The 61,768-nt window shown below is 36.5% G+C and overlaps 5 protein-coding genes across 5 annotated transcripts in view; 4 read left to right on the forward strand and 1 right to left on the reverse strand.

Annotated features, from left to right (window-relative positions):
* LOC112038274 (homeobox-leucine zipper protein REVOLUTA) overlaps window positions 1-979 on the forward strand; it is an 8,049-nt gene extending 7,070 nt beyond the window's left edge. The window contains exon 18 of the mRNA XM_024071075.2: window positions 82-979. Within this exon, the coding sequence (XP_023926843.2) occupies window positions 82-231 (150 nt within the window). The 3' untranslated portion in view covers window positions 232-979. The remainder of the gene's footprint in view (window positions 1-81) is intronic.
* A 15,556-nt stretch (window positions 980-16,535) lies between these two features.
* On the reverse strand, window positions 16,536-21,237 carry LOC112038290 (CASP-like protein 5A2). Its single transcript, XM_024071090.2, has 3 exons — window positions 20,684-21,237; window positions 17,794-17,926; window positions 16,536-16,963 (listed from the first exon to the last, which is right to left on the reverse strand). The coding sequence occupies exons 1-3, from the start codon at window positions 20,923-20,925 to the stop codon at window positions 16,772-16,774; spliced, it is 567 nt and encodes a 188-aa protein (XP_023926858.1). The 5' UTR covers window positions 20,926-21,237; the 3' UTR covers window positions 16,536-16,771.
* An 8,168-nt stretch (window positions 21,238-29,405) lies between these two features.
* On the forward strand, window positions 29,406-29,882 carry LOC112038283 (uncharacterized). Its single transcript, XM_024071082.1, has one exon. The coding sequence runs from the start codon at window positions 29,406-29,408 to the stop codon at window positions 29,880-29,882; it is 477 nt and encodes a 158-aa protein (XP_023926850.1).
* Window positions 29,883-33,082: 3,200 nt separating this feature from the next.
* On the forward strand, window positions 33,083-33,769 carry LOC112038284 (uncharacterized). Its single transcript, XM_024071083.1, has 2 exons — window positions 33,083-33,317; window positions 33,438-33,769. The coding sequence occupies exons 1-2, from the start codon at window positions 33,083-33,085 to the stop codon at window positions 33,767-33,769; spliced, it is 567 nt and encodes a 188-aa protein (XP_023926851.1).
* Window positions 33,770-34,075: 306 nt separating this feature from the next.
* Window positions 34,076-34,543, forward strand: LOC112038285 (uncharacterized). The gene has a single exon (XM_024071084.1). It carries the CDS (start codon window positions 34,076-34,078, stop codon window positions 34,541-34,543), a length of 468 nt encoding a protein of 155 aa, XP_023926852.1.
* Window positions 34,544-61,768: the final 27,225 nt, after the last annotated feature.

A 61,768-nucleotide genomic window follows, 5' to 3' on the forward strand; every position in this document is an offset into this window, starting at 1 on the left:
TTGCTGAATATATACTCCTTGCCTTTAACATTTCTATTATAAACCCATAATGTCTGAATGTTTTACATATTTTGATATCAGGGATTCACTTACTTGCCGGGTGGAATCTGCATGTCGACAATGGGGCGCCATGTTTCATATGAACAAGCGATTGCATGGAAAGTCCTTGCTGCAGATGAGACCACTGTCCATTGCCTAGCCTTTTCTTTCGTAAATTGGTCTTTTGTGTGAACATTTTAGTTGATATTTCCAATCACCCTCCTCATTTCCCATCTTGAATTTGGAATTCGGGAAAAAAGATGCAAAAAAAAAAAGAAAAAAGAAAAGAAAAAAAGAAATGGGCAAAGAAAATGGAAGTTTTGTACTTATTTAAATCCTAGTCCCAGGTTTGCATTATATTAATTCGATTAAATTTTTATAAATGCACCCGAGTTTTTGAGTTATCCATGTGAATTTTTTTCTGGTAGTGAAAGTGTTTACCATTAAAGATTGGTGTTGGAACTTGAAGCAAAAACCGAAATGGGGTAAACGAAGACGTGTCTACTTTTCTATTCAGTCCTCCTTAGCATGCGGTGACTGACAAATTAGCGGTTACAAAAAGCTTTGTTTCCAACTCATGCTGCTGTACATGGCTCGTGATTATGTGTTTTTTTTATTGACTGACTAAACTGGTACGTACGTATATGTATACGTGTCTAGCTACAAGTTACCATCTATATGTGCTACAGTACTGTTTATCTGGCCCCCATCCCCTACCCTTTGTGTGGGTCCTTATGTTGAATCACTGTGGCCTGTAAAAGTTAGCACAGTTTACTCCGTAAAGTGCATTAATTTTGTACTTACTAGGCTTGTCTCTTTAAACTTTAATGTCCTACTTTTTTGAGAATTTTCTTTTCCGCCAAAGCCATTGGATATAGGTGTTTGACAGACTCTGTCTTATTTATAATTCCATCATTTCTCTTTTGTTTGTTTGTTTGAATTTAAAGGTTTTAGTGTTTGTAGTCATGGACTTCTGAGGATTCTGAGAGTACGGTTGTGCGCAATAAGCATGCACGCCTGCTCTATGGGATCAGGGTCGTTGAAATCTCAATGGGATTACTGAGTATTCTCTGCCAAGAAACTGATGTCTCTCGGAAGTGTTTCCATTCCCTTTACAGTTTTTAACCTCCCCATCATCAATTTACTCTGTAGAGGTTATGATGAGAAACTTCGATATCTTGGAATCTCTCACATGTTACATTGTTACCTTTACGCTATGCCTTATACTTGTCTGCCAAACAAATTAAATTTCGGCAATTCTGTTATGTACATACTTTGTGACCACTAGATAATCACTTTCAAATGGACTTGTAACTAGCACATTTTTATTTTCATAACTTCAATTAGTTGTGAAACGAGTCCCCCCTTATAGAGTATTTTAGTATCAGGTTTCTAAAAAAATATTTTATTATACCATTTCAAAAGTTGCTTTATTTATTATATCATATCATTTTATAATATACTTAACATCTTAACTTTTATTTTACCATACAACACATTAAAATAATATAAACAATAATAAAAAAAAAATATCTCACTTCTCTCTCTAATCTTTGTTTCTCTTACTTTCTTTCAACCACTCACCACCACCACTGCTGAGCTTCCCAGTCTCACCACCTACCACCGCTAAGCAACCTAGTCGCACCACCCACTGCAAGAAACAAGAGTTGCACCCATTTTTTAACCACCAACTACTCAACCAAGATTTTTCTATAAAAAAAAAAAAAATTTAGTTAAGAACAAAGCACCAAATCACCCAAAAATAACCCATTGCTGTTGCCACCAATCCAAACATAAGCGACCACACCATAGCAAAAAAGAAACCACACCACCATTGTAAAAAAAAAAATCCACCCCTACCACCAAGAATAAAACCCATAAAACCCACCACCATCTCCACAAACAAAACCCACTACAACCACCACTAAACATCCATGGCCGAACCCACAAAAACCCACTCAAACCCATTGGAAAAACACTCACAAAACACCACAGACAACAGTGAGATCAACCCACTTCCCACGGCTTGATCAACCCACATTCCAGGTTGAAATCAACCCACACCACAAATGGAGCAAAATGAGAGAGATAGAGAGAGAGAGAGCAAACCCACGACTTGCGTGTAGCGGCTTACGGCGGCCTGTGATGGTGGTGGCTTTCAATGGCCTCTCTTAGTGGGTTCGGCCATGGGTGACTTTGGTGATGGTGTTCATGACCATGGGTTTCGGGTTTGAAGAGAAGACAAAGCAACATGAGAGAGAGAAGGAAGAGAGAGAATAAGGACTAAACTAATGAGAGAGAGAGAGAGAGAGAGAGAGAGAGAGAGAGAGAGAAAAAAGAATCACAAATAGAATTGCACTGTAGCTTAATTCTATTAAAAAAAAAAAAACCTAATATTTTATTTACTTACTTTATTAATCTCTCTCTCTCTCTCTCTCTCTCTCTCTCACCGAGTTTTTGGGTTTTTGTTTTTATTTGGGTTTTGGGATATATTATTTTATTGTGTAGAAATATTATTTTAATGTGTTGTATTGTAAAATAAAAATTGGGATGCTGACAATATTGTAAAATGGTATAGTATAATTGATGTCGGAAGCGGTTTTTTGCGCGTAGCCACGTGTCTTTGGAGGTGTGACTTTGCTAGGCCCTGATTTGTTTTGGGGAGTTCAATCCAGAACTTGACATTGGGCCACATAGACCAATGACTTCCGATGTATCTTTAAGCCTACAAAATAGATAAAACCCAAAGTCTTAGAATCATGATAATAGTGGAAATAAATAAATAATACGCTTAGCATGATAGCTTTTATTAAATGGTGAGTTGATGCGTTATTATTATGTATATTAAGTGATATCCAATATTAGAAAATAATTAATTAGGTATCAAATGTCCAACAATAGGATGAGTCCAATAATCCATGTCTAGTTGCCGTTCATGGTTTATGTTCAACATGATAAGGTATGTCCGGCAATGGTCCATGTGCAAATAATATATGTCCAATGGTAGTTCATATCCAAATAATATGTGTGTAACGGTAGTAGATTCATTTATTAATATGTATGTTTATTAATGAAGTATTAATGAGATCATGTTCATTAAATAGTGAGATGATATTAAAATAGTTTGCATCCAGCGGTAAAATGATAATGAATAAAATATATTTAATAATATAAACTTGAAGATAAAATATAATGACTTATTTTCATATTTTACAGCTTTAGCCATAACATCAGTGAACTTAGCATTTCAGCAACTTTAGACTTTACAGCTCCAGCCGTACAACACCAGTGGATTTAACACTTTAGCAGCATGGTGAAGTGAATCCTTTCATTGTGACTTCATATTTGAAAGGGAAAAATGGGTGCAACTGGAGGAGAGTGAGCATGTCTAGCCGTGTGCATCGGTTGGTTAAGTTTGTTCCCTTAATCATGCATTTAAATGATTTTTCTCATGTAATGCCCTTTTAGTTTTTTGTCAAACATGAGTGAGTTCGTGCTTTTCATAAGAATAACTTTAAGTGTTAGAAATGTATGTCTTTAATGAGAATGATTTTAATATGAAGTCTTTGTGCCTTTTAAGAGAAAGACCTTATTATTGATGTTCATATGCCTTCCATGAGAAAGGGCTTTTGTAATGTGTTCTTGGAAGAGTATTTTGATATGTTTTAAGATGTGTAGAGATGGTAAGAAATATATATATTGTAAGATATGGTGTTTGTAATATGTATAGGAATTACATGTAGATACTTTGTTGGACATGGATCTTGTATATGTATACTTTGTGATACATGGAGTTTAAAGATATATGAGAAGTATGTATGGGTCTTTTGTGAGGAATGTATTTGTAAAATATACGGAAGTGTGAGATAGATAATATGAAGGTTAAATATAGTGAATACATGAGATTATTTGTGTTATGGGTTATGTTGCTTTCTAAAAAGTGAGATTTTGTATGAGAAATAAAGAATGAGATGGAGATGTGTTTTGGGCAACAAAAATGATGAAGTTTCAGAATAATGGAGTGTGGGAAGATGGGTAATGGATAATGGTATGTTATAATATGTGTGTTGTGTTGTTATCTATGAAGATGGACTTTGTAAGAGAGATGGGGAAGTGTGAAGAAGTGTATTTTGCAGCAAAATGAGTGAAGTTTCTACATAAGAGGGTGAGAGAGGGATGGATCGGTCTCCCCTTAGTGTGTAGCTTGGTCCTCTTTATATAGAGCCAAGCTATGTAACTAGATCAGAACTTAGTTGAAGGAAAAATAGAAAATAAGGAAATGTCCTTGACAAGGTAAGTGGTTCCATTAGTGGGACTTTGTTTTTTAGCCAAAAGAAGAAAGTTAGAGATTTTAAGGCTGTTGTTATAGCTTTAACAACTGACAATCACAGCTGTCACAGCTGAATGATATCATTCAAATGACATCTTGCTTGAATGAAATAATATTTGGCATTAAAGTCATGGTTTGGCTAAAAATGGCAAGATAATCTTCATGGGATCCTCTTATTTCTTTGGATATGATAGTCAGCTGCTAGAATTAGGTATTAATAGGCAAATAACATCATTTGAGGACATGTGTCAACTTGCTGGAGCTGTTTTTGCATAAGCTGTTTCTACTTCTGCAGAAGCCATATTTTGCTTCTGTTGGAGCTGTTTGTTGCTTCTGCTGGAGCTATTTCAGCAAAACAGCTTATGCCGAAGCTGTTTGTAGCTTTCACTGGAGCTGTTGTTGGTATTTTCGGCTAAGTTTCCTCTCTTGAAAAAAATTATATGTTTAGTCCATATATAATTTTGGTAAATAATAGACTAGTTGGTTGATATTTGATGAAGTCTTAGAGATGTAAATATGGTCTTTTTGTATTTTAACCAAATCTTGGAGAGTAAANTATTAATAAAAAAAGGAAGACACAATAAAAGAACATTATTTAAAGATACAATCTTGCTACAGTAAGCTCTTAGAGCATTCGCATCAAAGGTGTTAAAAATGTAAATGTTATTTTTTAGCATTTTTAATACCTCAAATCATAAAAACATAACTACAATAAGAGCATTCACATTGGGAATGACATATGCCATATGTAGGGAAAATTTAGTATAAAAGCCCAAAACCCCCACACATCCAGATTTGTAAAAACCAGCTATTGTAAAAAAAATTTGCAATAGTGCTACAATGCAATTTTAAAGGTAGAATTGCACTGTAGCTTAATTCTATTAAAAAAAAAAAAACCTAATATTTTATTTACTTACTTTATTAACTCTCTCTCTCTCTCTCTCTCTCTCTCTCTCACCGAGTTTTTGGGTTTTTGTTTTTATTTGGGTTTTGGGATATATTATTTTATTGTGTAGAAATATTATTTTAATGTGTTGTATTGTAAAATAAAAATTGGGATGCTGACAATATTGTAAAATGGTATAGTATAATTGATGTCGGAAGCGGTTTTTTGCGCGTAGCCACGTGTCTTTGGAGGTGTGACTTTGCTAGGCCCTGATTTGTTTTGGGGAGTTCAATCCAGAACTTGAATTGGGCCACATAGACCAATGACTTCCGATGTATCTTTAAGCCTACAAAATAGATAAAACCCAAAGTCTTAGAATCATGATAATAGTGGAAATAAATAAATAATACGCTTAGCATGATAGCTTTTATTAAATGGTGAGTTGATGCGTTATTATTATGTATATTAAGTGATATCCAATATTAGAAAATAATTAATTAGGTATCAAATGTCCAACAATAGGATGAGTCCAATAATCCATGTCTAGTTGCCGTTCATGGTTTATGTTCAACATGATAAGGTATGTCCGGCAATGGTCCATGTGCAAATAATATATGTCCAATGGTAGTTCATATCCAAATAATATGTGTGTAACGGTAGTAGATTCATTTATTAATATGTATGTTTATTAATGAAGTATTAATGAGATCATGTTCATTAAATAGTGAGATGATATTAAAATAGTTTGCATCCAGCGGTAAAATGATAATGAATAAAATATATTTAATAATATAAACTTGAAGATAAAATATAATGACTTATTTTCATATTTTACAGCTTTAGCCATAACATCAGTGAACTTAGCATTTCAGCAACTTTTAGACTTTACAGCTCCAGCCGTACAACACCAGTGGATTTAACACTTTAGCAGCATGGTGAGTGAATCCTTTCATTGTGACTTCATATTTGAAAGGGAAAAATGGGTGCAACTGGAGGAGAGTGAGCATGTCTAGCCGTGTGCATCGGTTGGTTAAGTTTGTTCCCTTAATCATGCATTTAAATGATTTTTCTCATGTAATGCCCTTTTAGTTTTTTGTCAAACATGAGTGAGTTCGTGCTTTTCATAAGAATAACTTTAAGTGTTAGAAATGTATGTCTTTAATGAGAATGATTTTAATATGAAGTCTTTGTGCCTTTTAAGAGAAAGACCTTATTATTGATGTTCATATGCCTTCCATGAGAAAGGGCTTTTGTAATGTGTTCTTGGAAGAGTATTTTGATATGTTTTAAGATGTGTAGAGATGGTAAGAAATATATATATTGTAAGATATGGTGTTTGTAATATGTATAGGAATTACATGTAGATACTTTGTTGGACATGGATCTTGTATATGTATACTTTGTGATACATGGAGTTTAAAGATATATGAGAAGTATGTATGGGTCTTTTGTGAGGAATGTATTTGTAAAATATACGGAAGTGTGAGATAGATAATATGAAGGTTAAATATAGTGAATACATGAGATTATTTGTGTTATGGGTTATGTTGCTTTCTAAAAAGTGAGATTTTGTATGAGAAATAAAGAATGAGATGGAGATGTGTTTTGGGCAACAAAAATGATGAAGTTTCAGAATAATGGAGTGTGGAAAGATGGGTAATGGATAATGGTATGTTATAATATGTGTGTTGTGTTGTTATCTATGAAGATGGACTTTGTAAGAGAGATGGGGAAGTGTGAAGAAGTGTATTTTGCAGCAAAATGAGTGAAGTTTCTACATAAGAGGGTGAGAGAGGGATGGATCGGTCTCCCCTTAGTGTGTAGCTTGGTCCTCTTTATATAGAGCCAAGCTATGTAACTAGATCAGAACTTAGTTGAAGGAAAAATAGAAAATAAGGAAATGTCCTTGACAAGGTAAGTGGTTCCATTAGTGGGACTTTGTTTTTTAGCCAAAAGAAGAAAGTTAGAGATTTTAAGGCTGTTGTTATAGCTTTAACAACTGACAATCACAGCTGTCACAGCTGAATGATATCATTCAAATGACATCTTGCTTGAATGAAATAATATTTGGCATTAAAGTCATGGTTTGGCTAAAAATGGCAAGATAATCTTCATGGGATCCTCTTATTTCTTTGGATATGATAGTCAGCTGCTAGAATTAGGTATTAATAGGCAAATAACATCATTTGAGGACATGTGTCAACTTGCTGGAGCTGTTTTTGCATAAGCTGTTTCTACTTCTGCAGAAGCCATATTTTGCTTCTGTTGGAGCTGTTTGTTGCTTCTGCTGGAGCTATTTCAGCAAAACAGCTTATGCCGAAGCTGTTTGTAGCTTTCACTGGAGCTGTTGTTGGTATTTTCGGCTAAGTTTCCTCTCTTGAAAAAAATTATATGTTTAGTCCATATATAATTTTGGTAAATAATAGACTAGTTGGTTGATATTTGATGAAGTCTTAGAGTATTTTAACCAAATCTTGGAGAGTAAAGAGAGCATTTAATGCTAGATATGAGATACTAATATATATTTAGCCATGTGCTTGGAATTTATATGATATAAGAGGCTTATCAAATGTACTTATTGCATACTGACACGTCAGAGTTCAGGGAATTGGGGAAGATATGTCAAACAACATGCTTTTCTTTATCAACTTTGGACGACTGGAGTTTTACTGAACATACTTCTTGGCTCTCCAAACCACGACTCCCAAAATTCCCTCGATGAGACTCATGAGCTTGGATTATGAGCAAAAAATGAGATGATGTGCTATGAGCTTGAACCATGGGCTTTGACGCATTTTTTGTGTAAATATAGGCTCTTTTGGGCTTTAGAAGAGATTTTCCCAAAATCCATGATAGTGTTGACATGGTGTGGGTCGTCAATGAAATGAAGCCATGTGGTGTGAAAAATTTGTCCTCAACAATTGATAAAGTAGTTGTGGGTACCATAGGAGTGCTTCACACGTCCTAGGCTTGCTAGGCGTGCTTGGCATTCACCTAGGCATGCTTGGCAACCACCTAGGCCGTTCTCAGATGGCCTTGCATTCACCTCGGCATGCTTTGCATTCACCTCGGATGGTGTTCTAAGAGTCCCACATCGAAGGAAAACCCCCCCACTTGCTGCCTTATAAGCTTTGAAGCGAAAGAAGTAGTGTACCATTAGTTTATAGTTATTCGAATAACTAAACTAATGGTACACTACTTCCTTCGCTTCAAAGTTTATAAGGCAGCAAGTGGGGGGATTTTCTTTCGATGTGGGACTCCTAGGACACCATCCGAGGTGAATGCAAAGCATGCCGAGGTGAATGCAAGGCCATCCGAGGACGGCCTAGGTGGTTGCTAAGCATGCCTAGGTGAATTCCAAGCACGCCTAGCAGGCCTAGGACGTGTGAAGCACTCCTATGGTACCCACAGTAGTTTTTTGGGATGGTAAAATAGGATGAGATAAAATTTTAGGATGTGAATGCTCTAAAGATGTTAAATGCTAATATTTTAGCATTCAGCTACAATGAGCTGTCATTGATAACGGCTCACTGTAGCTGGATTGTAAACATTTTTTTTTTAATTCCTCACAGGTCTGATCTCTCTCACTATTCTCTTCTTTCTTTTTCTCTCACTGGTCTTACTTCTTCTCTCTTTTCTTCTTTCATAGGCATCAACAACTGAAAAATCACAGTGGTAGTGGTGGTGTTGAAGTTTTATGGTTTTTTTTTTTTTGGAGGTAACGTATGATTCTAATGGTGGTTGCCACGGTGGTGATGTGGGTTTGATTTGGTGGGTCTCGAAGCTAATGGGTCTTGGTTGTTTTGTATCGATGGTGCCTCAACGACGGTTTTGATGGGTCTCGGTGGTGTTGTTGATGGGTTTGGTGGCACAGTGGGTTGTTGATGGGTTTTGATGGGTCTTGGTTGCTCGGTTGTTGGGTTGCTTGATTGGTCTCGATGGTGTTTCTTAGCGGAAGTGGGTGGCTCAGCTCGTGGGTCTCGTAGTGGGTTTGGGTTTGTGATTTTGGTAGTTTGTTTTTCTTTTACTTTTTCTTTTTCCGGTTGTTGGTGGTGATGAGGTTGTGGGTTTAGGTTTTGTGACTTTGGTGGTTGGGGATTGTGGTGGCTGTCGGTTAGTGGTTTTTTTTTTTTTTTTGGTGGTGGTGGCTACTAGTGACTAGTCGTGGGTGTGGCCGTGATTATGGTTTGCTTGGATTGAGAAAAAAGTGGTAGAAAGAGAGAGACACTGATAAGAATAGAGAGAGAAAGAAATATAGTGAGAGAATAAAAAAATATATTTAAATGAAGTTGTAAAAAAAATAAACCTTTGATGTTTGGTATATTGTAAAATGAGGTGTTAAAATTGTTAAAGTAATGTTTTGAAATGTTAAATGATAAAAATTTTGACTCTCTTGATAGGAATGCTCTTACTTGTAACTTGTAAGAGCATCAGCATCCCGAAATTCCAATTCTACTCTATTTTACCATCTTAAAAAGCTACTTTATCATTATATCATACCATTTTACAATACATCCAGTATCCCAACTTTTATTTTCATATTCTACTCATTAAAATAATATATCTACACAATAAAATATATTTTTCTCTTTTTATTTTTTTCCAATTTTTCCTCCACCTTCCCTTAACCTCTATCACAGCGCCTCCACTGCTCAGTCACTACCACCGCGCCTCCACCACACCACCATTGCCCACTGCCCACTGCCCACCAAAATCCCATAGGAACAAAAACCCATATTAAAAGAAAAAAAAAACCACACTTTGACCCACGCTGACCAAAATGCAGAACCCAAACCTCACCGACCAAAACGCAGAACCCAGACCTCGCCGACCAAGCACAACCCAAACCTCACCGACGAAGCACGACACAGCAACCCACGGTCAAGCACAGCAACCCACCCTCTCCGATTCAAACCTTGGTCAAACCCATTGAAGCCATCTCCAGCAAACTCAGCCCACCGATCCACGCCAATCCAAACACACCATCAATCGATCCCAACCCACCACCATGCCCAGATCAAACCGCGAACCCAACCCAACTCCGGTGCAAGCCTTGAACGAGAAAGAGAGATGTGAGATGAGAGAAAGAGTGAGGACTGAGAGAAAGAGGGACTTTGCAGGGAGTGGGAGACGGAGAGACAGAGTGGGAGTGAGGGAGAGAGGACTGAAGGAGAGAGAGAACTGATGGAATAAAAAACTAATATTTAGCTTTAGAATTGTGCTACAATGCAATTCTAAAGATAGAATTGCACTGTAGCAGTATTGTAAAAATTTGCAATACTTGGGTTTTGCATTCCTAGATGCTGAGCACTTTGAGGCTTGAAATACCAAACCCAAATAAGTAATAGAGAAGTGAGACAAGAGAGAGATAGGAAGTGAGCACAGACTGGAGCACAATCAAACCAAAAAATGTTTTTATGTTTGCTTCTAGACTTAAAAAAAATATTTTAATAAAATGGTAAAATAATAGAGTTATGGGATACTTGAGGTATTGTAAAATGATATGGTATAATGATAAAGTGGCTTTTTGGGATGGTAAAATAGAGTAGAATTGGAATTTTAAGATGCTAAATACTCTAAGAGGTTACTGTAGCAAGATTGTAAAAAATTTTACAATTGGAAGTCCGGATAATGCATACTTTCTGTGCTTTGATGCTAAATATAGTAATTTATGAGTTTTAGAAGGCCGGGTACTGATGCTCTTAGACTTGTTCAAATTTCGTGTATGTGCCCTATTAAAAAGGTGGTGGAATTGTGTTTCTAGCATTGCTAAAATATATGGATACACCTTGTTGAATGATTGAATCAACATCAATGTCAGAAGCAGAAACAGATCCTACAATTTCCCTCTATAAATATCTATTAGGCATCTTTGACCATGGTTTTAAAAATCCGACCGAATCAATTGGTTGGATCGGGTTAATTGTCTACTGTCCGAGTTGGTTTGGTTTTTATAACCGGAAAAAGCAATTTAAGGGATGGAAATGTTCGATGGTAGTCAAACTTGTTGATCCCAGAAATTTTTCACAGGTCAAACGATTCCTACAGATTTTGGCTGTCGATAGTCACTCATCTTGATTTGTGTCGTTGCTGCTTGTTTCGTTGATCCATGTTGGAGCTCCTCACCAAGTCCATGGTATTTCTGGCTACCGGCATTGCTACCACATGCAATGCCACATGGAGACAGACCAGGGGTAAGTGGTCTATCGGACAATGGTGAAGCACCGAAGTGAGCTTGTTTGACAATTTTGGTTCAGTATTGGTGGAGCACCAAAATGAGTCGTCCCAAAAGTTTTGGTTCAATAAGCTTATCTTTATGTTCTTAATTTTTTTTTCAAAAGACCCTTTTAATCTTGTACTGGTCTGAAATATATGTACCTGTTAGGCTTGTGGAAATGGTTAGCATAAACTGAATAGTCTGATATTTACATCAATATTTTTCTAGGGGTTTAAAGTACATACCATTTGGACTTGTGCAAATTTGATCACTTTGTTATGGACATCTTGAGTAAATTAACTTTGAGCTCCTGAAGATTTGAACCCAGAACATTGACCTTAACAAACCTTTGCCACTGAGTCACTCACCTAAATGGTCTGTCCTTAGTTTAAAAAAAATACCTATACCTGATAGTAAAATGTCTATGCTTTATAGTTGGGATGTTTCACAAGGGAGAGAGTGTGTGACATGAGAAGAGATTAATGAACTTTACAACAAAGTGAAGATCCATTTTTAACCACTTTCGTAAAAGGATTAACAAAAGTTGTACATTAAAATCTACTTTCTATTATGATGTCCACTCAAATTTTGAATAACATGTTACTTATGCATGACATACTCTTTAGACTGTTGGATTACATGTGTGAGTGAAGTCTCATATTAAATAAAAATGAGAAGAATGAATAGTTAATATAACATAATTGAGCACATATCCATTGACATTAAGCCTTTTGGGTTAAAGTTTGTCTCTATATATTATATTAATTACTTAAGGAAGCTCCCCAATGTGTTTATCTCCCCAACAAGTGGTATCAAAGCCCATGGTGGTGAGGTGCTCATGATCACTACCCAGCGGGGACAAAAAAAGCCTAAATGGCCCACACACACACACACACACAAAAAGCCCTACAAATGAATATTGCTAATGGTGCTAAATAATGGTGTGATGCGAGGTTCCCATAGATGTGCGTGCGAGGTTGACATGTGATTCCCATGGATGGCATACGAGAGACCCATGGATGATGTGTTGATGAAGTGAAAAACCCATTAGGCAAGGGGGAGTGAGTAGGACTTGTTCATGGCCCACAAAGAGACAGACTCACACTTGAGAAAGAACGTGAGAGAGAGATTATTGAGTTACACGTGTGAGTGAAGTCCCGCATTGAATAAAAATGAGAAGAATGAATGGTTAATATAACGTAATTGAGCACATATCCATTGAGCTTAAGCTTTTTGAGTTAAAGTATGTCTCTATATGTTATATTAATTACTCAAGGAAGCTCTCCAAGGTATTTATCCTCCCGACATAGACAACATCCATAAAATGTCACAATTAGGCCACTAACTTCTTGTACTTGACGGTGCACACAAAAGCTATGCTCTCCTTTATTTGTTGGTGATTTGTGAGATAAGGAATAATTAATTAAGCCTATGTCTGAATCCTCTATGCAAAATGCATTTCACAAATTTTCTACAAGGTGAAATGTGTGAAATTTTCTACAAGGTGAAATGCATGTTGCCACTGGTTATCCTGAAATGCATTTTCAAAAGTATGTATTTTGTATAGCTCATTTTCTAAAGTAAAAATGAGAATCCACAAATTTGAGTCTCATTTTGCATGCTCGTTTTGATTTTCACTATAGGCGAAAATGCACTTTTCGTCCCTACATTTTGGGTCAATTTTTATTTTGGTCCCTAAATTGATTTCTTTGCAAATTTCATCCCTAAAATTTGAAAATCGTTTTTAAAATGGTCCCTGCCGTGAACCAACAAACGGAACCCTCCTACGTGGCAGACAGAGTGCCCTTATTGCTGACGTGTCGCTGACGTGGCCATTAAAATATTGTTAAAAATCATTATTTGGCATTTTTAAATACACATCAACATTTTAATTAATAAAAAAAAGCCCAGAAAATAAAAAGCTAGGTCAGAATATAAATAAAAAATTTAAAATAAACATTAATCTAATTAAATTATTTTTCTTTTTACTTTTCAATTTTTTTTTTTTGCTTTTCATTCTAATTAAATTAGTTTTCATATATTAATTGTTTAAAACATTTTTTTCATGAGAGAATTTTCGGAATATTTTCTTCCCCAAATCTGTTCTTCTTCTTCCTCTCTCTTCACACAGACTCTCTCTCTTCCTTCCACCCAGAGCCCCTCCAGGAACAACCACTTTAGGAATTTGTTGATTCTCACTCTCCCTCTCTTTGATCTTTCTCTCTTCTAACCAATTGATTGCTCTGGAATGGGATTGGTCTAAATCGGGTTCTCAAGCTCAACCATGGAGCTTTTATGGATGAGTGAAGGCGGTGGGATCAGTTTGGATGGTGGGTTGGTTGGATTTGTTGGTTATGTATTGGTTGGTGGTGGCTATTGTGTGTTGTTATGAAGCCCCAGATCTGTGGTGGTTGTGGATTGGTTTGAATTCTTGGGTTGCAATCGGTTGGTGGAGGGTGTTGTGAAACACAGATCAGTTGTTGGTGGGTGTTGTGAAACACAGGTAGGTGGTTGGTAGTTGGGTGAATCACGGAAGCGAGAGAATTAGAGAGAAAGGTGTTGATGAACGACGGCTTGTATTGCTTTGGTTGTTGTCACGGCATGGCTGGTGGCGGTCGGGTTCTGGGTTTGTGTTCATTATCTGGGTTTTTGATGTGTGTTCACTTTTTGGGTTTATGTTCATAGAGGGATGGAGAGTTTAATAACATTGGGATTTTGGTTGCAACGTTTGTTGTCAATTTTTTTTTTTCTGGTCAATCTGGGTTTTTGCTATCATCTCAGGCTAAGATTTTGATACCGCTGGGTTTGTGTTTGTGTTTGATCTTTGTTTCTTTCTTTTTCTTTTTTTTTTCGTTTTTGTTGTTGAGATCTGAGTTTGAGTTATTGGTTGTTGGGTTTGTGTTCTTGTAATCTGGGTTGAGTTCTTCCTTGCTGGGTTTGATTGGGAAGAACACGAAGAACAAGTGTAATGTTCTTATGAAATGAAAATTAATAATAATAAGTAATATTTTTTTAATTAAATTAGATTTAAGGTTTTTTTTTTTAAATTTTAATTTCTTTTTTATATAAATTTTCTAACGTGGATTGAGTAAAAAAATTAAAATGCTGATCTGTATTTAAAAATGCAAAATAATGATTTTTAACAATATTTTAATGGCCACATCAGCGACACGTCAGCAATAAGGGCACTCCGTCTGCCACGTAGGAGGGTTCCGTCTGTTGGTTCACGGTAGGGACCATTTTAAAAACGATTTTCAAATTTTAGGGATGAAATTTGCAAAGAAATCAATTTAGGGACCAAAATAAAAATTGACTCAAAATATAGGGACGGAAAGTGTATTTTCGCCTTCACTATATTGTGCAAGCCTAGCAAATTCTTCGATAAACTCACCCAACACCTCTCTCTCCTCCAGGGAGTGCTTTAAGGCGCGATCCATTAATGTAATTACATTTGCTTTGTGAATGGATCTCATGGAAGTTGCCTAATGTGTGCCCATTCTAAACATGGGCTTTAGAATACACCACTAACTCAAAGGTTAGGATAGAAAAAGGAGTCGTCACTTGTTTGTAAGTCTAAGAACCAAATTTGACACCTATCCAAAAGTCCAACTAAATCAAAGCTTAGGTCTGAAATTGGACTATGAGCTTAGAAATGTGTTATACACCCAAAGTTGGCATGATCGAATAGATCAACTTCAACTAAAGATACTAGTCCATGTTTAATTAAGGAAAACATTAAGGTGGAACACTACCAAATCATACAATTAATGCACAGGCTAACATAGATGCACATCACATCATAAAAGGAAAAATTTTGAAATTTTATGATAAGAAAAATAGTAATCAAGTCAAAGCAATAATATGTACACGTACTTATCAAACTTGTTATAGAAGAATAATTTGTTTACATATGATTTCGCCTTTGGTGTCCAAAGCTTCTCCCCTTGCTATGCTTCCTCTATAGCAACATCGCTACTCCATGGCGACACTCGTACTTCCCTAAACTAATACTCTCTATGTGTGCATGTTAAATCGTTTCTTCCACTTTGGCAAATATATTGCTTTATAAATAATTGATTAAAAATTGATGAGAGCTGTAAATGAGCTAGTCAATGTCGCTCATCTATAAGGCTTTTAGTGTGAGCGGTTTTTTTTTTTTTTTTTTTTTTTTTTTTTTTTTTCTTATATGGGTTTCACTGTGGAATGTTCGATGCAATTTACAATTTGAGAACTACTTGCGTTGTAAATGGTGAGTTATTTTAGGAATTAAAAATAATGGGAGCGGTTTAGCAATTAGCACCTTCTTTTTCTTAGCAAGTGCCTTAGTTGTTTTAATCTTTCTTAAATAGTAAAATACTATTTGATGGATTCAAATAAGCTTTGTAATAATTAATTATAGTTTTTGTTTTAGATGTAACTGGTAATTGCTTTTCCATTTAGAGCAATTAGGCTATTTTTGTGGTTTTTAATTTAAGTATTTCCAGGTCTCCAGCGCATGTCCATGAAGATAGTGGAGTAAATTGTTGATAAGCAGTATATTGAAATTGAAGCTAAATTTGTTAATAAGCGATGCTTAATGTTATCTGTTAGTGTGTCTTTCCTAGGTTCCTTTCTTTAACAGTCAAGTTCTATAGGAGAAGCAATTTTGCAACTACTGAAATCCCATCATGAAGGGTTTGTTTCAAGTTTTAGGATACATATATCACGATGTTACGATTTAAGTGTCCCACATAGCTTAGGTGCATGCTTAACCATGTGTATATAAGTTCTTCGGCACCCTCCCCTTGCAAGCCGATTTTCAATGGTGATTTCTATCGAGTAATTGGATTAAATGAGTTGCAATGTGTTGCATCATGATGAATGGGGGATATAACTAGATTAGTGAACACAGCAATTATAGGGTTGAAATTTATTTGGATCTCCAGCAATTGCAGACATGGAGTGGAGGGTGAGACAATGTATCAGTTAAATTATGAATTACTTGATGCCATTTACCATATGCACAACCAATCATTTTTTTAATCTTTAATATTACTCATTCTCGTCTATTACTTTTTAAGTAATAAATCCCAAATGAATGTTTACCACTTCACCATTGTGATCACTATAACCTTGAGTATATAAAGAACATCCCAGCCTGATATACATCGTATATACTAATATACACATGATGAAACACAACCAACTTTGAGTACTTTGGATATCACAAAACACAACAGGAAAGAAAGATCAAACCAACAAAGTCTATGGCTCACATGATATCCCAAATGGCCTCTATCTTCTTTCGCTTTCTTTTAGTTCATCGGGATGCCAATGACCAGAAGTTCAGTAGGAAAGATGGCAATGCAATGAACCAACTAATGAAAGCCATTCCCGTGGCCGTTTCAAATTCTATACAGTGGTTTTGTCCACAGACACCAAGGTCATTGTCAATAAGGACAGTGATGCCAGCAGATGCACAGGCTGCAGCAAAAGTGAGAGTGGATGTAATCTGCAACCAAAAAAGACATGGCTGTGATTTAAGATACATAGTGGCAAAATCATACTTACATAAGCTTCTAACTTAGCATGCATAATTAGGACAACTGCACGAAGAAAACCTAAGGTTTATCACTATCTGCAGCAGAAAAAGACACGATGAAGACATAAGATACATAGTTTCAAAATCAAATTTACATAAGTTTCTAACTTAGTATGCATAATTAGGATAATTGCCAAAAGAAAACCTAAGGTTTACTGCTAGTATTTTAAACATAAGTCACAACAATCATTTTCATTTCAAGTCAATTTGAACTCAACTCCAGTTTGCTTGTAGTAATCAGTGAATATTGGGAGTTCCCTACTAGTTCTGAGCCAACTTGGACTCCCTACAGTATTCACTGGGGAATAAATAAAATCATCTATAAATAGGTTCTTCATTGCATAGGATAGCTATGCAATGCATAGTTACTCTTGAAAACTAACTATGGAGAATGAAAAATATTCTTGTTCATTAATGAATGAATGATTAGATCATTTCAGGCTAGCCAAGTAGTTCGCAAATGACAGAAGAGTTCAATGCTGCTTATGAATGTTAATGATGGCATAACAGTAAATATGAAATTTGTGCGGTGAATTAAATGGAAAATGTGATAATAAGACAACCAGGGGGGCAGGAAATCATAAATCCAGTGATTACCTGGAACCAACACAAAACAAGTGACATTATCACTTATCCTGAAAAAACAAAAAACACACACACACATGCGGAAAGTGCAAGTGGTGCCAACATGTGCTAGAAGTTATCCAGTCTTTTGCTAGAATCACATGTGATTTTCTTACCCCATCACCAATAGTAAACAAACTGACAATTCGATAATTCTGCAACGAACGCCTCACTAAAAGGGCATAGATGTCAATGATAGCTAATGAAAGGCTCCAGAAACTCTGCAAGCCAGCAGCCGCAACAAGGTAGCTGGAAATCAAAATTAGAAAAACTTGAGGATATGGAATAGTAAATAGCTGGACTACCATTAGATAGGAAACAACAAATTAAAAATAGTCAAGCTTATAAGAGCATTCCCATTGGCTTCTTTAAAAATATATGCATTTTGCATCACCAAAAAACATTTTATTTATTTTACATTACCGTTTTAATAACACACCCCACATCCCATTCTTTATTTTCCAATTCATCCCATTAAAAAAAAAAAGAAAAAAAAGAAAAAAAGCACCAATGCAGCCAAGAGAGAGAATATGATTTTGTCGAATGAAATATTGGATGCACCAAGCTACAGTATTCTTTATTTTTACTGTAGCAACATGTATTGTTTGCTACAGTAATAGATGAGCTGCTGGAGTGTGTTTTAAGGGTTTTGTTTGCTTGCATTACCCAATGGAATGCTCTAAGAATTCAAAAACAGCGACACGAAATAAATTTAAAAAATCTTACGGATATATATTCAACATAAAAGTACAAGAAAAAGCATATACATAAATAGTCAGTTGCAGAAGTGTATCTAGGTGCTAGGTGCCAGATCTGTCTACTCACCAAATCTTAGATTATATCATGTTGAATAACTGAATATTGGATTTTTTTTCCCATCCTCCCAACCCTTGCATGGCTTCCCCAACATTGTGATGTAGAACCAAACCAAAATGGATGCAATAACAAAATTGAAGAACAGAAAAATAAAAAATAGATAACTTAGGAGTCAGCACCTAAGCTTTCTTGGAATCAGACTAACCAAGAGAGAACAAGCCTAAGAGTCAGCACCAGACATTCTAAAAAATTCCAAAAGAAACTTTATTAACCAAGCAAACTTATCTCCATAGGAGAACAATAGCACCCTTATATAGGCTACTAAAACTAAACCCTAATTCTTGTTGACTTAGGAAAGCCAATTATTCACATTCCACAAAAATTTGGGAATGAGGCTTGGTTGTTGTTGTTGTTATTGTTCCCACATCACATTGATACTTAATAATTTCACAGACCTCATATTAGTGAAAGCCCTTTTAGCCTGCCAATATCACATTTCCGCAATCATTATATCCAAGTTTGTAAAGGGAAAAAGATCATCAAGCTAACACTTCTGTTGTCAATGCATTTAATTAATACACTTCAAGCTAAAAAGCAAGCATGATACAGGGAGGAGATTTCTATTAAGAAGTTTTGCAAACTAACAAGAACCCACAGGTACAACAGACATTAGCATCAGTTTTAACATCAGTCAACCAAACCACATCACATTCTAGAATATGATAAATTCATAATCTAAAACTTATGAAAGAGAAGAGTACGAGGGAGGAGAATGCTAAGACTATGGGTACATCAAACTTCAAGTCTTTACAATGATCAAGCAAATCTACAAGGGTGGAAGCAGAAAAAGTAGCCTAAAGCTAGCATCCACTTATGCAAAGATTTGAAAAGCAGCAGTTTCAGATCTGAAATAGTCTGTTAACATCCCTCAAAGTTGTGGCTTGTGACTATTCCTATCCCACAAAAAAAGCAAAGCGTTTTACAAAACTGATGAAAAGCTAAAGCACACTTGGGTTAACAAATGAGATTGAGGTAGCTTCTATCTTTTAAAAGCTTAAGCGCCCCTCTAAAAGCCCCACCAAGCATAGCCTAAAACCAGTGGAAATGCTTAATAAATTATAAACATCTCCCCCATCATCCACAAGCCAGCTCCTAGGGAATAACAGAAACAACATCTGCTTGGCGGTGAAAGATGAGAAAACTTGGGCAATGGTATCACCCCACAATAACCTTTAAAATGCAAATGTCCCTTTCCTATAAGGGATCCCACTTGCGGGAATCCCATCATTCAGAAAAAAAAAAAAAAAAAAAAAAAAAAAAATCACCAAAAACCCTTTAGGAGCTCTTTAATTCTCCAAACTGTATCTCCAAACATGTAGATCATCTCAGCCAAGGCATCCTATTTTAAAAGTGTAACCTACAGCCCTGTCTATATTGTAGATTTTCACAACCATGTTTTGAGCTTGACAAACACTTAACTTTCTATGTACCTATGTTTGAGGGATGGATGGATGCTAATTCACATTGACTTACAAAGTTAATGTCCAGAATGAGCCCCAAATGATCTGAGTGAGCTTAACTCTTGCATTTTCCTACCCATAGAGATTGACAGGAAACCAATTTATGAACTCCCTGACAATACTAATAACAGTTACAACAACAGCAACAAAGGCCAAGTCCTAAATTTGTTAGGGTTGACTATGGATCCTCAACAAATTAGTCAAAGTCACTTGTATTCTTTTCCTCCATTTTATTCTATCTGAAGTCATAGTCTAGACAGTACTTAGGCGAACCTAAATTGAAATTAAATTCAAATTTGATGTACCAATGACATAACTGTAATCGGATATTACTCAGGGTCACCTGTATTCCTTTCCTCAATTCTATTCTATCCAAAGTCATAATCCTGACAATATACTTTGTTGAGCCTAAATTGAAATCAGATTAAAAATCAATGTACCAATAACAAATCTGTAATCAGATATCTCCAAAAACCCAAAGTGGGCTACATGTTGTATACGGTATGATCAAAATTATTCATCCAAACATGCTTTCCAGATCCAAAATTCATAAACTGTTTTGTAACAAAAACAAGTGATATGAACAATAATAAAGAAAAAAAAAAAAAGAAGCGAAAATCAAATGTATAAATTAAAGGTTTAGCTAAAGGAAGTGTAGTTGTTGTTATACCTGAAGGCAGTGACAGAAGGGAAGTCACTGGTGGTAGCCATGACACAAACAGCCGCAGCCGCGAAGAGAAACTGGCACGCGCGCAAGGCTAGACCACCAGGCGTGCCTGGCATACCCTGTACATCCTTCATCCTCAGCCTCGGAGGGTTGCCACCACCGCCACCATCACCGCCGCCACCACCACCAGCGTCCGTTATAGGAAACTCCTCCACCGGGTGAACCGTCGCGTGGCTCACATTCATTTCCCCACCACCACAACAACAACAACAGCAACCTCAACAGCCTCTCTCAATTTCATCAACACCACCACCCGACGATCTAAGTTTTTTTTTTTTTTGGAATTGAAAGAGTTAAAGACTGTAAGCCCTAAATCGAATGTTTGAGAAAAATAGGGTTCTGAGTGAGATTATCAGATTAATGTTGTTGTTGGTGGTGGTGTTGGTGTTATTATTGTTGTGTTAAGGATGATAGAGGTTGCGAATGACATTGGTTTTTGTCGAAACGACTGACGAGAGCTTTAGCGGTAGGGTCAACTGATTTTCGTGTAATGTTGTTCTGTGTTGTAAAAGTTAGTTAATTGTCGCCGTAAATAAAAAAAAAAGGATAATTACAATTTGCCCACCTGTGGTTTGACTCGATTTCTATGTGCCTACCTGTGGTTCAAAGTTTGACACTTTGTCCACTTGAGGTTAGGTCCGTTACTCCTCCGTAACCCACCTTCAGTGCAGACGTTACTCTAACACATTTTTTATCAAAAACAAAACTCAAAACAGATCAAACACTCCTTTTTCTCCTAGAATTAAATAGTTTTAGGCTTATGTGACTGAAACTATTCCGAATCCAAATCCAACGAATTCCTTAAATTTCAAGGCATAAATAATTAAATACATAACCTTTATTCTATAATCCTTATTAGAGTTTTTGAAATTATATAAAATAAAAGTTGCTAAAAGGTTAGCAAAATATATAATATATATATATATAAAATCCTTCTGTACTCTCTCTCTCCAATCCTTCAATCTCTCTTTCTCTCTACGCTTTTCTGATCTCCTCCATCTTTGACGATCCAGACCCATAGCTGAGCTCCACCCCACACCGATGATCAAAATAAAATCACCAACCTAGGGCCGCTGTCACACCACCAAACCCACGGGCCATAGCTGATCTACCATGGCAGGGGCGGTGAACTGACAGAGGAGGACAAGGGGTGTCTGGAGGCAGCTGATCCATCATGGGTATGGATTTGGTTTAGAAACGTGATCTTGAGGGAGGCGAAGTCCACCGATCCAGCGTCGTTGCCGAGCCCTAGCTCCGCCAAGTCACACCCCTCTTGGAAGTCGACCTCCATCCCCTCCGAATCCAAGCCATCGCCAGCTATGGTGGCCAAATTGAAGAGTACATTGCCGCCGAGGCCACCTCCTTCAAATTCTCACAAAACGAAGCTCAGCATTGAAAGTCATGGGCTCGATGTAGGAAATTGTTGATCNCACCACCACCCGACGTTCTAAGTTTTTTTTTTTTTTGGAATTGAAAGAGTTAAAGACTGTAAGCCCTAAATCGAATGTTTGAGAAAAATAGGGTTCTGAGTGAGATTATCAGATTAATGTTGTTGTTGGTGGTGTGTTGGTGTTATTATTGTTGTGTTAAGGATGATAGAGGTTGCGAATGACATTGGTTTTTGTCGAAATGACGAGAGTTTTAGCGGTAGGGTCAACTGATTTTCGTGTAATGTTGTTCTGTGTTGTAAAAGTTAGTTAATTGTCGCCGTAAATAAAAAAAATTGTCTTCTCGCTGCTGCCGTAATCAGTAAGCCGAAAATAGCTAACTTTTTTTTTTTTTTTTTTCTAACTATCTAGTTAGTAATTTCAGTTTCTAAACTATATTATTTAGTAGCATCTCGAATTTAAGAGAATCGATTTTGAGTATATAGATTGAGTCTCAAAGACTCATTTTCATGGTCTGATGTGGCATCCTTTTCCACATGGAGACCACTTGGAAATCGAGTCTTAAAGCTCGATTTACATACCAAAAAAATTTGAAAAAATTTCAAGTCTCCAAGTCTCTCATGTACAAACCAAAATCAAAAAAAAAAAAAAAAAACAATCAGATCATAGAGAGAGAAATAATTCAGGAAAAGATCAAGCTCAAATATCACATATATATATATATATATATATCAAAAAAAAAAAAAAAAACCAAAACAAAGGCGCTGCGGCCTGCGGACCTGGGTTGCGCTGTGACCGGGGCGGCAAGCCCCAGGGCCGCTCATGCGACCGGGGCGCGCGCGACCCGGGCCACAGCCCTGGGGCTGTTTCTGGGGTTTTTTTTTTTTTTTCTCCTTGCTCTGATTTCATTTTTGCTGTCTTGATGTTTGCCTATATATGGGCTTATAAATAGTCTCAGAGACTCGATTTCCAGATGGTCTCCATGTAGAAAAAAATGCCACATCAGACTATGGAAATCGAGTTTTTGAGGTCAAAATCGAGTCTCCTAGACTCGAGATGCTAGTAAATAGTATAGTTTAGAAATTGAAACTACTAACTAGATAGTTAGGAAAAAAAATTAGTTAGCTATTTTCGCCAATCAGTAATCACTCAGTATATTTCGGCCAGTGGTAAAAAGTAAAAACTATAGTCTTTCACCTCATTGCTCATTCCCCAATTTTTGGTGTAATTCAAATTTAGGGTCTCAATAACTCTTTCAACAATAGAAAATGTCTTGAGAGAAAAAAAAAAAAAAAATTTGTTAGCATGTCTCTAACATTACTCAAACTTTCAATTTATTGGTGAACCTATTTATTTTTTTTCTTCGGGTTTCATTGAAATTCCAATTTTCAAGCAAGGTTGGCTTTGAAGAAAATCCACAACTAATCGAATGGTTGAACCAATTTTCTTTATTTAATTTCTATATGTTTGAATGTCAAAGCCCAACACTATTAAGCTTAGATATACTATAAAGAAAAAAAAAGATATACTATATTTTCATACCTTATTAATAGATAAATGAAACTTACATTTAGTATATTAGTAACTTAGATGCAGTACATTAACACCACCCAATTTAACTTTTGGATTGAATTCCTTCTTTTTATCTTTTCCTAATTTTCAAATAGTAAAAGCAAAAGATCATGAAGAAAAGAACTTATAGAATCTATGAAAAATAAGTGCAAGCCCTAAATCTAGAATGAGGCCAATAAGATTAGGATACGAATGAGAGAGCTTACACTTTGTTTATTTCGACAATAATATTTTCTAGAAAATGAGTCATTTTCTAAAAAAATGTTTTCTATAAAACTATCTCATTTTTCTATGTTTGGTAGTAATATTAAATGAGTTGAAAAACAATCTTTTAACTTCCCTTATTTAGCTTACTGTGAGATAGAGTTGTTTTCAAAAAAAAATTAGTGGAAAATAATCTCTAAAAATAAGTCATACTTTTTATGTTAACCAAAGATAATTTTCCTTTGACCCATTTTTTCTAATGTTGACCGAGTTATTAGAATGGTCAACTAGTTTTCCTATTATATCTTGTATGTTAGAACTCGTTGTATGCTCTTCTGGGAAATAATTTGCTCGCTAATGCTGCAATCACTCAATACATTTTCAGGGGCAATTAGTTTAGAGTTGGAACAAATTTGCCAAGAAAACAGTGTCGCAATTTTTTAATGATAAATAACAAAGCAGTATCAGTGGTACACATTTTTCAACTTAGTAGTCATAAAATTTACTCTTCCACAAGTGGTAAAGCATTAGCATTGGGGGGCGTAAACCCCTCAAGTTGCTAAAATAGCCATTGATCATCTAAAAAAGAGCTTCATCCTAGAATGTATACTTAAAAATTTTTACAATCTGTGAACAGTAAAAGCACTAGTATCCGAAGATGCAAAAGAGTCTCTATTTTTATACTCCAAAAATCTATTTTATTTATTTTACCATCCCATTTTACAACTCATACAACATCTCAATTTCTATTTTTCCATACAACTTATTAAAATAATATAAACTACAATATTAAATAATATAAACAATGAGAGTTGTGCTTGAAGGGAGAGAAAGAGGAGATAAAATATATATATATATATCTATTTTATATATCTATCTCATTTGGCTTTTTTTTATTAATTAATTAATCATATATCTAAGAGTCCACACCACTAAAATAATTAACCACATTTTCAAATTATTTTATAACCTCAAAAATAATTGCTAATTATGATGGTTTATTTATTTATTTTTCATGTGTATGAAATGATAAAATAATTTGAGAGTGTAAATTTTTATTGTATTTTTAACTTTATTATTTATATAATAAAATTAAGAGAAATGTTACGTCTACAATATTTTTACAACATATTCACAACAAATCAAAGGTGGTAAGTTACTATTGTTATAATTTGAGTCTACCACTAAAATTACTTTGTTGTCTATTAATAACAACCCGTAACAACTTGTCACTTAAAGTTTGTTGTATAAATGTTGTAAAAATGTTGTAGATATAGTATTTTTCTAAAGTAAAATAATATTGAGAAAGGACATTGAGAGCTAGGAATGACAATTTTTACCTGACCTGACCTTAATGGGTCGGGTTTTAACTAACCCGCGAAACAGTAGGATTAGGTTTGGGTTTTTAAAATAAAACCCAAAGCAGGTTTGGGTCGAGTGTAGGTTTTAGTGATACTTGCCCCGAACTCGAACTTGATCCCGACTCGAATGTAGTCAAATGACCTGACTATATATATATATATATATATCCCTAACCCATTACCCAAACCCTAAACCTAATCCTACTCTCAGCTGCCTCTCTCTCTCTCTCTCTCTCTCTCTCTCTCTCTCTCTCTCTCTCTCTCTCTCTCTCTCTCTCTCTCTCTCTCCATGCAACACACCCAAACCACCATAGCCACAACCAAGTCCAAAAAAACAAGATCCAAGAAAAAAAAATTTTCACTAACAGATCATCCCAAATCCCCACCGTCAACAAGTCGAAACTCTCATCAATCACAAAAATCTCCACAACCACCATGAACCACCCCTCACCCATTACTGACCACAACTTGTTAGCTAAAAATATTGACCGCTACCTATTAACCAATCACCGATCCCACATTGCTCTACCAATAGCCACAAACAGAAGCTCGGGACCTCCATTGCTGGCCGTGGACTCACATCACATGAAGCTGTTGTTACGCTGAGAGCTTCATTTTCTTTTTCTCTTCGTAAAGTGAGGGGAATTTGTCATGTGGTTGGCAGGTTTGCCATTATTGTGAGCCAAATTTGTTGGTTTTTTTTTTTTTTGTGTTTTGTTGGTGGGATTTTCATATTTGCTAATTTTCCTTCTGGGTTTGCAAAATTTTTGGGAGTTGTTGGATTTTTGGTATGGCTTGGCTTGTTAGATCTTGGCATCCGTTTGGATGGCAAGAAAATGTTGTAATTATTTTTATTCATTTTCGGCATATATGCACTTTTAGTCCCTACATTTTGACGTTTTTCCATTTTAGTCCCTACATTTTTTTTTTCCACTTTTAGTTCTTAAACCAATTAACGCGTTCCATTTTAGTTCTTTCTGTCAGTCAACTGACGAAAATAGCTGAGGTGGCAATTGGAGCAATTAAAATATTATAAAAATGACACATCACCCATGACACATCAGCATATAAATTTAAAAAATTAATTTATTAATTTTAACAAAATTAAAAAACATAAAAAAAAAAAATTAAAACATAAAAATACATAAAAATATAGAGACTAAAAGTGCATTTATGCCTTCATTTTTTGGTTCAAGTTATTCATTTTTGGGTTTGGTTTAGGTTCCTTTAGATTGGCCCCGAAGTGGCATGACAGGATGGGTTTGGGGGTTAAAAAAAAAAACCATTTATTGAACGGGGTGGGTTCGGGTAACGGGGGCAGGCCCACAAGGTGAGTTTGGGCATAAAGAAACCCATTCCAAACCCAACCCATTGCTATTCCTATTAAGGACACCAACAAACAAAAAATACTAATACTAATTTGGCTTAATTATGTCTTACCTATCTCATTTGCCAATTGTCAAGGATAGTTTTAAAAGTTAAAACTATCCAACTCACCGTCGGGTTATAGTTATATAGTTGTAAGACGTTTTTCACATTCCCCTGCTTCGATGTAAATTAACTCAATAACTCTAATGACAATTTTTTTTTTCTTTTACGTAATAACACAATAGTTTTTATAATCACAATAGATAATTGTGGGGGTAAGGGCCCAAAATTGTATATTAGGCCTTGGGCCTTGGTTGAGGATAGTTGGTCCGAGGGCGAATAAATAGTAGTGAGGGTATTAGGCTCAAAATCCCATGAGTAAGATGCAGACAGAAAGGTTGGGGAAGGTGGTCCGAGGAGGAGTAGTTCCCCAGATAAGCAAAACACTGATCAAATGTATAAACTATCATTCAAAGTGACCTTCCAGGATGTTCTACTAATAAGGACGTGTATTATAAAGGTACAAGATGGATGGAAGCTCAGAAATATCTAAGAAAAAGCTGCTGCCACCGCATTGAATACTTTGCAGCTAACTTTCTGCCTGCATTTATGTGGAGAAGACCCCTAAACAATACTGCCTTGACTATCCCAACTCACAGAGGGCCAGAGAGGGTGTCTGATAGGACAAGCACTCAAGTAGTGGCCTAAATGATCAACAAATGAAGGCCTAAGATCGTGGGAAGGTAGATATATAATATAAGAAACCCCTGAGGAAAAGGGAACCAAGAAATTAAGAGAAAAACACTGTAGCATCAAGAACTAACTTTGTAATCATACCTGAAAAAATATATAAGAACTAATCTCCTCGGACTCTGCTGAGGACGATTTTCTTAAGTATAAACTCGTTTATTTTCATTCTCTTATTATCTGGATCTACTTTAGTATTCGTCTAATTCATTAAAACCCAGTTTTCCAATCCACCTTCTACAAATTTATTGTTTGAGCTTTTTGGGCTTAAGTCCATCAACCTTTTGGGCTAAGAACTCAAAACTAGTCCTTATAATTGGCGCCGTTTGTGGGAAGATTACTTGGGTAATAGTGAGTGAAACAGTTAACGATGGTAGGATCAAGTCCCAATTAGAAAGAGTCCACAGGGTCCCGACGACAAGATGATTTCCTTAATCTTGAATGCAGGACAGATCGAGAGGGTAGCGTGCACACCACGCATACTAATAGAAGCCACCCTCGAGTTGGAAGTCACGTCTTTCAAGAGCAGAATAACAGAGCCATGCAATTGGAGATTGACTACTTAAAGAGGAAGTTGCGCCATGCACAGCAAGAGCAAACCCCTTTCTACTCTAATGATGAAGAGGATGCTAGTTATAGACGAAGGTCAAGAACCCCACCCAGCGAGTCTTTCTCGTACAATAAGGAGCACCATCATAAACGCAGGTATAAGAGTTCGCCTCGCGGAGACCTGGGAAATGACGCTATGAGCAAGGCGTTGAACCAGATTTCTAGATCGCCTTTCATGCGCAAGGTTGAAGGGGCAAGACTTCCTCGGCAATTCAATCAGCCAACGTTCACCATCTACAATGGTCGAACAGATCCTATGGAGCATGTAAGCCACTTCAACCAGAGAATGATTGTCCAGTCTAGGGCCTTGATGTGCAAGAACAAGGCCTTGATGTGCAAAGTGTTCCCATCCAGTCTGGGGCCCATGGCAATGAGATGGTTCAATGGCTTAGGGGCGGGTTCCAAAGATTCCTTCAAGGAGCTTACCTGTGCATTTGGCTTTCATTTTATTACTTGTAGCAAGGTTCCTTGGCCCTTTGATTCCCTTCTGTCCTTATCCATGCAAGAGAGGGAAACCCTGAAAATATACTCAGACAGATACTGAGAGATGTTCAATGAGATAGATGGTGACTTTGATGACATGGCCATCAATACTTTCAAGGTCAGCCTCTCGACCGAGCACGATTTAAGGAAGTCTTTGACTGAAAAACTTGTCACCAATGTGCGCCAACTTATGGACCAGATTGATAAGTATAAAAGGATTGAGGAATACCAACAGTAAGGGAAAGGAAAGGCTAAGGTTATCCTTCAGGAGATGAGGGATTTCAAGTCGGACTAGTACAACAACGACCGACCTCAGCGAGACTTTGCTGGGCAGTCAGGGTCTGCCAGTACTCAGGTGATTAATGCAGTGTTTCAAGAACCGGTGCACCAAGTTCTGGAGAAGATGAAGAATGAGCCATTCTTCAAATGGCCAAATAAGATGGCAGGAAACCCCATAAGGCGCAATCAGAGCCTTTATTGCCAATACCACTAAAACCAAGGACACACTATAGAGAATTGTAGAAACTTGTGAGATCATCTGGACCAGCTGGTCCGAGAGGGAAGGTTGAAGCAGCTTTTGCATCATTCCAGTGGTCAGGGGGACTAGTTAGGTTCAGAACCCTGGAAAGATGCTTCTTCAAGACCTCCTTTGGGCATGATAAATTTCATCTTCGCTACTCTAAGAATGACTAGATCCTGTCCCTCCAGAGTAATTTCTGTCGCTCGGCTATCCCCTAGAAAGATGCTTCTTCAAAACCTCTTTTGGGCATGATAAATGTCATCTTTGCTACTCCAAGAATGATCAAATCCTATCCTTCTAGAGTAATTTCTGTCGCTCGGATGTTTGCTAAGGACTCCAATTCTGAACCGAATAGGGCTAGAGTGAATATCCCACTGGCGTTAAGCTTTTTAGATGAGGATAAGATTTGAACCATGCAGCCTTACAATGATGCTTTGATGGTCACGCTCAGGATTGGAGGATATGACGTGAGGAGGGTAATAGTGGATCAGGGCAGTGGTGCTGAGATTATGTACCTTGATTTGTACAAGGGGCTGAACTTAGGACCCGAGGACTTAACAGCCTACGATTCTCCTTTAGTAAGTTTTGATAGGAATGTTGTCATTCTGAGGGGTCTAATTAGACCGCTTGTGCAGGCTGGCACAGAAGTAGTGGAGGTGGACTTCATTGTAGTGGACGCTTATTCCCTTTATACGGCCATTGTGGCCAGACTCTGGCTTCATGCCCTGGGAGTCGTCTCTTCTACTCTACAACAGAAGGTGAAATATCCGTCACAAGGTCAAATTGAAGAGATTGTTAGGAGCCAATCCATGGCTAGGCAATGCTTGGTAGCTGCCATCTTACATCAGCTCGAAGCTAAGTCTTCGGTCTTTGCTGAGAAAGGCTTATAGCAATCAAAACTTCGGTGTTGCCTGTTAGTAGACCAACCGAGGAGGCGAAATATGAAGATTTAGAGAAAATTGCTATGGGTGACGACCCGAAGAAGTTTTTTCAGGTTGGGGTTCAACTACCTCTTTAAGAGAAGGAGGAGCTGATAGAGTTTCTCAGAAGAAACATTAATGTGTTCATATGGAATGCTTATGTCCTAAAAAGTGTCCAAGAGCGGCATGAAATCAAGGATGAGATGGACTGCTCTCAACTGCCCGTTCTCGCTCACAAACACCTTGGACCTTAAGATTTTGTTGAGTGTTGGGACGTTGACTAGGCTGAGTCGAGGCGCTACATGCTGTTTATCTGCAAAATAGCTGAGGAGCAAAGACAAGGTCAGACCAATACAATTTTATCATCAAAGGAAAATGAAATGTTAGAAAAAAGAATAGCAGAGTGGGAAAAACTAAATCCCATACTTCTGGAAGGTCCAAGATAGTGCTATATAATCAAAGTAGAACATCATGGGGGAGTTCGCAGTTTCTTCATTGAGTCCAAATTCTTTCAATTAGTTTTAGAGGAAGGGGGACGTTATTTCTTGCTATTGATTTTTAAGAGGGGCAAATTCTTTATGAGATCAGTTTTCATGGGGAAGAATGCAGCACAATGGCTGATGAATAATATTGAAGACTTTGTTGTCAGGGAGAGCTCCAAACAGTTTTTTATTTTCAGAGAAGGTGACACTGCTTTTACTCTCCAAAGGAGCATCAACTCTTCTGGTCAGTTCTTGCTATTGACTGAACTCAAAGTTGGTGGGTCTAAGATGTCGATTATTATCCCTAAAGGCAAAGAGAAATTTGGTTGGAGGGCTTTTGGCCTTGAACTAAGAAAGTTGTTGAACCCTTCCCAATATGCGGTGGGTGGATATGGTTTTCCAAAATTTATTCCTCAGGTGCGGATGTATAACTTGGAGGCTCAAAACTCTAGAACTTTTGCTAAAGTTGTGCAAGGCTTTCACGGAAGAATGGAGGATAGAAAGCATCTAAAGCAGCTAGGTTTCACAGCCAAGGGGAAGATGACATAGTTAGGAAAGGAGAAGAAGGGGGTGAATCTTAGACTTAAAGGTTCCAAAATGAGGGATTTTCGGTGGGCAAGTCTGATAAGATGGAGGTGGTGAGAGGGGATAGAAGGGAGTAGAGCATTAATGAGGAGGCAGAGGTAGGTGAGAAAAATCTAGTAGACACTAGGATACGTTTCCCAAGCTTCAATTTGAATTCAAAAAATTATGAAAAAGGGAAGAAGAGTGATGCTAGGAGATCTTGTTGGATAGGAAGAGGTCTTATCGTGGAGATTGATGTGATAGGGAGGAGATGGGTTTCCTGGGATAGAAAGAAAGGGGGAGATACAAAGATCAAAGGGGTATCATGGGCAGTGGAATGGGATTGCAATAAAGGAGCACCAAAGGCTCTTAAATGGGTTGCACGGGGAACCAAACAAGCTGAAGATAAGCCCGTTTTGGGCCTAGGCACAAGCCCATTGCTAATCGACACACGTGTGGGTCCTTTTAATTCAGTTTTCTTGGGCCCAAGTCTATTTGAAGTGGGCGAGAGTTCTCTGACTGGCGAAGGAAACTCAGCCCAGGCTCCAATGACAGTGGCGTGCCCCAAGGCCCTTCCCCAGATCTTTGACCTTGAGCTAGAGGAGCCAGACCAATGCGCTAAGCCTCTGATGGGGGCCAACGGCCCTTTCTTCACCGAAACTAGCTCTAATAAGCCCACAATGTCACCGGGTAAGTCAGATAAGGTGATTTCGCGGTCATCGGTTGAACTTTTCTTATCTGGTTTCTTTTTGAGCTTATCAAAGGCTGGGCTTGTGGTTTTGGGTGTCAACGATGGGGTTGAAGGTGGCTGGGATAGTTGTGCCAACTTCAAGCCGAAAGGTGTCCAGGAACATGATCAGTCCAGTTTAGCGGTGATACCCACAAAGGCAGTGTGCGATGTCCTTAGGGCGAGTGTTTTGGTGGTGGAAGAATTGAATAATTCAAATATGGGTTTGGGTGGAGAGGATAGCTTATTAATCCTTCTGATGTCTATCACTCCCTTTGGGTTGCCTTTGTGATCTAAGTTGAACTGTGGTAATGAGGCATTGGAGTGTGTGAATATGTTGGATATTTCTAGACAGGTTCACTAATAGAGTTCATTCTTGGTGGAATCATCATTCTTTCTCTAGTACTCCTAGTTTTGTGTTTGCTAAAAAATTGGAGGCCTTGAAAGAAGATATCATTCAGTGGAATTGCTCGGAGTTTGGTCATGTCGGACGCAAAAAGTCATAATTATTAGAGGCTTTGAAATTGTTAGATGCCAAGGAAGGGAAGTTTGGCCTCTCTGATGCAGAGACATGTGAGACAGTTGTGGTGAGATCTGAAGTAGAGAATCTTCTCTCTTTGGAAGAAATCTCATGGAGACAGAAATCAAGAATGTTATGGATTAAAGAAGGAGATAATAATTCTAAATTCTTCCATAAGGTGGAAAATTCCCTTAAAAGGTTTAACCAACTACGTATTTTGGAGGTGGATGGGGTGATTTATGAGAAGGAGTCCAAAGTGGCTGCTCAAGTGGTACAAATTTATAAAAATTTGTATCAGGAGACAGAAGAGTGGAGGCCTTTTGCGAAAGGTTTGGAGTTTGATCAGATAGACGAGTCGAAGAGGGGTTGGCTTGAAAGGAGGTTTGAGAAGGAGGAGATTCTTCTAGCTGTTAATGAGTTGGCTGGACATAAAGCTCCAGGTCCAAATGGTTTCTTTATGGCCTTTTTTCACCATTGTTGGAGAGTGGTGGAAAGAGATGTTCTAGCAGTTTTTGAGGAGTTCTATCTTCACAGTAAGTTTGAGAAATCTTTGACTGCTACTTTCATAGCATTAATTCCTAAGAAGAATGATGCTTCCAATATTCGAGATTTCAGGCCTATTAGCTTGGTGGGGAGCTTGTACAAGATCTTGTCTAAGGTTTTGGCAAATCGTTTGAAGTTGGTTTTAGATCAACTGATCTCTAAGTCTCAGAATAGTTTTGTGGGAGGTAGATAGATTCTTAACTCAGTTCTTATTACTAGTGAGTGTGTTAATAGTCGAGTGAAGAGTAAGACTTCGGGGGTTATTTGTAAGCTAGACATTGAGAAAACTTATGATCACGTGAATTAGGAGGCTCTTCTAGATCTATTACAGAGAATGGGCTTTGGGGAGAAGTGGTGTAGATGGATTCGCACTTATATTTCAATTGTCCAGTTCTCTATTTTGGTTAATGGGGCTCCAGCTGACTTTTTTAGGAGCACGAGAGGTCTAAGACAAAGGGACCCGCTATCGTCTACGTTGTTTTTGGTTATAATGGAGGTTTTAAGCAGGATGTTGAAAAGAGTTGAAGGTGCTGGCTTGATCAGGGGTTTTAAGGCTGATGGTAGACGAGGTGAAGGGGAATGTGTCTCGCATCTTTTGTTTGCTGATGATACTATTCTATTTAATGATGTCGAAGTGGAGTAGATCCTTCATGTTCGAATGCTTCTCCTTTGTTTTCAGGTTGTGACAGGTTTGATGGTTAATGTCCTGAAGAGCGAGATGGTTCTAATAGGGGAGGTTAATAATGTGCATGCCTTGGTAGAGATTCTGGGTTGTAGGATTGAGACTTTGCCTATGACCTATCTTGGTATGTCATTGGGGGCTTCTCATCAGTCGCCTTCTATTTGGAATCCTATCTTGGAGAAAATTAAGCGGAAGTTTGCTGGGTTGAAGAAGCTGTATTTGTCAAAAGGTGGAAGACTGACGATGCTTAAGAGTACATTAGCTAGCCTCCCTACTTATTATTTATCACTTTTTACCATCCCATCGCATGTGGCTAATAAGATTGAGAAGATGCAATAGGACTTCTTGTGGGGGGATTCGAAGGCTCATTTGGTGAGGTGGGATAAGGTGTGTGCTCCTAAGGTGAATGGTGGTTTGGGAGTAAGGAAACTAACTACTTTTAATAAAGCCTTACTAGGAAAATGGTTATGGCGGTTTGGGGTTGAGGAGACTCGTCTTTGGAGGAGGGTTATAGCTTTGAAGTTTGGCAAAGAGTGGGGGTGATGGTCTTCCAAGCTGGGTAGGGGTGTTCATAGGTGTGGTTTATGGAGAAGTATCCAAAAAGGTTGGGAGGTGTTTAGTAAATGCATTCAGTTTGAGGTAGGGATGGGGGATAAAGTGAAGTTTTGGACAGATCGGTGGCGTGGGGACTTACCAGTCCATCTATCCTTCCCGATAGTGTATGGGATTGCCTCTAATAGAGAGGCATCTGTGGTTTCGTCTCTCGAACGATTGGGGATTGAGGCTCAGAGAAGCTGGAATGTTCGTTTACTTAGGGAACCAAATGATTGGGAGTGGGGTGAGGTGGATGAATTCCTTCGTACCTTGGGTTCTAATTTACCTCAATTTGAGCACGGAGATCGTATGAGGTGGAAGTTGTTGAAGAAGGGGGATTTTGACATCCGCTCATTCTACAATAAGCTTCGTAGTCCCTTGCCTAGTATCTTTCCTTGGAAAGGTATTTGGAAGGTTAAGGCTCCTTCGTGCGTCTCTTTCTTTGTTTGGACTGCAACTTGGGAGAAGATTCTTGCAGGGGACATTTTGCGGGGTAGAGGCTTTGATTTTGTTGACTGATGCATTATGTGTCGCTGTAACAGGGGAGACGGTGAATCATTTGCTACTCCATTGTGAAAAAGCTTATCAGCTGTGAAGCTTGGTTTTTAGATCTTTTAGGATTTCTTGGGTTTTGCCAAGATCAGTTGCAGATACGCTGTTTGGTTGGTGGAATTGGTTTGGAAAACACTCTTCTAGCATTTGGAATTTAGCTCCATTGTGCCTAATGGGATGTATTTGGAGGGAGCGAAATTGGAGAACTTTTGAGGACATAGACAAATCCGATGACCAGTTGCTCGCTTTTTTTAGTAGCTTTCTTTTTTATTGGTTTAGGGTTTGGGGACTCACCTCTAGTGATTCTCTCCCTTCGTTCCTTTATTCTCTCCTTTGTATTTAGTTCTTTGTTGGTTTTTGTTTGCTTTGTTGTTTTTTCTTTATGTTTTGTTTCCTTCTCTATACTCCTTGTTCTGCCTTATGTTTTTTCATGAGGTAGTTTTTTGAATATACATCTTTCTTACTTATCAAAAAAAAAAAAAAAAAAAAAAAATAAATCCCATTTCATAGGACCTAACTCTAGGGTACCCCACTTTGCTCTCCCTCCCGAGTTGGGTAGTGAAAACCATCGTGCCACTCCTCAGAGGCAATGAGGTAGTCATCCTTCTGGCCCTTGTTGGACTTGGGAAGACAGGAGATAAGCCTAACGACATGGGACCTAGACTTAAGGTAAAACCCCGAGTCGGCTAATGAGTGGCACTCGTACATATGGACGACATCGTGCCAGGTAAGTCCTAAACCGATCTGCTCATTGAGAGCATCAATGATACCCGAGACTCTAAATAAGTTGGCGCACACTGATGAGGACATAACTTATGGTTAAGAAGGTAGTCTTGGGTCACCCTACCCACATGGAGCGTCATTCCTCCTTCTATGAAGGCGATCATAGAAATGACGACTTCCCCCTCTCTCCTATCCGTTAGTATTTGATCGAAAGCACAGTACCACAGGGCAACCCCCTGGGAAATGTGGTATTTGGCCCTAAAGCCCTCCATATCGGTGGGAGAGTTTACGAGGTGCTTAAACCTACCCATTTGGTTAAGTTAAAAAGAAGTGGATGAAGTTTTTAAGGAAAGTAAACGAAGAATAGAGGGCTGAGAAGACTGGCCGAGGAGAGTAGAACCTAAAAAAAAATGAAAACTTACGAGAAAGGAAATGAGTAACACTGTGGGAACTTCTTGAAAGTTGGGAGGTTTAGAAGTTCTTGAAAGCTTGAGAGTTTGAGAGTTCTTGAGAGTGTGAGAGTCCTTGTGCGTTTAAGAGTTTTGTAAAGTAAGAAAAATAAGCCCTCCAGATGCCTTATATAGGGAGTGAAACTGAGTGAGAGTTATCCCGCTCAAAATTCAAGGAGAAATGCCTACAGTTAGATCTACATCTCACTGTAGGATGCGGGGAACAAAGCGCCGCCTGGAGTAATTAATGATGTATCGCGATCTCTGAAGCGTCAGGAACAATTATGAGGCACACGAAACAATGTTCTCATGTGTACGAATCAAATAAACAGAGGGACTTAACTCTTAAAAATCAAAATTCTAGTTTTTTCTCCTTGGATAAGAGGAAAAACCAGAATTTTGAGGGGCTATTGTGGGGGTAAAGGCCCAAAGTTGTATATTAGGCCTTAAGCCTTGGCCGAGGATGTTGGTTGGTCCGAATCCCATGAGTAAGATGCAAACAGAAAGGCTGGGGAAGGTGGTCCGAGGAGGAGTAGCTCCTCGAATAAGCAAAGCACTGATCAAATGTATATCCTATCATTCAAAGTGACTTCCCAAGAAGTTCTACTAATAGGGACGTGTATTATAAACGTACAAGAGGGGTGGAAGCTCAGAAATATCTAAGGAAAGATTGCTGCCACCGCATTGAATGCTCTACAACTAACTTTTTGGCCGCATTTATGTGGAGAAGACCCCTGAACAGTGCTGTCTTGGCTATCCTAACTTATAGAGGGCCAAAGAGGGTGTTCGATGGGACAAACACTCAAGTAGTAGCCTAGATGATCAACAAATGGAGGGCTAAGATCGTGAGAAGGTAGATATACAATGTAAGAAACTCTTGAGGAAAAGGGGACTGAGAAATTAAGAGAAAAACACTGTAGCATCAAGAACTAACTTTGTAATCATACCTGAAAGAAATATATAAGAACTAATCTGCTCGAACTGTGTCGAGGACGATTTTCTTGAGTATAAACTCGTTTATTTTCATTCTCTTGTCATCTGAATCTACTTTAGTATTCGTCTAATTCATTAAAGCCCAGTTTTCCAACCCACTCTCTACAAATTCATTTTTTTAGGCTTTTTGGGCTTGAGTCCATCAACCTTTGGGCCAGGAACTCAAAACTGATCCTTACAATAATGTCTTGAGAAAAAAATATATATAGTCAATTTTTGTAAATAAAATTGAAAAATTTTTACATGTCTCTAATATTACTCAAACTTTCAAATTATTGAAATTATTGTTATTATTATTATTTTCGGTTTCATTGATATTTTAATTTCCAAGCAAGATTGGCCTTGAAGAAAATCCACAATGAATAGAATGGTTGAACCAATTTTCCTTTAAAGAATTTCGATACGTTTGCATGACAAACCCAAGTATTAAGCATTTAAGCTTAGATATACTATATTTTCATTTACAAAAAGAAAAATAAGTATAAAAAAGATATACTATATTTTCTTACTTAATTAATATATAATATACACACATTTATGAATATGTAAAACTTAGATAGAGTATTTATGTTTTATTGGTCAATGCAATCAAGTGTTTGAATTTGTTTCTCAAAAAAAAAAGTGTTTGAATTTAATTTACTCAAAAAAAAAGTGTTTGAATTTAATTAAAAAACCTAATTTATTTATTTTTGGGTAAATAAAGAACCTGTGTATTGTTTCTAAATTCTAATTGTTATGAGCTTTTCCTATTAGTTAAGATAATCCATTGCATAGGATTGGATTTTTTTTTTTTTTTTTGAAAATCGATTGGACTTTAAATTCAGGTAAAATTATATATCGGTTCATATAACTTTGATTTTGGTCCTTCAATTAAAAAACTTGGATTTGATCCCTTAAATTCCAACAAGTAAATAATTTCATTTTTCAAAATTTAGGTCAATTTTGGTCCCTTAAGTAGGGGTGGTTCAATTTTGTTTTTTATAAGAGAAGAAATTTTGGTTTTTAAATATGGAGCTTGTTGGATTTTGATCCCTTTATTACTTGATTGGTTCAATTTAATCCTCAAAAAGGGGTGCCTCAGCATCCCGTTTAGTCAAATTTTTTTTTTTTTAACGGAGGGACCAAATTGTTCGTTCCCTTTTTAAATTTTCAAGTACCAAATCTAAACATTTTAAAATTTAGGTACCAAAAGAATAATTTATCCTATTAACTATTGTTACTCTAAGTTTAAAGGTTTCCTAGGTAGACTTGGATATAATGAGAAGTTTCGCGATTGCTCTTGTGCAAGTTTCCTTCTCATCTCACACGATTTTCTTTGGAAGCTGGGTTGGTTGTTTGTTCTTGCTTTAGGTGTTTGGCGATGGATTACAGCAAATGGGACGATTGATTTCAAAGTGACAGAAATGAAAACAACACTCCAAACATTATGACAAAGGGATGTTACCTCATGATACTGGGGACAACCAATTTGTCTTTGTTTTCTAAGATTAGGATGAATGGCTGGCAAAGGAGACATATTGAACACAATCCATGATCATCTATATGATCTGTTTGTGTCCATCAAGTCACCAAGAGAATTTGCCAATAGGGTAGGATCGAATCATGGGCACCCCAACTTTGCCTCACAAGAGAGTTATTTTGCCCCTGACTCAACCTAGCCTTGTCGATCAAGGAAACCTTCCTTGCCTCGTTGCCGCCCACATCCCACCCATGTTTGAAGAGAAACAATTTCTTATTGCATAATTTAAAATCTATAAACAATTAATGAGATGAAAAATATCTCAAAAAACTTTATTCTTATCTCTGTGGCTACAATGACTCATACAAGTACAACAATTAATTGTCAAAAACCTTGTAGTTAAATTAACACATCCCCATGCGCAAAGTGCTAGAAAGTTTAGGGGAAGGAAATAGTTCGAGTTAAGGGGTTAGTAGCATATTGTTACTATCTCAAAAAAAAAAAAAAAGTACAACAATTAATTATTATTTTAAAAAAAGAAAAAAAATTAATTATTGGACTCTGTTGTGATTTGCTCATGAGTTGGATATTCGAACTTTATTAGAAGGATAACAATGGTATTTCCTTCAATTTTGTGGAGTGATGTTTTGATGCAATCTAGACAAACCTATAGAGAGTAATGGCTAACCTAGTATACGATTCTCTTTAGGAACATTCAACATGGTCACGTTACCCTATAAATGAAATAAAATGTGGTTATCTTGATGTATGTTGTACTAAATTAAAGAGATTCCTTAAATGCTTTTCATCATGTGAATTGCTGATTGAAACCCAGGATCACTTCATAAAGTTTGTTGACCGATCAAAGCCACATTTAAAATTGCTGACTAATTGCAGGTGTTTTTTTTTTTTTTTTTTTTTTTTTTTTTTTTTTTATTAAAATTGCTGACTAATTGCAGGTGTTTTTTTTTTTTTTTTTTTTTTTTTTGAGAAAAATTGTAGGTGTATTTCACGGATTTGTCATGGTAGGTGCATAATTATTGAAGGTCACTACAATGCAGTTGCGCATAGAGAGTTGTGGTCCTAAATGAAACTGTCTTAGCGTTTATAGTTGACCCTGTGATGTGTACGTGTGCTATATTTTTTCTAACGATGATATTGGCCATTCATATCATATGTATCGTGCACATGTTACATGACATCTTCTATAATCATGGTGGCATTACCACTAATTTTTGGAGAGCGGGCACATATTACCAATCTACCATACGTTGGGTATCATGGCAAAAATGTATGGCAACAAGCTTAGATAGGGTCTTATTGTGGGAAAATTCTTAGGTACTTCTGGAGTATTGTGAAATGGTATTCTCTCCTCTTATATTCATGGTAAACCTTACCATGAATGTGAGAGGAGAGAACAATATTTTTCGTACTCCAAGAGTACCTAAGAATTACTTCTTATTGTTTATTGAGAGATCGCCATTGGTGTTTAGGGTTTGTTTAGATTAAGGGGAGTGGAAATAAAACAAGCTATTAGGTAGCAAGCCGAAATAAAACATTGTATCACATAATGTTACCTTAGTTGTATTAAATTCAGGTTATTGACAAAGTGGATGTTACATTAGTTGGGATAAGTGCGATTTTTTATTTTAGGACCTTGCATACTTGCATAGATAGTCCACAATTCATGTAGCCTCTAGTAAGCTAGATGCAATACTTTAATTTGACATCTAGGATGGCGAGCAAATAGAAGACTCGAGTTAGGAGCTTGGTTAGCATGTAGACTATATATTATATTTAGCTTAGGCATACCCTCTTTTGGATTGGAGAAAGAACTCCACCATAGCTTATATATTTTATATTACTTGGGCTTATTTAATGAGAATGAAGGTGAGTGAATGGATCTATACTTACTCACCTTGTGAGTCCTTTGGGTCATTGTTAATAATCTTATTTATGTCTTGCGTGACCTTCTACTATGCCATGAGGTGGAGGTTTAGTGCCCGTTTCGATTGGGCTGAAAGCGCGTTTGCGTTTCAATTTTTTTTTCATGCGTTTCAAGCCAATATTTTTTACTGTTCATTCACTGTTGAGGCTATTGTTCATGAACAGTAACTGCAATATTTGACTTTTCCCGTGAACAGTGCACGGTGTGCATTGTTCATGGACTCACAAATTTCATTTTTTCGCAACTTTTTCATTAAAAATGGGTCCCACGGCACTATTTACACTTTTAAAAATTATTTGCTACAGTGTTTTTCAGTTTTTAGCTGTATCCAAACAGACCCTTATTGTACGTTACCATAATGCGATTTATTGGGCCAATGCTAGGAAAGCAATTGGGCTAGATTTTTTTTTAGAAACAAACATACACACATAAGGAATAGGGAAAGTGATTCTAACACAAATGCACACTACAATTCTACTCAAAAGCCATAATAACTTTTAAAAAATGGTATAGACGATTATTTGGTAACACATGTGCATTTTATTTGTACTCACTGCTAAGATATTATGTACAATGGTGGAGCCATGATTTTGGTTCAATGGGAGCAATATTAAAATAAAAGGTTGAAGGAAAAATTAATTTCAATAATGTTAGTTAAAATAAATAAAACCTACTTAATCAATTAATTTTTTTTATTAACATAGTAAATATAATATAAAATTATAAATGTAAGTTATAACTTTTTTTAAAAATCTTTTGTGGGTTTTTTTTTTTTTTGTTTTCTTTTGTCTAGTGTTAGAGTTAGTATAATCATTACTCTAATCTCTCTCTCAGAAGTCCCAAAAACGTTCTAAGGTTTTCCTTATATATAGAAGTGTTTTACTTGAACCCCAAGACGTTTAAATAGAGTTTGGGCTGAACTGGAACTCTGCAGAAAAATAAATCTGTATGTAGTTCGATCGATCGAGTCTAATTTTCGATCGATCGAGCCTTACAGATTTAGTCCAATAAATCTGCACTCACTCGATTCCAGTTTTACAAATAAACATACTTTGAGCAAGCCTAGACAAGACTAAACAACCTGTTTTGATCATTGTTTGCCAACAATACAAATTAGAGTTCTAAATACATAAATTCCTAAATCTTTAGAACCTAACAATTATATTGAGCTTAGGCATAAACTCTTTTGGATTGGAGAAAGAACTCCACCATAGCTTATATATTTTATATTACTTGGGCTTATTTAATGAGAATGAAGGTGAGTGAATGGATCTATACTTACTCACCTTGTGAGTCCTTTGGGTCATTGTTAATAATCTTATTTATGTCTTGCGTGGCCTTCTACTATGCCATGAGGTGGAGGTTTAGTGCCCGTTTTGATTGGGCTGAAAGCGCGTTTGCGTTTCAATTTTTTTTTTTCATGCGTTTCAAGCCAATATTTTTTACTGTTCATTCACTATTGAGGCTACTGTTCGTAAACAATAGCTGCAATATTTGACTTTTCCCGTGAACAATGCATGGTGTGCACTGTTCATGGACTCACAAATTTCACTTTTTCGCAACTTTTTCATTAAAAATGGGTCTCACGGTACTATTTACACTTTCAAAAATTATTTGCTACAGTGTTTTTCAGTTTTTAGCTATATCCAAATGGACCCTTAGTGTACGTTACCATAGTGCGATTTATTGGGCCAATGCTAGGAAAGCAATTGGGCTAGATTTTTTTTTAGAAACAAACATACACACATAAGGAATAGGGAAAGTGATTCTAACACAAATGCACACCACAACTCTACTCAAAAGCCATAATAACTTTTAAAAAATGGTATAGACAATTATTTGGTAACACATGTGCATTTTATTTGTACTCACTGCTAAGATATTATGTACAATGGTGGAGCCATGATTTTGGTTCAATGGGAGCAATATTAAAATAAAAGGTTGAAGGAAAAATTAATTTCAATAATGTTAATTAAAATAAATAAAACCTACTTAATCAATTAATTTTTTTTATTAACATAGTAAATATAATATAAATGTAAGTTATAACTTTTTTTAAAAATCTTTTGTGGGTTTTTTTTTTTTTTTTTCTTTGTCTAGTGTTAGAGTTAGTATAATCATTAGTATGCTTAAAATACTTCACAATGTAAGGTCCCTATATGTGTGTGTATATGTATGTGTATATATATATATATATATAACAAGCAAAAGATATAAATACAAATTAACAATATATGAAGATAAACGATTAATTTAAATACTGGATATTCAAACAAGTCATTTGATTACTTAACAATAGAATAAAAAAAATAAATTAATGTACCAGTATTAAAAGTATGATGGTATACTTGAACTTTCTAATATGTTCTATGTATGCTTTATTTTTTAAAGAGATTTCGTGATGTTTTATTTTTAAATTAACTAAAAACAATCTATGCTTATTCTTTTTATCTTTGATTACATTTCCAACTATCAAAAGGTGGGAATATTGCAAATAAATCTTAAAAAGTATATTGCAACATCTTAGAAGACATATATTATTATTAAAAAAAAAAAAAAACCGAAAAGAAAAGAGATCTTGGTTTTTAAGTGGGGGGGTTGGGTCCCCCCACCTTGACCCTTAGCTCCGCCCTTACGTAGCTTCTCAAATTTTATAACATAATTGCGGGTACAAGAAGAAACTATGAGTTAGACGTGGGGAGGATTAAAGATAATTATTCTAATGTGGCCAAATAAGTCGGAGCATAACAAGAAACTTTAAGGATGTTGCTATGTTAGTACTTTGATAATATATAGTATAGTGCTCTCAAATTTTTCCGCAAGTGTTCTCAATGGGCACAAAGGTTATTAAACAATATGAACAAAGTGCATGTATAATGACATGAAAAATGCGTGATTACGTCATGCCCATTATTTGCGAGTGGGGGATGTCAAATTGTTAATTGTTTCCCAAATCAACTATAGTCCATTAGTGGGCGTGAAACTATGTAACGGTCAAGTATGAGAGGCTACTTAATCTATGTTATTGGTGTAGTTGTCTCACTCACAACGACAAAGCTTGTGCCATCTGGATAAATAGTGAAGGGAGTCTTTCCGATGATTCAAAACAATTTGGCCCCAGTTTGAGAGCTCCTCCTTTCTTCCCATCGCGGAAGTGTGTTGTCTCTATTCCAGGCATTTTCTCAAGCGCTAAGGTAAACACGGTGAAACCATCGGAGAACTCTTCGTTGGAGCAATCAAATCCTGATATGGAAATCGAAGGTTTTGGGGAGCATTAAATACCGAATTTGAATGTGTCATCAGTTACAAATACGCTTCCTCTTAACTCGGGACAGATTAATTAAAAAGAGCTAGGGGAGGAAGAAATTAATGAGGCTTACCAAGATTGTAGACGTTCAGAAGATTTAGGCAACGTAAATCATGCATGTAATTCTGAGGGTAAGGTAATGCATGTGTCTCAAATTACTCTGTAGGTCAATGAGCCCCACGTGACTACCACTTTCACAACATGTGCCCCTAATAGCCCAAACACTCACTCCCACAAGTCCCAAACAAATTCACACGAAGCCCCTAACCTCTTCCAGGACCCCATCCCAAACACTCATTCTCAAACAACCACCTGGAAACGCCTACCCCAAAAATCACTAACACAGAATCCACCCCAAGATCCACACCTCTCCTAACTACGACCAACCTGAAGGACCCTTAAAACGTTGTTTAACTTCTCAAGATGTTTCTGAAATTAATGGTTTATTGGCGGAGGCTGTCAAACAGCGCCGCCAACAGCCATGAGTCTATTATGTTGGAACTATCGTGGACTTGGAAATCCATATACAGTTCGAGAGTTCGGTGACTTAGTCCAGGCACAAATTCCTGCAGTCGTGTTCTTGGCCGAAACATAGCTGGAAATAGCTAGGCTTGACAGTATCCGTGATAAATTATAGATGGGGCACAAGTTTGGAGTGTCCAGAATTCAGCGAGATGGTGGACTAGCTCTGTTTTGGAAGCAAGACATAGACTTAATGGTGGTTGATTCCTCACCAAATTTTATCGATACAATTTTCAATATGGGAAAAGAGAACTCATAGCATTTTACGGGGTTTTACGGAGCACCGGAGACAGAATCATTATCAATCATGGAGCTGCCTGCGATGATTACTACAAAAATATTCTCTACCTTAATTTGTGTAGGGGACTTTAATGAGATTACAAGATCTCATGAGAAGGCTGGTGGACGATTGAGACCATACAGACAGATGCAAGAATTTCGAGACATGCTTGATGAATGAAGCTTTGCTGATCTTGGTTTCGTGGGAAATAAATTCACATGGAGTAAACATTACCCCGATGGCTATACGGTTTGGGAAAGGCTTGACAGAGCAGTGGGCACAAGTACTTGGTCAAAAATGTTTCCAGCTTCCAAGGTATGTCATTTGGAATGTGGAACCTCAGATCATAAACTGATTGTTGTTCACCCAAAAGGAATACCAGAACGGAAACAAAAACCATGGCGATTTGAGCAAGTGTGGTTGAATGAAAGTGGTTGTCATGATGTAGTAAAATCGGCATGGCTTGGCTCGGGCTCAGGTTGCTATATGGAGGATGTTGTGACGAAGGTGGACAGATGCAAAAAAGGACTCCAACACTGGAGTAAAAAACTATTCTGGAAATATAACAAAATCCTTGAATGATAAGAGAGTAGCACTAAAGAAGGCAGAAACTGAAGCTCTAAGGGACAGCAGCTATAAGAGTGTTTTTCTTCTCAAAAGGGAGATCACAAAATTATTGGCGAATGAAGAAAAACTCTGGCAGCAACGTTCAAAAGCCCATTGGATCACATCGGGCGATAAGAACATGGCTTTCTTCCACAGGAAAGCTTTGCAAAGATTCCGGCGAAATCAAATTGATGGCCTATGAAATCAAATGGGTGAAATGTGTTTTGGAGAGGATAATGTATCTAATATTATTATTGATTTTTACCAATCTTTATTCACTACATCTAACCCATGTGAAATAGATTTTGTCCTTCAGTTTGTTCCACAAGTGCTCACTATTGAAATGAACAACATGTTATCCGCAAAATTCTCAAAAACTTAAGTGGATATTGCTCTCCAACAAATGGCACCTTTAAAAGCACCAGGTCCAAATGGCATGGCCTCCATATTCTATCAACGTTTTTGGGAGAGTATTGGGGATGATATGGCAAAGGCTGTTATCTTTTGTCTGAATTCAAGGGTGATCCAAGCAGGCTTAAACCACACATATATCACCCTTATTCCCAAGGTCAAGAGTCTGGAGCATGTGATTGAATTCCACCCAATAGCTCTTTGCAACATCCTATACAAGTTGATCTCAAAAGTCTTGGCAAACCGGTTGAAGAAGATCATACCCGAAATAATTTCAGAGTCACAAAGCGCCTTTCAAACTGACAAGACTATTACTGATAATATTCTTGTGGCGTTTAAGACTCTCCACCACATGAAAAAGAAGATGAGAGGCAAAACAGGTTTCATGACTATGAAGCTGGACATGAGCAAAGCATATGACAAAGTAGAATGGGATTTCCTCCTCAAACTAATGGGGAAAATGGGTTTTCACAGGCAATGGATTAATCTTATCTCAACATTTATTAGCACGGTGACTTATTCGATCCTTTTAAATGGAGAACTCAAGGGTAATATTATCCCCACAAGGGGTATTAGACAAGGTGCCCCACTATCTCCTTACCTATTTCTATTGTGTTTTGAAGGGTTAACAGGTCTTATTAAACAAGTTATACAGCAGAAAAAAATTAGAGGGTTCTCCCTTTGTAAGGAGGCCTAAAAATTTCTCATCTATTTGTTATAAATGACAACTTGCTCTTTTGTCGAGCTCAAATGGGAGATATTCTGAGCATTCAGAATATTTTGGAGAGGTATGAAAAGGCCTCGGGGCAGCAAGTTAATAAATCCAAAACTACCCTGTTCTTTAGTACAAATGTATCTACTGCCACAAAAAATTCTATCCAAGAAATTCTTGGCGTCCCTGAAATTAAAGAATATGAGAAGTACTTGGGTTTGCTGGTGGTAGTGGGGAAAAACAAAAAAGCACGTTTGAATTTCATCAAGGATTGAGTTTGGGGAAAAATACAAGGCTGGAAGGAGAAGATGTTATCTCAAGTGGGTAAGGAAATTCTTCTCAAATCTGTGGTTCAAGCCATACCCACCTTTGCCATGAGTTGCTTCAAATTACTAGTGGGGTTATGCAAAGATATTGAGGCAATGACAAGAAAATTTTGGTGGGGACAACAGGGAGATAGGAGGAAAATCCATTGGAGGAAATGGGAGGTCCAAAAAATGAAGGTGGGATGGGTTTCAAAGATTTGTGCAAGTTTAACGAGGCAATGTTGGCAAAATAGGTGTGTCGGTTGATACATGATACTAACTCCCTCTTTTATAAGGTGTTCAAGGCGAAGTATTTTCCTAATGGATCAATATTTAAGGCAAAGTTAAATTCGGGCTCATATGCTTGGAGAAGTATCTTGAAGGCAAGGAAAGTCATAGCTCAAGGTGGAGTATGGCGTGTGGGAGATGGAAGTATGATCAAAATTTTCAATGATTCATGGTTGGTGGATACCAATGGTAAGCGAGTCGTTTCTCCAAATAATTCCCTACCTAACAGCTTATGGTTGCTGCCCTTATTGATCAACACACACAGGAATGGAACCATAGTCTAATTGATGCCTCTTTCACCCCTGAGGAAGCTAAGCTCATTAAGGCTATCCTGTTGAGTTCACTGCCCCAAAATGATTTTCTGTTTTGGCCTCTGGACAGATTTGGAGAATATACAGTTAAATCAGGATATAAATTGTTGAATGAGGAATGCAGTAGGGAAGAAGCTGGTCCTACAAGTAGCAGAATAAGCAACTCAGGTTGGAAGGGAATATGGAAGATGTCCACCCTAGGAAAAATTAAACACTTCCTTTGGAGAGCCTGTTCAAATGCTTTGCCTACAAAGACAAATTTGGTGAATGCTTGCTCACTCCCAAGTGCAGGAGATCGTAGCAATATAATTCTCGGAGTACTGAGGTCGAACCACAAGGAGCAGGGTAAATTCAAAGACAATATAATTAAACAGTAATTTGGGTGAAGAAGAAAAATACTTTTGCTTGGTGATTGTTAACAAGAATAATAATAAAAACTTATTTAAATCAATAATGTAAATACTAGGGTATCGGGGTGTTTCCCTATATCAATATGAAATTCTTTGTGATCTAAGAAAATATATATTTCATAATTGATTGTTCTTATACAATTAAAAACTTATGATTCGGTTGAACTGAGACAATTCAAGAACGCATGATAACCACGATTAATAATGCGATTAGAAAAGTTTTCAGAAAAACCCATTCACTTTAAAACATGATTTCTATTTGAAACTATTAGAAATTTCTCTAAACAATAAGAAAAACATGATTGAACTTATTGAAAGCATAGAAGAACTAATACATCAAAAGAAATCTAATTGAACAATCAAATATGTCATTGATAAAATCCTAGAAAGAATCACATTGAATATTCATACCGTATAGAAGAAACATAACCCTTAGCCCTAGCAAAGAGTTTAGGCTGCCATTAGAGAAAGAAAAATACAAGGTTTTCTCTGCCAAAATTCGTTCTCACCGCCTCCCTTCTAAAACCCTAATGTCTAAGTGTCCAAAGAAAATAAAACTTTTCACTATTTAAATTTCCGTCCAGGTTTACAGCAATAACTTGTGAGTTAATTTTGGCCTTCAAAAATTGAGAATTTTGAAAAACTCAAAACTGGAAAGTTGTAGATATTTAAGTCACGGTTCCAACCCATCTAGTCTTGTATCAATTGGATTTTTGAGAAGAGAGATACGCCCAAAATACTGATCAGTGCTCAAATCAGATTTTTCCTTTTTAGATTCTGCCTCTTTGATTTCTTTCCTTATTTGAAGCTTCCAATCATGTTAGATGATCCAAGCACTCCAGCTGCACCTCCTTAGACATTTAGGCATGGTCCTTTAGCTCCACTTTAATTCTAGTTTGGCCTCCATTCTCTCACAAATTCCTGTAAACTCATCTTTCTCACATGATTTCCTGAAAGTAGAAAATTACACACAATGAATAGCATCTTATTCAAGAAATTATGTAAAAATAAATAATAGAGACTAATACAAATCATGGCTTAATTATACAAATTAAGCATAGTAATAAGGAGATAACGCCCACATAAATATATAACAAGTACACATTTTAAGGCGTTATTAGTGAACCGAAAAATTCTTGAAGAAGACACCTGCCAATTCTATGCTAAGGAAGCTGAAACCATTTCACATGCCTTGTGGGAATGTGAATTGTTGCATCAGGTATGGAGTTCGAAGTTTGGTTGGGTTGACAAAGCCCAAGTTTCAAGAGGATCTTTCACTGAACTTGTGGCGTTGATTCAAAGTAAACCTCAGCTCCCTGACCTCTTCTCCATAAGTGCATGGTCCATTTGGTGTAGGAGAAATAAGGCACATCTTAATGAACCAGTTCTGCCTCTTTAAAAAATTGCAGCGGAAGCCCAACACTATCTTGCTACCTACAGGTCTAGGAATAGCTCAACTAAGACGAAACAACCTCGAACAAGGACAAGATGGACCCCACCTTCATTCGACAAGTATAAAACTAATTTTGATGGTGCAGTGTTTGAAGAAACACGCGAAGTGGGAATAGGAGTGGTGATCAAAAACTCAACTAAAGAAGTAAAGGCTTCCTTGTTTGAGAAAATTCCCCTCCCATCCTCGGTTGAAGCTGTAGAGGCACTTGCAGCCTATCGTGTAACCAGATTTGTGCAGGAAATTGGCATTACTGAATCAATTTTGGAGGGATACTCCCAGTCCATTATCTCAGCTTAAAAAAATGGGGATGGGATGAATTCTGCTATAGGACATTTAATTAAAGACACGTTGTCTTATGTAACCTCCATACGGAGCCCGTCGTTCTCTCATATTCATAGGCAATGCAATGAAGTAGCACACACCTTAGCTAGGAGAGCTAGATTTTGTAGTTAATATGAAGTTTGAATGGAGACTGTTCCTCTGGACATTTCCAATTTGTTATTAGTTGATTTACGAGCCACTTGAATAAAAAGCATTCTATTGATTCTAAAAAAAAAAAAAAAAAAAGCTTCTATGTAACTTCAAAAACTTTACATGGATTGGTGAGTTACAAAAGAGGTGCCTTGCTCTAGTTGTAGATTTTGTATGCCTTGCTCTAGTAGCAACCACCATCATGAGTATGTGACATGGAGGTAAGATCACAATATAAAACAATACCAACATTCGGGTGGTCTAGTTGGTAAGATACTGGGTCAACAAGTCTCAGGACTTAGGTTTGAGCCTCAAACAACTAGTTGTGTGTTTGTGCTCTTTATATCACATTTTCATTCCAAACGGTTGACCTACAAAATAAGTGAGTTCCTCATACATACCGAAAGTATAGGGTTTTGCCCGAAAGCTGGTAGGGTGCTATTATGGTCACGCCCAAGTGAGGAAGCTACACTAGTCGCCCTCTCTACCCTTTTTTTTTTTAACCAAAAAAAAAATAAATAAAAACAATATAAAATAAATCACATACAAACACACAAATTCCAAGAGGTATGTAACAATTTCTTTTATACTCATTTAAAACACTTTAGAGCATTTAGAGCATCAGAAATGGGCCTGCTATATGCCAAATGTAAGGTACATTTGGCATTCAAGCCCTAAAACTGCTCAGCAACAGGAAGGCCAAATTGGAAAAGGCTAAATTTTTTTTGACATATAGCTACAGTACCATCTTAGATGTAAGATGGTACTGTAGCTAAATGGGATAAAAAATAGATAATTTTTTAATACTCTCTCCTCCTTTTTAACCCTAGAATTTCTCTCTCCTCTCTCATTATTTCTCTTATTTTCTCTCTCTTCCTTCTCTTTTTCTCATCTGCTCTCTTCAGACCCAAGACTCCCTCCGATGCCCTTCTCTCTCCGATAATTTAGATGCTTCTTTTTCTCTGATAGTGATTTCGACGAGGCATCGTGCTCCAATCTCTTTACTGATTCAATCATCTCATAAACCCAACACTCTAAATACCCATTTAACTTTTCACTCCATCACTCTCTCTTTAAACCGACATTATTGCATGTGTAGATGACCCTCTCTCTTCAAACTGACAAAATCAACTTCCTTCAAGCTTCCCAGCGACGAATCCGCTTCCTTCGAGCTTCAACAAAATCGAGCTACCAGCCGGCTAATTAAGCAATCCGATTTTCATAATTTTTTGTGTGTTTGTGGGTGAAGATTGTGTGGCTTCACAGTGGTTAGCGATGGAGATCGTGGTGGGTTAGTTTTGGGTCGCATGGGTTATGTGGGTCAAGGGGTTGTGATTTGTGTGGGAGTGGGTTTTGGGTTGATGGGTGGCGGTGGGTTGATTTCAATAGGTGTGATTTTGGTGGGCAACAACATGGTCAGTGGATGCTATGGCGTGGGTCTAGTGGTGCAACGACTTGGGCAATAGGTGTAGCGATGTGGGTCTGGTTTTTTACTGTGGGTTGCTGTGTTGTTGTTGTTTTTTTTTTTTTTTTTTGGGCGTTGACGGTAGATTATGGGTTGTTGGTGGTGGTGGTGGTGTCAGGTGTGTGTTGTGCAGCGGTGGTGGTGATTGTGGTTCTTAAACAGAAAGAAAGAGAGAGAGAATAAATAATGTGTTGTATTGTAAATTATGGTGATTGTAGGATATATTATTTTGTTGTGTAGAAATATTATTTTAATAAGTAGAATAGGAAATTAAAAGTTGGGATGTTGGGAGTATTGTAAAATTATATTGTATAATTGATAAAGTGACTTTTTGAGATGGTAAAATAGGATGTGATAGAATTTCCGGTTGTGGATGCTCTTACAATAAACATGCTATATGCTATAAATACTATTTTTTAGCACCTCATTCCAAAAAGGCATACCACATTAAACATGCTATATGCTATAAATTTTGACACTATGCTACAGTGAATTGCTATCACTAGCCACTCACTGTAGCAACATGTTAAAATAAAATCATTTGTTTATTTGGACACACACGTGCTCTAATTAAAAAATTGTTTTCTTTCTTCAACGTCTCTTTTCCCAAACTCTTTCTCTCTTCCTCAACTGAACTTCACCCTCTCTATGATTTTCTATCTCTTCTTCTCTCTTCCTCTCACCCTTTCTTTGATTTTATCTGCTCTCTCACTCTCTTAATTTTGCTATGGCCATGGGTGGTTTTTGTCTCTCTTCCCCAATGCCTCATCTCTCACCGTGGTGGCTAATGGGTCTCCTTTCTCTCACCGTGGGTGGTGAGTCGTGGGTTTGGTGGATCTCTGTTATATGGGTTGAGTTCGTCGCTCTTCACTGATTGGTGGTTCGTGATTCGTGGGTCCTTGTTATGGGTCGAGTTCGTTGCTTTTCACCAAGAGTGGGTTGTTTTGATTTTGTGATTTTAGTTGTTTTGTGCTTTGATTTTGGTGGGTGTGATTTGATTTTGTGATTTGGTGGGCTCGTGGGTCTTTGTTGTGATTTGATTTTGGCTAAGTTTCAACCATCGTGGTGGTTGTGATTTGATTTTGGCTGGGTTTCAGCAGTCGTGGTGGTTGTTTGGATTTGATTTTGGTTGGGGTGCCATGGTTGGAGGTGATGAGCTTGAAAAGCTCCAACCATGGAGGTTTAAAAGGAGAGCTTAGTTTTAGAAAGAGCTCGAAGGGATGAGAAGGGTTTTAGGTCAAGAATATGGAGAGGGTGAGACTTAGGGTCGAACCACTGTGGAGTGGCGGCATTGATGTTCAAAGACGGAGCTTGGTGGTCAGCCATGGAGCACAAGTTTGAGAGTAGAAGATCAGAGAGAGGGAGAAGGTTCTAGATTTATTGGGTTGAGAAAGAGAGAGAGACAGAGGGAGAGAGAGGAAGAATAAAAAAATAATAAAGAAAGAATATTTAAATGAAGTGGTAAAAAAAATAGAAGTTTTGATGTTGGTTGTATTTTAAAGTGATGTATTAAATATTATAAAGTTGGTTTTTAAGATGCTAAATGCTAAAAAATTTAAAACCCTTGATGTGAATGCTCTTAGGCATACATGAAGCTACTCCTAACCTACTTGAAATTACTTCCTAGCTCAATTAGAATAGTATCCTAAAAAAAAAAAACTCAATTGTGCGTTTGGCATGTATTATTTTTGCCAACTTATTTTACTATTTAACTTATTTTTGTTACTATTTATGAGTCTCACTACACTTTTTGGTATTATTCATGGGTCCAACTGTACTCTTTTAACTAACTTTTACTTGTATCTATAATATTTTTAGCAAAAAATTTTTAGTTTCAACAAAATAAACGGATCCCAAATGGGCACTTTTAGAATAACATTTACACACAATAGATATTTAATTGATTGCGAGAATTGGAATAGTGAATTCATCGCATCAGGCACGTTTAGGAGATACAACAGATTTTGATACTCAGTTCTGGTTCAATGGATTTCTGACCAAATAATTAAAGAAGAATAAGATATTTTGAACTTGAAAATGACTTACCAGTAGTAGGAATGGGAGGCTTATATCAATTAGGTAATGGTGATACCATCAAATACAATTATTGATTAGTCTTTTGGCAGATAACTTTGACTGTTTGATAATGCAAGTTATTTTGTCTTCTTTCCCTCACCTCACACCAAACAAAAAGCCTATGCGTGGTCAATGTTCTTCAACCCTTTCATTTGTTTTGGATATCTAGCACAATATATAGTTTTTTTTTTCTTTTTTTTCTTTTTTGCTAGATTAATACATAGTGCAAACATTAAACCTACGGGGAAAGGTTCACGCCTTTATTCTGATATTTTGCACTTTCTTTCTAGGATGCACGAATATGAGTATGTGTACGATACACTGACACGAGTAATTTTGGATAAATTATAACATAATATGATTATAGGACACAAATATAATATAGATACGGCACTCCAAATGAAGTGTTCATGCTTCTTAGTTTGCCTTAGCCAATTGAAAGACATGTATCATATATGTTTGCTAATTCTAGTTGTTTAATTGATGATGACTCTCTTGAATATGCGTTTTTTTTTTTTTAATGAACACTTGAATGTGCGTTCTAAGTTTTAATGAACTTTTTTATTCATGAATGAATGTAGAATATGGAACGTAAAAAGTTAGCACATAATACAAGCATTGCTCATTCATAAGTGACTCATGCCAGTGACAGCAATCCTTATCAATTATTTAAAAAATGCATTTTACTCGTGCTTTCTACTTTCGACCCGGGTAGCTTTGAAATTAACGGAATATGCTTCTTGCCTTGCTACTAAAAACTTTTAAGAGGGTACTTTTTTGTTTTTTTATTCTTCTTTTCATACCTTTGCGGCTTTTGCCTCCACTCGGTTTTGAATCTGAGCCCCATGGGAGAAGTTGGATATATCTTCTTCTTCTTCTTTTTTTTCTTTTTTCTTTTTTTTTTCTTTTTTAAGTGAGAAGTTGGATATATCGTTTACCATAAACCAGCCGTAGCAATATTAATGAACGAGCCCAAATTTGATTTGCATCAAGATTGATACAAAGGCTCCGTTTGTTTTGGCTTTAAACTGATTTCAAAAATGATTTTTCGAAAAAGTAGGTGTTTGCTTGTTACTTCAAATTGGGTCAAACTGAAAAGCATTTCCGGGTTGACCATAAAATATAGCCAAAACAGTGGAAAATGATTTCTGTTTTCATTTACACTTCAAATGATTTTTGGCCTTGGAAAATAGAAGAGAGAGAGAGAGAGAGAGAGAGAGAGAGAGCAAGAAGATCGCCTTGTCGGAGCAAGAATACAACCAAATCGCATCAGAGCAAGATGATCGCACTGCTCCGATCGTTCAAACCCACCCTCGTCGAACCCAGTCACCGATCATCGAGATCATCTCGCCATTTCCGGACCACGCGCAAAGAGAGAGACAGAGAGAGAAAGAAGAGAGAGTGGAGAGATCGTCGCACCACTGGCAAGATCGTTCTTGAACTCACTCGCACCAGATCGCCGACAAACCCACTCGCCCCCGATCGCACCAGATCGCACTGCGCTGACGAAACCACCACTCCGATGAACCCATTCGTCAAACCCACCACTTCGACGAATGGGTTTTCTTTCACTCAGATCACGCCATTGATGAATTTTTTTGGTTGGGTTTTGTTTCTTTCACTCAGATCGTGCCATTGATGCTTTTTTTTTTTTTTTGGGTTTTGTTTGGAAGTTGAGAAAATGTGAGCATCAAGTAGAAAATGTGTTTTCTCTATTATTTTCAAGAATACAACCAAACACCTGAAAATATTTTCCAAAATATTTTTTGGAATGCAACCAAACACTTGAAAATATTTTCCTTTCCCGAAAATATTTTCCTTTCCGAAAAATATTTTACATGCAACCAAACACAGCCAAAATACAAAGACACATGGCATATCAATATATCATAAATTGAAAAGGACATTGTTTCACCATACATATCATTTTTGTTATAAATTAAAGGAAACATAAAAACAAAAACATAAAAATAAAAAATGAAATATGAGAGTAAGACTATATATACATATATATATGAATTACACTAAACTATCCTAAGGCTTGAGGAAATACTAATTACTAAGTACATCCACAATTTGTTAAAAATGGTCAACTTAATCCTTCAACACAAATAGTGTTAGTATTTGCTGTTAATATTTTCTATTAAAAAAAAAATTGAAACTCAAGTTAGTCTAACTCTGTCTCTCTTCTTTTATATTTCCAAATCTCACGGTCTCCCTCTCAACTTTCTTTTTCTTTGCTTATCCAAATTTTAAAATTTTGAATAGTCCATTTATGGACCAAAGATTCATTCTCTGAAATTTCCTCCCTTTTTCTTCTTAAAATCAACAACACAACAATGTTTTTTTTTCTTTTTTTTCTTTTTTTGTTCTTTTTTCTTCCCAAAAAAAAATTAACAAAAATGGTAATTACTTTGCTACTTTGCATTTGGTAGCCGAGAAAATCAAAGAGAAAAGTTGAGAAAATCAAAAAGAAAAGCCATAGAAAAAGCCTCATTTCCTCCATTGAGTGTTTGGTAGCCGAGAAAACCAGAAGAAAAAGATCCTTAAAAAACAAGTCATTTTCTCATCCACAAAGAAAATTGCCATCAACCACCAAGCAAACATTAAACTCCTGATACCCATGTCAGCCAAACTCAAATCCAGTCCCGCTGCATCTACACACTGAAATAGAGAGATGAGAGAGAAAGCAGATCCATCATCCATTATCAACAAGATTCAGATAACCAAAAGCAAAGAAAATTGAGTGAGAAAGAGAGTGTTAGATGAGATTGTGATAAATAAAAGAGAAAGAGAGAGTATAGTGAGAAGTCAGATTTGGAATGAATAAAAATTGAAAGCGTACGGTGAAATTAGTTAAAAGAAAAGAGGAGAGAGAGAGAGAGAGAGAGAGAGAGTCAGACTTTGCTATTAACGATAGATGTTAACACCGATTGTGTTGAAGGATTAAATTGGCCATTTTTAACAAGTTGTGGATGTGTTTGATATTTCCTCAAATCTCGAGGTAGTTTAGTGTAATTTACCCTTTTTTTTTTATAAAATGAGTAAGATTATATTTGAATTACTTATTCTTTAATGGTCATCAATGACATCATATTATTTCTAACATTGAATACATATATATCTCTTTATTCTCTGTTTCTTAGTGCTTCTCCATTTCTACCAATCTCATACAATGAGAATATAGATACATATATGTAGTGGAGAGGAGAGACTACAAGGGACAAGACATTAAATTGGGTGGCTAAAATTCTTCTCTTAATAAATAGGGTGGATTGCCGACAAGCCGCTTATGTGGACAATGAACAGGGGCATGAGATATTGTCTACCCTCGGGAATTAGGGTGGGTAGCTGACAAGTCGCTCATGTGTAGGAATGGTAACGGGTTAGGTTCAGGTCGGATTTCTTTATATCCAAACTCACTACGGGCTTAGCCTCGAAACCTGAACCCTGCCCATTTAATAAACGAATTTTTTATTTGGCTCCAAACCCGCCTCGTCAAGCCCTACGGGCCCACAGGCCCGGTCTAACAATTATGGGTCTTATCTAAAGCCATGGCCCAAACCGACCCAATCTTTAAATAAAATAAAATAAAAAATCAATTTTACATCCAAAAATCACAACCACAGAAACATAAATCACAAACCCGATCATATATAGAAACACAAATCAGCTTTTTTTTTTTTTTTGCTCTTCTTTGTTTATACATATTTTTCACTCATTAAAAAAAAAAAAATCTCAATCCCAAACATAAACAGAAATACAAATCAGCTTACTTTTTTGGCTCTTCTCTATTAATAAATTTCTTACTCCCAAAAAAAAAAAAAAAATCACAAACAGAAAACACAATCCCGTCCTCTGATTATCTCATCTCTCTTAGATCTGATCTAACAATCCCATGCTCCTCCGTGACAAACAGTAGCCACCACGAGATCCGTGCTCCTCCGTGACTGGGTAAGGGTCAGTTGAGAGAAAATGAGAGCGAAAGTGAGAGAGGACCGAAAGGTAAAGGGTGGCAAGGCTGTATGAGGCCATGGGGCTGAACGAGGTGAGGAGCGTAAGGCTAAACAAGGCCATGAAGGGAGTGTCTAAGGCCAAGAGGGTGGCCGGTGGTGAAAGCTTGAGAGAGAGAAAGGGTGGTCAGCAGTGAGAACTTGAGAGAGAGAGGGTGGCAGAGATATTGAGAGCTTGAGAAAGAAAGGGAGGAGGTAGCTGAGAGCTTTAGAAAAATGAAGTTTGAAATGAATGAAAGAGAGTATTTATACTAGGGTAGTAGGGTCTTAATTTTTTTTTTAATATTATATATGTATATGGGTCGGGTTCGGTCCAGGTATGACTAAAACCCGGACTCATTTTGGGTTTTTTTTTTTTTTAACCCATACCCGACTCTATTATTTATCAGGCCGGATAAAATTCTATCCATTAAGGTCGAGCCAGACCAGGTACCTGCGGATTAGGCTTAAATTGCCATCCTTACTTGTGTGAAAATAAACAAAGTAAAGAGAGATATATTTAACCATTTTCTTATTGTTGGTTGTACCCTTAGAGTACAATTAGATTTGTAGCCAAATTTTGTCCAATTGAATAACCAAGAAAAATGTTTTGTTTCATAAGTACAACCTAAATTATTTATATATTAGTACCTAAATAAACTGGCACCATAGTCATAGAATGAATAAAATTACTTAACAACATCATATTTGAAGTCAATGTATTCACCGAGGATGCGACTTTGGTCCCCATTCCTGAGGAACACAAAGAAGACGACGCAGAGCCTAACGTAACAGTCATCTCTGCATTAATTAGGTGTTCCTACTTAATGTCAGCCTCATTAAATGTTGAATGATTGGTCTAAATAGGAGAAACACCCCAAAAGCTTACCTTCATGATTAAGAAATGACAGAAGGGGTGTGTGATGAGACAAGTATCTCTACAGATCCAACTAGAAGACACACAACTGGAAAGGAGGAGAGGAGGGAGGACAAAAGGAGGAGGGAGCCAACAATAGAGTGGATCCGAAAAAAATCAAAGAGAAAAATTAGAGAGAGAGAGAGAGAGAGAAATGAGAGCAAGAACTTGTATTTTCCTCATATTCATTCATTATACCTTGGGAAACCGGTTTTTCTTGATTAAAGTGCCTATTTTTATCTTCTTTACATTCAATCATCTGTCTAATCTTTCCATTGTAGAGTTTCACCCTTTTAAGTTTAGAAATTAATTTTGTTGATCAAGAATGCAAGCACTGTTCTTAGCTATCCGTGTTTTCGACCCCTACATATAGTGTAACATTTGATTTGATCAAAATGCTAACATGCCTCATGCCTTTAGCATTTTGAAATTTGCCCAAAAAAAAAAAAAAAAAACAAACAAAACAAAAGTAGAGCTCATGGCAAATAAAGACACTCTTATCTTAACCCAACTTTGACATAATAATGAGTAAAATGACACTGAATTATTGCTAACTTTACCTCTTTTGTTTTATTTTAATTTTAACCCTCCCCCTTTTGTGCTCAGCTTTTGTTAATGCTGTGATGATCTAGTAGTAGTGCTAACCCAACCCCCTAGAAAGTCACTTTGTAAAGGGTTAATGGTGGTGCACACTCCGCACTCAACTCAGCACCGTTAAATTCAAAAAAATTGAATTTGAGAGGAAAACACGTGACAATAATGTGAGTGTGTGACACTGACACCAAAAACAAAGTGTCCAAACCGGTCCGACTGGCCTCTTTGTAAGGTAAGGGCATTTTATATTTGATTTTATAAGGAAATCCTGAAGGGTATTATTGGAAAATAAAAAATGTCATCGCACACACGATCCGTATACCTATTTTGCCAAATCACGCATGATCCATGCTGTCCTCATGCCCATCACCATCATGATTCATGAGAAAAGATGGAGTAAAAGGGTTTTTAGTTATGCTACGTGCACAAAACTGTCACCAATATTCATAACGTTATGGTCCGCATCAAGCTCCACGTGTTATATCGTTGACTTAAATATTCAGATTGTCGCAAAAAGTTTGAACAAAAGTCATATGCTACTCCGACAATGTAGGTATTTTTTCCCCGAAGGAGTCATACGTCACAGCCTCTTGGATCACAAATCTTGCACGAGCGATTGTGGCCATGGATGGTCGTCGCAAGGTCGCCATTTTGTCATTAATGATGCTATTTTTGGACTGAATTATATTAGTTAGTGGTTTTGTAGTTCACTTGGTACATTTTGTGTTTCTAACCGATATTTTTAATGATTTATTTGTTTTAATATTAATTTTTTTAAATAGTTATTTTCTAAATTTTTTTTTTGCTAAAATACAAAATTAATCCTCTAACTTTTTTCAGATTTCATTTCAGTCTTTTAATTTTGCTTTCGTTCATTTCAGTTCTCTAAGTTTCAGATTTATTCAATTAAGACATTTTCATTAACTTTTGTTAAAAAATTTTGAAAAAAAAAAATCTAGAAAATATTTTTCAATCATTAATTGAATTTTTTAATTTAAAAAATTTGAAGACAAATTTATAAAATTAAAAAATTAACCGCAACATATAACAAAAGTTGATGGAAAAGCCTTAATTGAATAAACTTGAAAATTAGAGGACTGAAATGAAATTTGAAGAAATTTAGAGGGTCAGTTTTGCATTTTACCCAATTTTTTTAATAGAAATCTATCTCATTTTTCTATGTTTAATAGTCATATTAAAATGAGTTGAAAAACTACGTTTTAACTTTCCTTATTAGCTTCATGTGAAATAAAGTTACTTTCCTTGTTTAACGTCATGTGGGATTGAGTTGTTTTTCATAAAAAAAAAAAAAAAAATAGTGGAAACAACTCTACCTCTACCTACTACCAAGTTAAATATGGGAATTTTTTATTTTATTTTAGAAGGAAATATGGGAAGTTGATAAATAATTTTCCTTTGACCATTTTTTTTTTATACTAACAAATACATAAAAATGCGGAAAACTATTTTTACATAAAATTATCAATTGAAACAAACAAAGTGTTAAGGTTCAAATGTCTCTTCCCAACTAAAAAAAAAATATATATATATATATATAAAATAATTGAATTACATTTTCCTTTATCTTGACAATAACTATTAATTTGTGAATTTGTAGAGGATGTGATGGTTTTTTTTTCCTTGATCAACTAATTATAAATTTAAATAAAATGAAATAATAAAATTTAATTATGACAAAACAAAAAAGAAGTTAAGTGACAAATCGTGTTCACGTGTCATATTTATGTTATGTCAATTCATGAGTATTTGACTATATAAATTGACACGAACATAACAAGTTTAATAATTATGTCAATATCCTTTGGCCCTAATATGACCTGTTTATTAAACTAGGTTGACAAGACTTGACTCATATAATCCATTTAATTAACAAGTTGTGTTAGGGTTGACACGACCTAACACAACTCATTTGATAAATAGACACATAATTAGGTTAACATGTTTGCCTTACACGAATAACTTGTACACAATTTCTCATTATAAATTTGTATAAATATAAACTAAATTTCAAACAAAGTCACTAAAAATTAAAATAGCTAAAATTTGAAGGGTAAATTGCTAAAATTGACCATTAGTTAAACAAGTTTTATGTGTCAAACTCTAATTAAATAATCAAAAGTTTATAAAAAGATATCATAAAATTGAGCCTATTTCTTTAGGGAAAAAGAAAAAGGTCCCCATAAGAATTAGTATGGAAAGCATGCTTTGTTTGAAAATGCCTAAATTTCGCTAAATGAACATTACATGCCAGATTTTTGGTTGAAGTGGAATATGGGGTTTAGTATGTATCATAACAACAAATTGTGGTAAAAACAACTAGAATGGAACAGAATTCAAAGCTCTACTACCAACTAGAATGGTGGAGTTTCCTAGGGTTTAAGTATTCCTTATTATAACCCTACTTAGATCAGAACAAAACTAGTAGATTCTCTTTCACCTATTGGGCGACTTTAAGCAACTTTCGCATTTCCTACTAAGAACCCAACTCTCCAAGGGGCCTTTTTGGCCATTTGCAACCTTGGCTTTTTAGAGAATCCCACTCTTGTGTCTCAGGACTTGTAACTTGGCAATCCACTAGGTGGGTTTTTTTATCCTTCAACTTTCGAATGGTCTTCTTGGATAGTTATAGCGGCCCATAGGCACGAGATGTACCTTGTGGGGTGGGGTGGGGGGCGGAGTCACACAATGAAAGAAGAAAAAAAAGGGGAAAAAGAGATGATGAAAGTAAAAGAAGAAGAAAAGGACCAACAATACTATAGATAGATTTGTAACAACTTACTCAATAATTCAGGAGCGATATTATCTTATCTAACATAACAACACATTCAATTAATTGAACTTATAATAAAATAATTTAATACTATAATGAGTAATTATCCAATAATTCGGGATCAATGTTATCTTATCTAACACAACAGTACATACCATTAATCGAACTTATATAATAAGACCTGCGCGCCATTCATTTGAAAGTAGAAAGCATAGCTCTGGCCTCCGACCTCCCACGAGAGCATTGCTTCAAAAGCATTGAATAATTTTTCTAACAATCACAAGGGACCTACACCCCTAGCAAACTCCACCATCAAGAAGAGATATGAGATATATTTCTTCTTCTTTTTCTTATTTATTTATTTTTAATTTTTATGAATATCAATCATGCATGCATAACATAGATACATACATGCATATATATTGGTCCACAATAAACAAAAATAAAATAAACTNTCTTTCGAATGGTCTTCTTGGATAGTTATAGCGGCCCATAGGCACGAGATGTACCTTGTGGGGTGGGGTGGGGGCGGAGTCACACAATGAAAGAAGAAAAAAAAGGGAAAAAGAGATGATGAAAGTAAAAGAAGAAGAAAAGGACCAACAATACTATAGATAGATTTGTAACAACTTACTCAATAATTCAGGAGCGATATTATCTTATCTAACATAACAACACATTCAATTAATTGAACTTATAATAAATAATTT

Source organism: Quercus suber, unplaced genomic scaffold (assembly GCF_002906115.3).
Source record: "Quercus suber isolate HL8 unplaced genomic scaffold, Cork oak 2.0 scaffold_360, whole genome shotgun sequence".
NCBI classification, from domain to species: Eukaryota; Viridiplantae; Streptophyta; class Magnoliopsida; order Fagales; family Fagaceae; genus Quercus; species Quercus suber.

Excerpts from the sequence above, each read along its gene's own strand:
- LOC112038283 (XM_024071082.1), top strand. The coding sequence starts at position 29,406 with ATGCAGCCTTACAATGATGCTTTGATGGTCACGCTCAGGATTGGAGGA.
- LOC112038284 (XM_024071083.1), top strand. The coding sequence starts at position 33,083 with ATGGGCTTTGGGGAGAAGTGGTGTAGATGGATTCGCACTTATATTTCA. Across the intron at positions 33,318-33,437 it reads TAAGGCTGATGGTAGACGAG|GTTTGATGGTTAATGTCCTG; the intron begins GTGAAGGGGAAT and ends AGGTTGTGACAG.
- LOC112038290 (XM_024071090.2), bottom strand. The coding sequence starts at position 20,925 with ATGAATGTGAGCCACGCGACGGTTCACCCGGTGGAGGAGTTTCCTATA. Across the intron at positions 17,927-20,683 it reads CCTTCTGTCACTGCCTTCAG|CTACCTTGTTGCGGCTGCTG; the intron begins GTATAACAACAA and ends TTTGATTTCCAG. Across the intron at positions 16,964-17,793 it reads TGTTTACTATTGGTGATGGG|ATTACATCCACTCTCACTTT; the intron begins GTAAGAAAATCA and ends TTTTGGTTGCAG.
- LOC112038285 (XM_024071084.1), top strand. The coding sequence starts at position 34,076 with ATGGGGGATAAAGTGAAGTTTTGGACAGATCGGTGGCGTGGGGACTTA.